The sequence below is a fragment of the Sprattus sprattus genome (assembly GCF_963457725.1).
Source record: "Sprattus sprattus genome assembly, chromosome: 1".
Lineage (NCBI taxonomy): Eukaryota > Metazoa > Chordata > Actinopteri > Clupeiformes > Clupeidae > Sprattus > Sprattus sprattus.
This window is the reverse complement of record NC_137920.1, coordinates 51,835,237-51,907,325: the sequence shown is the minus strand read 5'-3', so window position 1 is coordinate 51,907,325 and position 72,089 is coordinate 51,835,237. Positions and strand designations below refer to the sequence as shown.

Sequence of the window (72,089 nt, the reverse complement as noted above, 5' to 3'; positions counted from 1 at the left end):
ATACAACTTTTCATTTTAAACTAGACGTACAAGCAGGTATACTGGGGTCAGCCTGACAGTGAGGGAGCATTTGTTGTTTTCATTTGACAATTAGCCCTTACATTAGCACTACTCCTGCTGTTTTAAGTCATCTTTATGACTAATCTTTAAGTTGGGAGTGAATTTTATCTGGTGTTTTTATATAGTCTTTATTATTGACAACAGTAGACCCAAACCAAAAATTATTTCTGACAGTGACTCTCGGCTCAGAGGCTGTTGGTTCCACTATGAAGTGGCTATAATCAATATTTTGCATGGCCACTGTATAAACAGAGTGTGAAAACAGAGTTTAATGTCCAGGAGCTGCTGAAAGAGATTAACCTACAGATAATTATCACCTGAATTTTAGGCTTTTATGCAGCTTAATTTTGAGTGTCAGCTCAGTGCTTAACTCTCCTCCAGATTTCTAAATGAACTACAAAATATGTGAAGAAGTCAAGAAACATGTCTGATTTACATATCCAAAAGAACATGTCACCATATACCATATCCAAAAGTATGTTAACAGCACAGTGAAATTTTAATCTCCTGTTAACACACTCCTGAACATACTCTCTATAGTTTAGGTTTGAGATCAAACACTGCTTAGTGTGTTTGTTTAGGTTGACAGGAGATTGAGATAATCCAAATGTAAATGGGAAGGCCTGCACTTCTCCTCCTCTTATTACCTCCTCTGTTCTCTTCCACAGATAAGCAAATTACAAAGTTGGGGTATGCCTATTGTTGGCCTTGACCAATTACCAAAGGTAAGAAGTATTAGAAACTATTTATATTTTAACTGGTCAAATATGTTTCAGCCGGTCTCCAAAGTACATAATTTAAACTTTGTTCAAGGTTTAAGTTTTTTTTAAGTAATTCAGAACACATTATTCATATATCTTTGTAGCATTTTAGCCTTTGTTGACAACGCTGTAGATATTAAACAAAAGGCCAGAGAGACAGTAGGACAGGGATATCATGATCACCATGAAGTAATTATGAGACAACAGACTTCTGAACAAAGCTCCTCCTACGTGAAGGAAAGCATCTGGATTGGTTGTTTTCTCCTTGTGACTTTTTGTGGTTGTTTGTCGTCTCTTTCTAGTAATTTTATTTGTCTCTTTGTGGTACTTTCTAGTTTCTCTGTGGTCATTTTAAGTCTCTGTTTTTTGGCGGTCTTTTCTGGTTGTTTTCAGTGTCCGTCTCCTTGAGAAGACTCTTCTGTTGCTGCTGCTGCTGCTGATACTGTGTTTAGATTTTTTTTAAAGGGTCCTGTTGTGCTGGAGTTCACTGAGGCTCCGACCATTAGCATCACTGAGCAAACCAGACTTTCTGCCAATGTGAAAACCAGAGTACAATCTGATGTTGATCAAGCAAAACATTTTCTTGTAGTAAACACACACACACACACACAAACACACAGAGGACCAAACAAGCCACACTTGCAATGTTTTTGATGCTCATCTCACAGAACAGATACACTTTATTTTAACATCCCAAATGTTCTGTTGTCTGTCAAGTGAACTCTGTAATGGTGGATGAAGTCCCGTAGTTCTTAGAGTCATAACTCAGTCAGATCTGAACTCACACACATGAAACATGCACGTTTAGATTCAGTGTCACTTCCATTTTCAGAGGATATAATTATCTCTGGATAATGATGTCCATCCAGAAAAAAACCCTCCATAAATCCACTTAGAAACCAGAGAAAAAACACACAGCAGAATCTTCATGTTTTTGTTTGTACATCCACATACGCTGCAAATATGAGCTGCTGATGGAGAAATCTGTTACTTTTAATGGGACTGTTTAAACATTAATAACTGATGGACTGATCATTGTAGAACCACAGGGCTGTTATGGATGACTGTCTGTCTGTCTGTCTGTCTGTCTGTCTGTCTGTCTGTCTGTCTGTCTGTCTGTCTGTCTGTCTGTCTGTCTGTGAATGTGTAATGTTCCTTAGAGGTTTGAGGAGTGCGAAGCTACCTTGTGATGTAACTGTAAAATGTCTCTCTGTCTCTGTCTCCTACAGAAATGTCAGCTCAATATGGAGGTCCAATTCAAAGAAACCCGTTTGGTTCTGGTCTCTAAAAAAGCAAAGTAAAAACACAGTCTTTTTGTATAGAATAGATTAAAAATAATAATAATAATAATGGATTTTATTTATATAGCACACTTTAAAATACAATGAAATATCAAGGTGCTTTACATGGTAAAACAATCATTTAAAATAAATAAATAATCAAATATAATGATAATTTCAGAAAATATGTATCAGTAATAGAGTACCGGTATAATAGATTATTACTGCATAGGCTACACTAGTATTGGTGATAACTTGCAGTAAAACTTTTTCAGGTGTGATGTGGGAGAACCTGCGGAGACGATTGGTGCAAGGATGGTGAGTAAACAGTACTGTAAAAAGTCTAAAATCATTTCTTAATATTAATACTAATAACAACTGTGTTGTGTCTGTGCAAGGGGAAATTGTGGAAGGACACGGCTATGAACAAGATTATTAAAGACCTTGTCAAGGGTAAGCACTAACAAAGGGAATAACACATTCACTTGAATGGAATGATATGTTTACATATTGAAGTGCATTATATTTTGTGTTTGTTTGTATATGTTTGTGTGTGTGTGTGTGTGTGTGTGTGTGTGTGTGTGTGTGTGTGTGTGTGTGTGTGTGTGTGTGTGTGTGTGTGTGTGTGTGTGTGTAGGCTATTTTGGTAAAGGAATACCGATACCTCTACCTGAAGGAGTGGGCTTCACTGAAAGCGAGATTGAATATCATGATGTGAGTCTGTTTAAACTGAAAAATAAATCTTGATTAAGTTATAATGCAGACTAAACATATTCAGGCATTTACTAACAGTATAAATTAACATTATAAGACTAAAACATTTAGCAAACAAAACTAAATTACTACACTTAATTCAACACAACTACAGTAATTTATAACATGATATAATATACCTGTTGCTGTTACTACCTGTTACTTGCTGTGTGCAGGGCTTCTTGGTGGTTGGAGGAAACCTGAACTTCGATCAAACTGTGGCGTCGAATGCGCTGCAGGGACTCGGCATATTAGCAGCATAGTTATAAATGAGAAGACGAGAAGCTTTCTGATCTTCTGAAGTGTCTTCATCTTTCAGACGTAGTTGAATGTAACAAGTCACATTAGAACCAGAAACAGCCACTCGCGGTGATCCTCTGTTCTTCTTGTTAGCTCACTTACTGTTGGTAATCACTGATTTTAGATGTCAGACTGTTTAGAGACCAGTAAAAGCACCAGCACGACAAAGAAAAAACAAAATGACAAATACAGCTTTTCAGTCGTGCAGCTTGTTTTTCTGATTCTTTCTCTGCAATTAAAGCTTCAGCATCACAACGCTTCATGTGTTGGTCTCTGACGTGTCTGCAAAGCCACTCCTGCCAGGACCAGCCGGTCACAGCACACATTTGAGCTGTTGGCTACATTATTTGGATGCATATATACAGTACGTATATTATAGTTATGGATGAATAATAAGTGTTAATAAGTGTTTTTTCAGTTCAAATGAATTAACGAGCACTAAAAAAAAAAGTTATTATCATCCAATAAAAGGTTTCATCTGCTAAGGAACTTATTATTCATCCATAACTATAAAATGTACATGATATACTTACTGTAGATGTCAAATCAAATCAAACTTTATTTGTACGGCGTATTTCATACACAAAGTAACACAATGCGCCTCACAGTAGGAAAGAAAGAAAAGGGGGGAGGGAGGGGTTACAAATACTTGCAAAGAGACACATATAGATAAATAAGTAAATGTTACATAAATGTTAAATAGATACATTTTACATGATAACAGGGCACCACATGACAGCAGGGCATCACATAACACATAATAGCAGGGCACCACATGACAACAGGGCAACACATAACTCATGACAACAGGGCATCCCATGACAACAGGGCACTACATGACAAAAAGGGCACCACAAGAAAACAGGGCACCACATGACACATGACAACAGGGCATCACATAACACAAGACAACAGGGCACCTCATGACAACAGGGCATCGCATAGCACAAGACAACAGGGCACCATATGGCCACAGGGCATCACATGACAAATGGGCGTCACAGGACAACAGGGCACCACATGACAACAGGGCACCACATGCCAAAAGGGCATCACATGACACATGACAACAGGGCACCACATGACACATAACAATAGTGCACCACATGACAACAGGGCATCACATAACACAAGACAACAGTGCACCACATGACAACAGGGCATCACATAACACAAGACAACAGGGCACCACATGACAACAGGGCATCACATAACACATGACAACAGGGCACCATATGGCAACAGGGCATCACATGACAACAGGGCACCACATGACAACAGGGCACCACATAACACATGACAGCAGGGCACCACATTATTTGATTTGTAGATGTGAATCCAAAGAATGTTGCCAAGTATAAGCTTACACAATTCCAAAACTTAAGCTTAATCCATTCTTGAGATATTTGAATTTGAGTATGGACGCAATTCTCGAAATTTGGTGTGCATCCAAAAAAACGTGTTGTTGCTTTGCTTGTTTTGGTTTTTGCCGCTCAGAAGCAGTTTTTTAAATGGAGGGGATAGAGGAAAGGCTAGCGGAGCTATTCGCCTTATTCCCCTGCGACGCCATTTTGAAACGAAAACGAGGCTTTGCTGGGTAACCCAACCTGAGGTCATTCTCTACAATACGAAGAGTAATGATGGACTGAAAATGGAACACATATCTTCTGCCCTTGCCCCTTATTATCGCGGGATTAAAAGATTATTTTCATATTTTTTGATCATGTTTATTTACTCGGCTAGCTAGCAAATGGCAGCTAAGTTATACTGTCAGAATTGCTAGCACGAATAAGTCAAAAATTTGTAAAATGGCAGGTGATTCATGGCATCTTTTTTCTCTAACCGGGATGATCTTGTAAATAACAATGCTTTTGCAGTCAGAAAGAGAGAGAGAGGGCATTTCCCTCCATGAGATAGAATGAGATCCCCTACATGGTCAAGGTAGCGAAGTTAGATGCAACAGATGGGAGGAATTGCTACATCGCTAACGAGATGTTCGCGGCTAAGCCTGTTGACAAATGCTTAATACTGTTACTTTAAGGTATTCCTTACGTTCAGAGGCTGTTCAAAGGTTGCTCACGTTCTGAGCTTCTACAATATTTTGACACTCACATTCCATGTTTGGTGCATTTCATAATAGTCAATAAAGTAAATAAACATGATGCCGACGGTGAGTTGCAAAAAATAATCTATAAATACCGCGGTTATAGGGGGCAAGGACAGAAGAATTGTGGTCCATTCTCCATCCATCATTACTTTTTGTAGAGAAAGTAGAGAATGTTGTAAAGTTGAGGAAATATCCCCACCTGTATGATGCCTCCGAGCCCAAATGATTTTCCCTTAGGAATCTGCCACAAAAGACAACAATGTAACGGCAGAAAAATAGAAAGCAACCGATGGCGTTGTCCACCTATATCAGTACGTCGAGTGTCACTCGACTGTTGAGCGGAGGAGACTGTTCGCTTAATGTGTTGCCCCTTTTTTCCAGGGCAGAGCAACTGCCCTTCAAAATTCCTGTGCACGTCCCTGTGCAGCAGCATGAGCGACACTGTCTTTTTTGTCGGCCATATGCTGAGCGACACTTTCCAATAAGTATGAAGACAAATGAAAAAGTGGGATTTAGTATCAGTGGTAAATAAATTGCATGGACCACAACAAAAGCCAATATCACACAATGTGTTTAGCAATACAGTTTTCATTGTTCACTATTCCACACAATACAGCCTAGCAGGCCAAGGCCTCAGAAACCCTAAGACCACCTGGAGCACCGTGGGATTCTGAGGCCATGACCTGACCTTTAGAAGGCTTGTCGGGACAGGAGGGAGAAGAGTGATTCCCCTACAGCGGGGCAGGGCCATCTTGCCTCCTTACGCTGTTGACTTTTGTCGACCAGGATCCAATCAACCAGCCAGCAGATGTTCCACCAATCACGGCCTCAGGCTTGCTCCCTCTGATTAACATACTCACACACAGTCACACCTGACGCATATCAAACAGATGCCATATTGGGAAAGGACGAGGCATTGTCGGTCCCTTTCTTCTTGTGAATTCGTAGGTTAAAATCCTGCAGAGGGAGGGACCAGCTCATAAGCCTGTGGTTCGAGTTATGCATCTGAGAAAGAAAAACTACAGGGGTTATTAGACTGTTGCCATATACAGTATGTAGAACTTTCCATTTGTTTCCATATGCTAACTCTCTGCATATTCATCACAGCCAGTGAGGCATAACAGTGTTTGCTGTCTGTGACATGTCATCCCATTCAATGTTATAAGATGTAAAACCCCCTAATGTTGTACACTGGGACTGTAGTAATATGGCAGATTCTTCCTCCCGAAGCACCATCAGATGGTGTGAATTTCTTTCATTAGCAATTTCTGTGATAAGATGTTAGAGGTCTTGCTTTGGTACTGACATGTTTGTACTTTTACAAAATGACCTCAGTCTAGAATGATTCATCCCTGGGTTTGCATCACTGAGTCCACCATTGGTCTGCTAGGTGCTAAATGACTCATCATTTGTCAGGCTACTGAGCAGGAGAACCTGTCCATCAGATTCAAGCCAGATGTCTCGGATCCAATGCAGCCAAACCCAGCATTCAGTAATGTCACTGTTGTCTATGACTAAAATGATAAAAAGAGAATACAGTCTTTAAATTCTGCTTACAGTGTACTTAATATATGTCATTTGAGTACAAATACACAGAAGTCATACTTCCTACTTATATTAAACTACATTAAGGGTATGTGTGTATTACACTGAACCTAATTCTAAAGTAACTGTGTAGAAATGGTCAAGGATGTAGAAATGGTCAAGGATGAATCTCTCTGTCCCCACTGTTGTCAGATATGCACTCTGCATCTTTATATGTGTTATTCAGAATAAAAAAGACTTGTGATGGTGTGATTGTCTTCACCAAATGAAGAAGCAGGTGCCTTTGCTGCTATTAAGTCATTGAGGGTTTCTCTGCAGAGGTGCACTGTCTACAGTAATGAGTTGTGTGTGAGATAGAAGCCAGGGCTTACGCTACGCTACTAACGTCATAAGCCTCCAGGCTGTACCAGTGCGCTGTACCAGGCTCAACTCAATGGACTGGAACACTCGCTCATCTGGACCCACCCACAGTCCTCCTGCTGGAACTCCTCACGCTGTGTGTGTGTGTGTGTGTGTGTGTGTGTGTGTGTGTGTGTGTGTGTGTGTGTGTGTGTGTGTGTGTGTGTGTGTGTGTGTGTGTGTGTGTGTGTGTGTGTGTGTGTGTGTGTGTGTGTGTGTGTGTTAGAGAGAGGGAGAGAGAGTTTGGTGTAGGATGGGTTTTTAACGTGGGCGTATTGTGAAAGCATGCATGCCCTGTTTCTGTGTGTGGGTGTCATATGCTGTGTGTGATAGTACTGTGAATCTGGAGCCTCTTTTGGATTGGTTAGACATTTGAAATGCTCAGCCTGTGACCAGTGCACAAGTGCATTGGCAGGTTTACTGATGTGAGAAAGGTTTCCTGTTTGACAGGGAGAGAAGAGGCGCGGAGTGCTGTTTATTTGACATTTCCTCTCCGAGGCGTACACACGCCGTCAAGCCCAGAATAATGAAGGAGGACGAGTTTGGCCCCGTCAGCTTGCCATAGACCAGCTCCGCTCTCTCCGTGAGACGTCACATCCCGCCTCATTACCTACAATGCCCCTCTGGCCTGTGATGAGCGAGATAGCTACGGAGGGGTGCAGGAAGTGAACTTGCAACGCCACAGATTCTCAGATACACTGTTGAAGAATGAGCTTTCACTCTCGCGAAGGAGGGGAGGGGGGAAGCTTTTCAAGCAGCTCCTAAAATGTGATGGTTCCCAGAGGGCAGGCCTCCAAGCAAGGGAATTCACATCCGCTCCTCAACGTCTCTCTGCTCCTTAGAATCACTTTGTCTCGGCTTTTCCACCATCATTTCCAGTCTAAAGTTAGAGGAGATTCAACTGAAGATATGAGGACAAGACATGGCGCAACTGAAAGGCTTGCAACAAGTTCCTTCCCCATTAGCTTTTGCAACCGTTTCTCTTTATTTATTATTATGAAGTAGAGATTGCGTTAAATAACGATCTCGAAACACGTTAAAATGGAAACACCCAATGCTACTGATGAGCTGCCACTTCTTTGTTTACACAGTATATTGTCATACTCTAGCTCTGTGGAACATTATGTGCTCTCTGTCACTTCCTGGCTCTGGTTTTAAGGAGGCCCTCAGTGCTAGGCAAACTGAATGTGGAGCCAGAGGACACAACTGTACAAAGACAAAACAAGGAGCATGTTCTGGTCCCTCTCATAGCATTTTCCACATTTGTGTCAAATGACTGTGAGAGAATTCTGGTGATGGGCATGGCTATTTGTTGAGTGCGGAGAGAGAGAGAGAGAGAGAGAGAGAGAGAGAGAGAGAGTGAAGGGGCGAGAGAAAAAGAGAGAGATAGACAGAGAGGGGGCAGAAAATAGGAGGAGAGGAAGAAAGAGAGAGAGAGAGACAAAAGATATAGAGAGAGAGATAGCTGCCACTCTGTGAGTTCAGCACTAAATCACATATAAGGGCAATATCTGCCCCAGTGCTTGTACTGTGGAACAAGTCCTCCCCCCTCACTGGTGCCCAGGCAGTAGTCAACCCTTGCTTCACACAGCAGAGTGCCGTGTTTGTTTCACAGTGACAGGGCTGGTTGCCACAACGATGTCTGCTATCACAGGGGCTCTGTGGCTCAGGTGCAGTGGAAGAACATACCCTTGAAAACAGTGAGTGAAGGAACACCTCTCCCTGAGCAGGAGAGAGGAGAAGACACGAGAAGAGAGACTGAGCCTTCTCGAAACTGTTTGGGAAAGGAGCATATAAGAACTTGGCTCCTAGCAGACATTCAGTGAAAGTAAAGTGGCACATTTTGATTTCACGTGTGGGTGAGCAAACCTGTCACTCAGTAGCTGACTGGAGCAGCTGCACTGGTGCTTCTGTCACTGCGGCACACACGGTCTCTGTTTCACTGCAGCACTGCTGCGCTCCACTGGGTTCATCAAACGGAGCATATTATTGATTTATTTTTATTTTACTTTTTCCCCTGACACAATGTGTGTCTTTGTCAGTGCTGGGGACTGGATTGGAACGTAATCATCATACATGACAATCAAAGACAACAGTAGAAGACAGCTGTTCTTTTCAGTGCTATTTTTATTTTAGCTGTGATGACTTGAAATTACTTCTTGGTACAAATCAAATGTGATCATTGAGTATAGTCCATCATCGCATTTGGGATGTGGTTTGCATGTCCATCTCAGTTACTTGAGAGATGTTGTCAAGCTAAACTTTCCCCTTAAACCATAAGGTCCACAGGTTCATTGGCCGGTTTCCTCCTTCAGCTCACAAATTTCATTTCGTAGATGCGTAATGTCCACGTTTCGTTCGTGTGGTATATTAGCAGTGAGTGGATTTATTGAGATCGTGTCAAGGAGTTCTTAGAAGTGTTCAGAACACACAAAGTCACTATCTGCGGTAAGTTCATCACCAAGCCTTATCTTGCAGGAGCACAAATGAAGTTCTGTTTTTTTTTTAACCCTCCCTCATCTCTGAAAAGCACCCAGTGGAGCCTCTTATCCCTCTTGTAGCTTTGCGCTCGTGTATTCCAGGCTCAGTCTAAAACTGACCTGCTCTCGTGTATTGCATACGCCGTATGGCCACAGACGGTACACGTCTGATAAGAACGCCCTGTCTTGTTCGCGCTCCCCGAAGACAGCCACTGACTCAATGGCAATCAGCTCCGAGTCATCATTAAGCCTTCGCTCTCACCAGTTACTATGCCGACCAACCTGGAGACAAGGGGCGGAAGAGCCACATGGCAAGGGGAGCCATCTGTCCCTCATTACAATCCATCCAACAGAGGGGACAGTCAGGTCATGGCCTGTGGGAATAGGGAGCGAGAGAGAGAGAGAGAAGGAAATAGGGAGAGAGACAGAGAGAGGGAGCGAGAGGTGCACCTTTTGACTACAGAAGGAACCTGAAATGTCCAAGGGAGCGATTAATATCATGAGAGGAGGTGAGAGTGGAAGCGGCGTGTCGCTGTGCTGCTATCTATAGTCCATTCACTCCTGAATCTTTCACCTCACCCTCGCCTCCTCCTCCTTCTCCTCCTCCTCCTCCTCCTCCTCTTCCTGCCTCCTCTTCCAGGAGTAGTACGTGTGGGCCATGCTCCTTTTAAAGGGCACTTCATCAATGCCAGATCAGGTTTAATTACTGACCCCCCGCCCCCCCCCCACCCTTCTGACAGCCATCCTCAGTGCTGGCATTTGATGGTGAACCTCTGAGGGAGCTTGGGACTGACATGTCTCTCTTCGCCTGCGTGTACAAGGGCAAGCCCCACCCTCCTCCTCCTCCTCTTCCTCTCATTCACACCTTCTGTCAAAACACCCGACCTTCATATCAAGACTTCTTTGACACCCCTTGTCTATTTGTGATCAAACAGATGTTCCAGCTGCCAAGCTGTGGATGAACATTTGAGTCAAACCCACAAAGTGATTATGAATGTGGAGTGTGGTGCGCCTTTGTCCTAGGACCTTTTGTCTGAGTCTTGACTGAGCTCTTGTAATGCTCTTCAAAAGTAATGTGTCACCGATTAGTCTCTGAGGACTTTCAGAATTGATGGGCCTAGCTTTTGTTTTTGTTTTGATCCCCGAGGCTGCAGCGTAACTGGGGATGCTCTCCGATAATAAATGCGTGGCCTCCAGAGAAATGAGTGACACGGTGCCTCATCATCTTTAATGAAGCTGACTGCATCTTTAGAGGCACTGCACTCGCTGTGGATCCGTCCGTGACTATCCGAGTGGTGTCCATCTTCTGAAGAGTGGAGGTGTTGTTTACATAACCTTTCAGTCTGATGACAGCTTGACTTTTAACCTTCAGCACAATACAAACTGTCAGATCCCGTTCATACCGGTCCTGAAGTGGTTTTGCATAAAGCCTGACTCTTTCTTTGAAGCTTGGAAGTTGGGTTCACACCTCAACCCTACTACCCTGCTTTTTGGCTAAAGCCAACGCCAGCACCTAAGCACCTGCCTAGTTTGTGAAAATCGATGTACCCCACCCCACCCCACCTCCTCTGTTCATCCAAGGCCTCCGTCCAGTAAACACCTCCACTCCTAACAGTGTCGATAAAGGGAACTTGGTGAAGCCTCCGTTTCACAGACACTGCGTTGCGCTACGCGTGTAGCATTGCCAAGTGCGAAACTCCTTTAAGTCTGCGGAATATCTAATGTGATCACATGCCTCAGGGCTCGGCGGGGTCCTGTCAGAGCGCTGCCATGTCACGTCAGCAGGTTGTCAGGCGCGCGAGTAATTGGTGAGGAAGAACTGCACCGCCATTTGTGCTGGTCCTCTCTGTATTAGTGAAACACACACACACACACACACACACACACACACACACACACAGAGAGCCTGCACACTCTCACTCCACTCCGCATCCTCAAAATCACACTCCCTATCTTTATGCAAGTGCCTTTAACAGCTATCTTTACTTCCTCCTTCTAAAGAAAGTCTTGTTTTTTTATCTCTGTCAAAGGGCTTACTTGTGAAGCTGTTATGGCAACTGTGAGTGGGTCTGATGCGACAACTGTAGTCACACATTACACTGCGGGTCAAATAAAACACTTCCATCCTTTCGGGAGAGAAAGGTGCAGGGGTCTGGCCGTGCCGGGGGGTGGGGGGAACGTGTAAAGCCTCTAGGCGCAGCTTATTAAAAACCACTGCTGCTGTGGAGAAAGGAGCTGGCCAGCTCAGGCAACTCACCTTTGTCGAAGTAGGGTTGGCGGGCCTTCATAATCAATACAGCCCTTTCCCTCAACACATCACCCAGCTGTCAGTGAGAGCCTGCCTATCACTGACACCAGCTCAAATATAACCTCTCTCTCTCTCTCTCTGTCTCTCTCTTTTTCTATCTCATTCTTGCACAATCTTCACTCTGTCTATAACAATCTATATGTCTCTCTTTGTGTCACGTCATTCTTCTGCTGTCTCTCATTTCTTGTACTGTCATTTGCCCTCTCTTCTATTCACTGGCATTCTTTTTCTGTCTCGCTCTCTCTTTCCACCACAGTCTTGCACTCTCTTTACTCTGTCTATCATGACCTATACGTGTCTTTTTAGTTTCGCTTTATTCTTTTGCTCCCTCTCATTTATTGAACTGTCATTCCCCCTCTATTCTATTCACTAGCATTATTTCTCTCTTTCTCTCCATCGCTCTCTCCCTCTCTCTCTCTTTCTCCCTCTCTTTCTCTCTCTCTCATCCTCCTCCCTACCTCTGTTTCTCCTTCATCGCTCTGTTAGTCACAGTAAAGTGTAAGAAACAAGAAGAGTAGGAGCTCAGTCTGTCTTAAACTGAAGCAATCTAATCAATGAAGAAGTTCAGCAGCGTAAGCCTGCTATTTGAGAATCATTGATCTGAGTCTATTTTCTTGAGATCGGAGGAAGATCCGGGGGTGCGGGGGGGTACTCTATGTGTGTGTGTGTGTGTGTGTGTGTGTGTGTGTGTGTGTGTGTGTGTGTCTGTGTGTGTGTGTTATGAAGGATTTTTAAAGGTTCTCTTTCACATTTCACCATATCTGATACTGTTCATCCTCCCCCTTTCCCACCACTAACAAACTGCCTGTTTGATAGTACTGTTGTAAAAACACCTGCATTCACCTTTCTGAATGGAGGCTAAAAGTTAAAAGAAGATAATTGCTTTTGTGTGAATGTGTGTGAATTAAAATAAAGGTGGCATATGGTGATGGTGTCACATCTATTTGTTTATTTGTGCTTAGCAGTGCCTTATACCTGTGTCTGATCACACCCTTTTTATGGACTAAGCTGTTTAAAGGGCATGTTATCTGATTCTGCCTTTTTTTGTCAGGCTCTTTCCTCCAAACATCCCGTGGCGCCGTTCCTGGGCTGTTGCTAATTCAAGCATTCACATTGCTTACCGCTTCAGAACACAACATCTATGGCACCGACTACTGTTAGACTGCCGACATTTTACTGCCTTTGATTTCCTTAGTGACTGACAGCAGTGGGCAAAATGTAGGAATGATGATGACAGTCTAACTATGGTTGGAACATACCATTAGGGAATGGAAAGCTGTGAGTGTGTGGGTGTGTTTGTGTGTTTCTGTGTGCGTCTGGCGTCTCCGTTTTTCATCTGCATATTATTTTTACGTCCGATAACGCTGATGCGATACCACTTACGTTCTAGAGTGTCTATGAGCCGGAGAAGACTCCTCTGTCCTGCTTGTCTGATGACATTTGGGGGTGTGAGAGAATGAGTCTGCTCTTTCTCAATGAGCGTGCCGGTATCTCCCTCCGTGCCATCCTCCGAGGCGACTACTGCGTCACAGATGCAGCATTCCCAGTCTGAGGCGGGTGGGGAGGGGAGGGAGCGAGTGAGCAATGAGGAGGAGGAGGAGGAGGAGGAGGAGAGGAGTGTGAGTGTGTGTGGGATGTGTGCTTGCGTTTGTGTGTTTGTGTGTGTGTGTGTGTGTGTGTGTGTGAATGTGTGTGTGTGTGTGTGTGTGTGTGTGTGTGTGTGTGTGTGTGTGTGTGTGTGTGTGTGTGTGTGTGTGTGTGTGTGTGTGTGTGTGTGTGTTGAGGAGGTGGGGGGGTTTCTCTCAGCCTTGCCTGTCAGGTGCAGCTGCAGCAGTCAGTAGACGAGTCTCACTCCAGATCTCCTTGAGTCAAAGTCAATGACAACAGCCAAAGCAGCACCCCCTTGACTGCCAGCATCCAGCAGTCACAGCCATCATATCATTTCAACCCAGCACCACCACAGCTGTCATGACACTTTTTGTATTGACACTGTGCAAGTCCCAGATCTTATCACAAGAGTTGTTTGCCTCAGTCGGACGTATAGCCTCAACATTTTTGACTCCTTGCAGTGTTCCGTGACATCATTTGCAATGTATTTCTCATAGACCATTGATAATGAGGCTGTTTGCAAAAGCCGGATGGCTAATAAGAAAACAAGGTGGTCAGTCCAGATATGCCAAGCAGGGTGTAAAGAGACACATTTTCATTTTTGTTGCCTGCGTGGAAGGCCTCTGTCCATTTCCATAATGCAAATTGGGAGTGTAAGCAGAGGTGAAGGCAAATGCTGCTGGAAAGCAGAGAGGACTGTATGGAAAATGTGGTGTAAGTAGTGCCCTAGCTGGGACAGACAGCCATTGTGTTGAGAAGGATAGAGAGAGAATGTGAGAAAGAGAGAGAGAGAGAGAGAGAGAGAGAGAGAGAGAAGGAGAGAGAGAGAGGGGGGGAGGATTTCCCTTTCACAAGGAGTTTGGCATTTGAGGGCTACCCTTTGGTGTTGGCTACCAGGACGCATGACTGTGGCAGTTTGTTTCTTTTTGGACTAATTTGTATTGTGATGTTGTGATGCTGCTGTGTGGCATGTGACCAGGGAGGAAATTCTGTCTTTCTGGGCTTGACTGCTGCTGGTGCTCATACGTGCCGTGTGTTGTAATGTGATGCCATTCCGTACAGGCGAACAGGCATACGTGTGATTAGTTTAGCATATGCACGTGTATACATTTAAATCTGTTGTATGTCTATATGCCTTTTGTAGATATAACGTTTCAGGGCTGGCTGGTGAAAATAACACTGCCATCTCTATTCTCCGACAGCAAGACAGTGCACATTTATCTATTTATCTGTATATTTTCACCTAGGCCGCCACTATGAACCCTTGGGCTTCTCTGTCCAAATGTCAGTGGATTATCTGAAAGGAGTCAGCCACTGTTGGTAATTGATTAAGTGGTGAAGCCTGGTGAATACCAGGCCCAGGCCCAGGAGAGCTGAAGTGCCCCCTCCCTGCCTCCATCCCTGCCTGCATCTCTGCCTCCATCCCTGCCTCCATCACTGCCTCCATCCCTGCCTCCAGCCCTTCAGTGTCCACAGCGCCAGTGGCAGGCCAGGGGTTGGATCTTGCCTGAATGGGCCAAGAATGAAGGCCATGCTGTGCCTGCATTGTGTATGTATATATATTTTATATACATCCATTATTATCAATTAACCATTCCAGAGCCATATTATTTTATCTTATTTTATTATCTATTTATCTATCTATGAATAAAAGGGTTGGGTTAAGACAATCCAATGCAAAAAGATTGAAAAATGTCAATATTTTTTGCTCAACCACAACCAAATACAAATGCCAAACTCTTGCAACACCTTGTAGATTCCATAGACATTGTAAAAGGCAATTGTGACAAGTCTACAACTTTCCACACAATGGTGCGAGGTTAGGCACAGGCTATATATAGGTGTGCGCTAGAAGAGCAGCCTCGCTGTGAGGCAGGACAGAACTGGAGCACCTTGTTCTACCACAGTTCTCTCTGATGCGGAGTTGGGCCACCACCATACACAACCACCCCTTGCACTGCAGGTATGTCACTTTGAGCCTGAAGCACAGAAGAAGAGTGTGGAACATTCTTTAACTTTGTGATAACCTCCATCCAGCATCAAATAATGTAGTTTTGGCAATGTTTATGCTACAATACAGATAATGGCCTTGCCAGTTTTGAATTCTAGCCTTTTTGACAAGGGCCTGCCAAACCCAGGATTGCATCAGTCAGGTGTTGTGTTTTGACAGGTCTTACCCACTTTATCTATAGGATCAATAGCACAAATCTTGGAAGACAACTAAAAATGTAAAGTTGTCTTCAACTGTTAGGACTAAATGGAATGGGGAAGTAGGAAATATATGCCTATGTTTTAGTGACTACATTCTAATCAATGTAGCTGACGGGTAAGAATATGACTGTAACTTCTTGACATTTCAGGAAATCACTTTTGAAGCAAACTTTAAGGTTTTTGTAGCCAATTTTGGAATCGGGAATTTTGAAACCGCAGATTCATATTAGTTGATATTTGTCCATATTTGACGTAAGATGTCACAATCCAAAATGTTGCTTTTGAATTTCATGTGCAGGCAAATCGTGACTGAAGAAAGAGCCGCTGACAGGCAATGGTGGTTCTGTGACTCTGCTCGATTCAGGTAATACAAGCCAATAGGAGCGCGAGTCGGTGCTTAAAAACGCTCTCTCACGAAAAAGAGGCGGACCTTACGAGTGAAGTACACCTTCCGATGAAGTAAAGATATCAATCTCGCGGATTGGGTAATAGCTGCTTTGCAACACGGACTCAGGAGGTACGGCTGAACTCGTCGGCTTGCAGAAGGGGCAGGTGGTAGTCATCACCGACCCACCTCCACTTGGCAGTCAGAGCGCACCTCGTTAGACATCTATTTCGTTACATATCTAAAAAAAAAAAAAAAAAAAAAACTGTTTAGGCGCGTTTTATTTAAATTAATACATGTATTTCAAGTCATTGCTGTAGACAGTGCTCTAAGATGGAAAACGCCCACACTAAAACAGCATCGGAAGTTTTAGAAAACTTCGGTGTGAACGAAAACACTGGACTGACCTTCGAACAAGTGAAAATAAATTTGGAGAAATATGGACCAAACGGTGAGTAAGACGTAGCCTTTACAAAGGCAGTGTATTGGTGTAGGCTATTTGATTTTTCAGATATCCTTCACAACGCACACACGTAGCCAGAATTAATTGTGTTTTTAGAGCGGGTAATTAATTTCCTCGTCGGGGAATGCCTTTAGCAGTGAAATGGCATGTATTACCCCGTTGTGGCAGCATGTCTGACCAGATAGTTATTACTCTTCATTATTTGTGGTATAATTTAAACTGATGCTTGGGTTTGTATTTTGGAACAGTGTGTGAAATATCCCTAATTGTGTGTAGATAAATCCAGTAGCTGTGCGATGACGCACAGGTGAGAGTCTCCGTGAAGGTACAAATATTCTGTCTCCGTGAGTTTTGCAGATATCGTGCGGTTTGTTTGCAAGCCTACGGTCACCGCGTGTGAGAGTATGAGTCCGAACTGTGGTCTTCGAGCAGTAGCATACCCAGCTAAGAACCTGCCCTGTTCATAATTTTTAATTCCGCATATTGTTTGGTGACCGTGACACTGGGTATGCTCACGGACATGACCTCCACAGACGTGTGTCTTGCATTGGTTCAGTAAGATGAGGCTTTCGATGTCAAAATACTTTTCGATGTCATGCCATACAAACTGCGTCTGGTTGATTATTTGCTTGGAAAAAATATAATGGAACTGCAGTTAGCATATGCTAATTACGACTTAAGATCTCGAATCGTCCATGAAGCAAGAACTTTAAATTGCTGTGTTTTTTTTTTTTTTTTAAAGAATGCAGCTCCTTTATTCTACTTTTTTCAGGAGTTAAATAGGTGACTGCACGCACCTGTGACTCCGATGCCGTAGAGAAAAACTTGAGCAACCAGTTTTGCACTTCGTCAATGGGGAAATCACCTATCGGGCTAGTGTAGAGAACATGATGAAACTTTTGGGCTCCTAGCCTATTTCGTTCACTGTAGGTCGAGGATACGCGCTGCTTAGCAGAGCATGTATTTAGTCTGTTCTTCTTTTGTTCCCCTTTTACTGAGAGGAATTGTGAAACGAGCAGCTGCATGTTCGCCCGGTGAGATGTGATGTGGTTGATTCATTGCTGCAGTGAAAATACGACAGTGTGTGCTTGTGCCCAGGACAAGAACATCTATTTAGCATGGCCTCCTTGATTCAGCGGGGGGTTTGCATTATGGCCCGTTTAGGTGCAATGATGGAAGTGGTCATTGGCAGTTCATCTCTGGCCATTTTCTGAGTAGCAGCAGAAGGAGATGCCAAGTTCGTGGACCTTTTTGATGTTGTTCATCTAGTGAAGATAGCATTTATTAATTGGCCCCACACCACTGTCAGCAGAATTTGGGTTGAACTCCGTATAAACTCAGACGTAAAATAACTCTGCGTCTATTTCTAAAACACGGTAGCTTGGTGTAAATGACCGGTAGGCGTACACACATAGCCTACAAGTGGCTGATTCTTAACCGGATCTGGCAAAGGTCCGCCTGAGATCCGGCTGTTGCTCGGGCCATGTCGGGACTGAGCCGAGTGGCGGGAGTAATTATGAGGGCGACACAGCGGCCCTTTGTTGCACGAGGCAGCGGTGCCCAGAGGCCTGCGATGACTTCATGGAAAAAGCAACATCTTGTTGAGATAGCGTCTCTCTCTGTTTGAGCTGTCAACTTCCTGCCGGTTTCAGTGAAGAGATAAATGCCGCATGGAATACCCTTTCCTCTTTTAACTTGCTCTGTGTTAACCTTGCTGCTAGCAAACTGGCTTAGGCTATGTATGCGTATGTAATGTGTTTTTTTTTTAAATTATTTTTTTATTGTAATTTAATTTGTTTATCCTGACTTGGTGCCTCTGCAGAGAATCATGCAGTGAGGAAGGGAGGTCTCAAAAATGTTTATGGATTTGCCAGTTCATTTCTAGGTTCTGTGGGTCAGAAACCCCCTGTTCAAAGATGTGTATGTGTAGCATAGTGGTTTCAGATGTCAGATGTTCACCTTTGACATGGTGAAGACTTGTTAACAAGCCAACTGTAGTTTTTGTTTGGTTCCCTTTGAGTAATTGTCATATTGCGTAAAACAAACGTATCCGTATTCCTGTCTGTGCTGTAAACATGGCTTCTGAGTAGGCATGATGTGCAGAGACTGCGCAGCACTCGGGAGAACCCCCTTCTGGAGGGAACCTCCTTGTAAAGTTCCAGCACGCCTTCAAACGGCTCGCCATAGGAGGTACTGTAGCAGCATTCCTGGGGAAGATATACGACTTGCCAGTCTCCCAGACTAGACATAACATTCCAGTATTAGAACATAAGGCTGCTCTCCATGGTCTAGCTCCCCCTGTGGAGCTGTGTAATAGAAAGGAGAGAGTGTGTGTTTGTGTGTGTGTGTGTGTGTGTGCGTCAGGGGTTTAGAAGGGGGCAGTAATCAATTTGCTATCAGCTACTTGCATACTGTGGCTGGAATGGAATGGTTTGGCTGTTGATGTATTTTTGGTGAAACTAAAGTTTCTGGACGTTAACACTGGAGATGCACATGTTTTTAATTTGTTTTTAATGGCAACACACACACACACACTCGTACTCGCACATTTGTGGTGCAAAAGGTTTTACAAGTCTGAAGTTGGTAGTAGTTGGAGTTCTGAAGTTCCAGTTGTTCTGGAAGAAAAGCGTACTTGAACCTGATCTGTTTATCGTACTGTATGCATGAAGGTGGGACGTGTTTGTGCATCTAGGCTGTAGTGGGACTTTGCTATGTTAATGGTACAGCGAGGGAAGTCTGTAGGTTGTGTTCAGTCTCAGGTTCCATCTAGGTTGGATTATAAAAACATGCTTTGTTTGGGTTTGCCTCCACACCAAAGCCTGGAGTCTCAGTGGCCAGGTGACATGAATGTGGTTCCTATCATTGTGGTGAGATGCAGCCTACATGTGTATTACATAGCGGTCTCCCATTGTTTGAGGGACTTTAAGGTCACACATCTTCACAGAAGAACTGCATGAGCTGGCATGAAAATGTACCAGCAGGAGGAGGAAATATAGCTTTATGGCAAAGAAATCAAAAACCAACAACATGACTAGTAGCCATTAGCTATATTCAGATTCATCGTCTTCATCAGCTGTTACCTTGCCCTTATGAGAGGGGTTTAGCTCCAGGTCTGCCTTGTCTAAACAAAGGATGACTGGCAAAAAAAGCGCTAGAAGAAGAAAAGACGGGCCTGGGTTTCCATAGCTCGCTGCCGTTTGGCACACTGGCTCAGTCGGGGCCTCGTCCACAGCTGTCTGTCTGTCTGTTCGTGGCACTCGCATAGTCATCTCGTTTCCATAATGCTGTTTGCTCACGTCCAGTGACAGAAGCTTGCTCCTAAAATGGTTAAGCCCAAGTATATTTAATGCAGGTGCTACTGCAGGCTAATTATTACTGGGCAGCCATGTGACTGTGTGCTTGTATTATTACCCAGCCTTCAGGATTTTTTTAGTAGGGACTGTGATCATGTTTTGCTTACTGTATAAGTTTAGGTGACGTCCTGCGTGTTGGGGGAGTGTCCTATTTCATTGTTCTCTGTCTTTTGGCTGGTGCGAGTTACGCACCCGCAAAGAGCGTAGCGGAAGTCGCAGCACTCCCTCTGTCTGTCTCTTTCTTTTCTCTTAGCCTCTCTCTCTCTCTCTCTCTCTCTCTCTCTCTCTCTCTCTCTCGCTTTCTCTCGCTTTGCAGCTGTGTACTGAGGGCTGTGTAGAGGATGTTTTTGCTCTCCTAGCTGCACGATGTCAGCCGCACACACTTGCTCTAACCCCCCTCCAGGCCAGATGCACAACACACACAACCCCTCCCCCCCAGGCACACACACACACTGGTGGGCCGTTAACAGGGCTCTTTTGTAGCTGTGTGTTTGGAAGGCGAATGGCTGGGCCTGCTGGAGGTGGGTCTGATGAAAGTGCTAACCATGCCTGCACTCGCTATCCCTCAGGCCTTGAGAGCGATAGATAGATAGATAAATAAATAGATAGAGGAACAGAGAGCTTTATTAGCTTGAGAAAATTACATTGCTGTCAGTGTCTCTTCTCATCATCCCTACGTTTGTATGCATGTCTTTTCTCCTTTCTTCTCAACTGTTTCCCTTCCTGTGGGTTACGGTCTTTTGCTCTGTAGGGCAATAAGAACTTTAGTATGTAGTAAAACAAACGAGCAAAAAAGTCTCAAACTTTTGATCCAATCTTTTCTGCCCATTAAGCCTTTGTGGTTGTATGCACTACCTTGTACCACCATTCATGTAGTATTACTCAACAGACTATAAAGGCTGGTTAGAAACAAAAACATTGATACGGTATTAAAACGTAGAACCTCCAATTGCACTATACACATGCTATGAAGAGGCTGTTTGAAATGACTTAAGCCTGGGGGTCCTCTCACACTTGCACTCTCTTAGCAAAACCCACATACTAGTGGGTGTACGTTTGTCTTTTTTCCTTCATGTGATGCCGTATTATTGCACATGTCCCTTGAGTCACGTGTCTCTGAGTATTTCATGTTTGGCTAAATATCATTACTATGTCAGTCCTTGTGCAGCTGAATGTGGACTCCAGGTAAATGACTGGTGGGTTTCCGAGTCCTTTCTGCCCCTCACTCGAGCGCGTACAGCATGGCTGCGCTAACATGTCACTTGTCTCTGATTCTCACCTCCCACTGCTGAAGTCACCACCTCCTCTGTGGCAGGCGTTGACTCGCTCTCAGTGAGGGAGGGAGGTGCACTGTGTTTTCAGCAGCACTTGTGAAGTCATTTCTTCTAGTGTGTCTCCAGCTCTACATGCATTCATGACCGGGTTGTGGCATGTTGCTTCACTCCGTGAGCCTGTAGCCTCTCGTCATATACAGGAAAATGCCACTCGACTCTTCGCATGAAAGAGTGCAGACTGTACCAGGAACAGGACCTGACTGCCTTAGACCTGAGGACCTTACATTTTTGTTTTGCCTCTCCACCATGTCACGGTGTGGGACGTGGCCCGCTTGTGGCCCAGATCAGAGCCAGGTAGGGGTATGTTGGTGCCTTGACGCCCCGGTGATTACGGGCAGAGGTATGGCAGCTGCCCCCATTGGAGTAAATAAGACACGACCATGCCTGTGCCTTGCACAAGACTGAACAGTGCCACATGGTGTGCTATATTGTTTTGGTATTAGTCAGTGATTTGTCTGAGAGAAGGTTATGGATTTTGCAGGTCTCGCACTCCCCAGTAATGTATCTGGAGTAAAAGGTTAAACATGATGATTACTATTAGGCATCATCTATGGCCATTTCAAATGTTGGCTTGTTTTAATGATCCTCTCAGAAGTTTAGTGGCAAGGACGAAAGAGGATGCACATCAACAACTGGGAAACACTGTTCGCACATAGGCACATAGTGTCTAAGTAAATAGCAACATAATTTGCAGTGCCTTTAGCTGCAGTGATGTTAATGGTGCCACCAGGGATTACCTATGTTTACATTGAACATCTGTCGTTTCGAGAGAATGAATTCCGAACCGTGGGAAATACCACAAGGATGTAGCTGTGAGGGTTCTGATGATCCAGTATCTACGGAGTGTGTTGTGGAACACGGAGTACCAAAACATGATGCATCCTTTTTATGGGAAGAAGGTATTCTAGGTAGTCATCTATCAAAACACCTTGGCTGTGTCACCGGTTTTATTCTATTATAATGATTTATTGTCAACTATGTTGCTATTGACTGATGTTGTAGTGAGGCTCTCTTAAAAGATCGCGAAGTGGGCAACGAAATTAAATATTCTTCCATATCGTTTTGAAAAATGAATGCTTTCTTAAACCAAATTGTGTCTTTGGATGGAAAAGCTCTTCCGATCATGTTGTCTTTTTCCTATCTTTACATGAGTGCAATCAAAAGGCCTCCTGTTGTCTGAGGAGTCTGTGTGTCGTCCCTGTGGATGCCGCTTAATTGAGCGTTAAAACATGGCGTGTTGGCTAATAGCAGTGCAGCATCTGCTCCGCTTCCACACCACCTGAGACCCAGGCCCTCGTTCTGTCCTCGTCTCCCCGTCTCATGTCCCCCCTGCTGCAGATTAATGTCAGGAGCGATGGGTACCCAGTGTCTGCCAGAGGGGAGCGCCGAGCCCCTCAGATCATCACGTCTCTTGAATCCCCCCCCCCCCCCCCAGCCTCCCTTTGAGGAACTAAAGCAACACCACCACCCACTGTGCAATGTATTCAAAAAACATTTTCAGTTGTATGAGAGGGAGATTATCTCAGCCCTGTGCACGATGGGCCATCTAAATTAGGATTAGTAGGAGACTAGCAGAGACTTTAAAATAATTTTTCGTGAGGAAGGCTGTTTTTAATGTACTGCAGTGCAAACATGGCTTTGGAGTTTGAGGTTTTACTGCCAGATTCAGAACATTCAGAATGAATCCTGTACTGTATGGAGTGATGGGTTGGTTGGGTGCTTCCCTGCATTGCCCTGCACGGAGGCCCTATGCATTGCATAACACTTATTTTGGGTGATTTTCAACGCTCCCTTCCCAGCCGTGGGCCATGTCACCCAGTGAAACGCAGTTTCCAGCCGTCTCCGCATGCCAAGTAGCCATGGCAACCTGTTTTGAAAACTTCATACACTTATGGTCAAGAGAGGGAGAAGGAGAAGAATTTAAATCCAACCCAACCCACAGCTGGTGTGTGTTTTTGATGACATGTTTTGTGTCAGGGAAGCCCAGAGGTTGTTCTCTTGCGGTCCCTTGCTGGATTACGGTGAGTAACCTTCAACTGTGCAGGGCCGAGTCCGATTATGGACTTCCTCTTACTACCCTCTGGCACCCTGGACATGGGTGTGAATGCCAATGTTGTTGGCAACTGTGTCCAGGAAGTGTTTCCCTTCTAGTTTAATGCGTAAACAGGCTGGCCCCTGTTTTCACCGTCTGCCTGAGAGGGGGAAGAAGAGGGCAAAAGAGAGATCGTACAACGTAGGAGAGGGAGAGGGAGAGTGGGAGAGAAAGAGAGAGAGAGAATGAGCGGGGGCTGGGTTAAGTCAGTATACCGGAATGTGCTTGGGCAGGACGAGGCTGACACAACCCAGATGACTGTGAGGGAATCCTTGGCACCGGGTGATTGGGAAACCCCGTTCAACCCCTCCTCCGTCCCTCCTTCCTTGCCTCTCTCGCTCCCTCGCTCCCTCTTCAGCACCAAGACTCCCTTTGTCTCCCAGGTCTGGTGCTGTAGCCAGCCTGTCTGCCATAAAAACATTACCCAAGCAGGGAGGTACTGTTATGGGGAAAATAGCTTATGTCAGGCACCTGGAGCATGGAAAACACTAGGATACAGTTTTTTCCTTCCTTTTTTTTCCTCCAGGCCTTTTTGGGGACTTTTTTCCCGCTGTCGTGCGCTGACTTGATTTATGCCAGTGTAGCCTACTGGACAGTTATCGCTATTTTTTGTGCTCAGGTTACATCAGGATTTCACTGAAACATTTGGAACATCTTGAAACATTTCACCTGTTTCAAGCCCAAAAACTGCAGTGTAGAAGTCACTCTAATTGTGTGTTTTCGTGCCTCCCATTGTTTTTTACCTCTTTTTCTCGTATAGAGTGTATGAATGAGAACTGAGCCACAACTGATTTGACATTTTCAGGTGCTCGCTTAATCTGTCATATAACCTCTTACTCAGAGAAATTAATCAAAGACACGGAGAGATGCATGGGTGGAATTCCCTTTGTTCTTCTGAGCATTAAGCCCTCTCTCTGTTTTAATCGAGTGCCTTCCCATTGAGTCGATACACAACACTTGAATTAACTTGTTTCTATAAAGCCTCAGGTCATCGCACGTGTTCCTCAATCCCCATTCTTTCCTTGCGGTTGAAAGACTGAGTGTTCGTGGAAATAGCTGTGAGGCTAGTCTGATTTGGCTGAACTCCTGATTGGAGTCATGGTACAGTTCCACTGGTTCAGGGTCTTTTTAAAACCCTGACAAAGAAGTGATTTTTATTTCCGTGGCACGTGTACCTCCTCTCGGGTATCTGTTTTGGCCTCATATTAGTGTGTTAGGTTGGTGCACGACTAAAGACGCCATGTCACGTCCGTTTTCCGAACTGGCTTTTTTGTTTGACTCCCATGAGATTTTCTGGAACATTCTGACCCTATCTACTGTAGTATTTACTCAAGTGAAAACTTTGAAAGAAAGGCTTTTTTTTGTGTTTTTTTGCTGTCCTTGGACATACCCCATTCCCTTTTGACCGCAGGGGTTTCCCTTTTTTATCAGCTGAATGAGAAGGCTGATATGGAAGCTCTCCCTGCAGTTAAGGTGAGGGAAACACACACAGATGGCCAGGCATTACTCGGACAGAAACACATGCCATGCAGGCCTGACCTTGTGCTGAAGCAGATTGTGAAGATGGAAGGGCACTTTCTGTCTTCATTCCCACCAAGTTCCAGTTATGTCCCTGAAACATGCAGGGAAAATGAATAGCTGTAGGTGCCTTGAATGATGACCTTTCTGATTGCCTCACTGGTGATTGATTTGAGACTAATGAACTGTTGGTGGGTATGAAACATTTGTATTGTATTTGTTTAGTAGGCCAAGATGTGGTTTTGCAGCTAGGCTTACTAAGTTTAGCTGGGAACCATAGGCGGACTTGTAAATGTAAGCGTGCTTGTCTGTGGCTATGTCAGACGTAGTCTGGAAACGTCCTAGGAAGTACAGCGCAGCTAATGCCTCTCAGCAAGTCATTGAGCTAAGAGAGTGTGTGAGTGTGTGTATGGACCTGTACATGAGGACCGTTATGATCCATTTGCTATGACTTCTGTCCCACTCTCCACATGCTCTTCATCACCCACTCGTTTCATCAAGAGACCCGTCTAGAAAGTTCTAAATTACTCTAAATGACACAAGGAGGCTGTGGCTCTGTGTTCACCCACCTACTCTAGCAGTGTGCCAGCGTGAAAACGGGTGTCCTTTTTAGAGAGGTAAAATAAAAAATATTACTGTTTTAGTTTGAGCTCAGCGTTAGCTTGTCATTGTCCTAAGTGAAACGAGCGTTACAGTTTCCACTCCAGTGGGCCTGGCAGGGCGGGGCAGGTGCAGGGAACTCCCATGGAAAAGTATATTTGCAATGCTTGTGTACATTTCACGTGGCAACTTTTCCCCCACTCTGTATTGCTTGGGCAGTAGTATCATGTGCCGTTTGTATTTTTCCAAAGTGATGCTGCTTCTTTTGCTAACTGATCTACTGTTGCTGTATCATATTTTCATCTGCAGAACATGTGTTAATTACAAATGTCATCCAGCAGCGGTGGACTCTTAACTATTCCTCCACTCTTTGTGTTGAGTCTTCCCATAATTTACTTTGAATCAGGCAAAATATCATAGGTCCATGATATCTGTTTTCCATTTTTGTCAGAGTTTGATCAAACTCTTCATTGTGAAGCTATCCTAACCAGTTTTGTTCTCTCCATTTTTCTCTCCCTTTTCCTCTCTCTCCCCCTTCCACTCGGTCTCATTCCTCCACGGATTGTTTTGGTCTGACACTGACAGAGCTGCCAGCCGAAGAAGGTAAATATTGATCTTTCCACTGTGTTGTTACTCTCCTTTTACAAGCTCCATGTGAGCATTAACTCAGCTCCACTGTTCCACCAGTGTGAGGTAAACGCCGTGAGTACACATCTCTTTAGCATCCCCAACAGCTTCCATGACTCGCACAGCGCTCTGTGAAGGGTTCAGAGGTCGCCTATGCCTCCAGTAGGCCCTTACAGGTACACAGCCATCACATCAGCAGTAGCCAGCCTGGACAAATAAGCCATAAGAGATTTTGCATTAAAAGAGATCCATCATGATGTCGAAGAAAATTCCATCATGCCTCTCAGAGCGTTGTTTGCATTCTTCCCATGAAAAGTTACACGCAGTACTTAATGGACCTTCTCCATCAATATTATTATTTTATGTCATTCTTCCTTAGAGGAATGTGTATGGAACACAAATGTTTTGAGTTCCTTAAATGCCAGCATCACTGTGTTGGTAGCTTTGGATTCCCCTGCTAGTTTGATATGTCTTCATATGGTACTAAGCTATACTAGATGCATGAAGACCATGTTGTAGTCATTGTAGAAAGGCCTATTTCAAATCTTTCTCTTTCTCTCGTTCTTAGGCAAGTCTTTATGGGACCTGGTGTGTGAGCAGTTTGAGGACCTCCTTGTGAGGATCCTCTTGCTTGCGGCCTGCGTGTCCTTCGTGAGTACCATCTCCTCACCCTCACAGTCTCACCTCCTCATACTGAATCTGCTGCTTATGTGGTGAAATATGCAGGTGGTGTGTTTGAGTGGAAGACAAGGATCTGTAGTCTCCATAAGGGGTCTATGATAAACTCCAGAGAGTTGAGCTGTCTCAGCAAGCGAGTTGCCATTTCAAGCACTAATACATCAAGTCAGTGTTGCTTGACATTTTGAAGTTCGTCTCAGACAATTCACACAACCTCTGCCTCACGGCGAAATGTTTCTTTTTTATATATCTGCCGTGTTTAATATCTCCAGTCACTGAAGGCAGAGCTTTGAGGGAATGCGACGTTTGCAGTTTCTAGACACTTTGCCAAATCGGTGCCACCATTTTGGGTTTGGCTGGCGGGCGCGAACAGAAGGGAGACATGGAGGGAATCCCTGACTGCTGAAAGAGTTTTCCACTCATTATGTCCCCAACAAGTCAGACTGGAATCGTCAGGCTATTTTTGGAGCCTCAGGGGGGCTATTAAACTGTAAACTGTAATACGCGAGATAATATCTGTCCTCATTGCACAATTAATGATTCTTTTAAAGTACACTCCACTCTGGAAGAACATGCATCCTTACATTAGCTGGATGTCAAATTGGTGTTTTATTGCTGGTCTAATGTTATGGGGCTGCCTGCTGGGATCACTCTAATATGCTGCTCATAGCCGAGTTAGGAGAGTGCTTTTTGTTGGTGTTTTTTTTTCTTCTTTCTCTTTGCTTTGTTTTTAAAAGTCTCCAATCTGTAGCGCGCCTCCATTTCTTTCCGAGCATTTTGCATACTGGAAAAGAAAATGTTACAAGCGGTGCCTGTTTTCCTTGTTTGTTTTAATAAACACACCAAACTTTGTGTAAATACCAAACATCAACGCAAAACCAGCTGTATGCCATAAGCTCCCTGGAGCCTTCGGCTCTTCCCTAAAACACGCTGGCGTGCCACATGTGAAGTTTTCCCTCGGGTCGGCTGCCTTTGATCTATGCTGCCACAGGCCTTTTTCCCCCCTCCATCAACATTACTATATTGTCCTTCCCTTTTAAAAATACAAATGTTAACATAACTGAAAAAAAAAACATAAAAAAAAAAAAACATAACTGAGGAGTTCTGTACTAGTCATTTGGAATCCTGTGGTCTTGCATAAACCTAGATAAAAGTACAGGATGTGCTTATATGAAGGAACACTAGATAACGTTAAAGATGTGGATATGTATATGAAGGAAGAGAAAACAAGAGAGAGAGAGAGAGAGAGAGAGAGAGAGAGAAAGAAAGAAAGCCCGAGAAGGCTGTGATGGAGAGGCATGTGGGAGATTTCTGCGCGCAGGCAGCCCACAATTTCAACTCATTTGTGTGCCTGTTTGAATATATTAAAATGGAGGCATTGAGCTTTCCTTACTTTTTGCATGTTGTGGAGAACAAAGAGACTGGTATCCAGGCGACAAGAGTGCCACACAGAAGAAAGTGAGGTTTATGTGAAGTTATAAATGATGTGTTTATGACTCCATTACCCACCAGAGAAAGCCATATAGTCTTGCTTGAACTTCTTTAACATTGGCCTAGATGGCAGACTACTTCACATCTATACACTCACAACGTGCCTCGGTGAATAAAGAAATGTCTACAGTGGATTCTTATCCATTTATTTTTGGGGGTTTGGTTGAATTCAGACTATTTATAGTGGTTAGTTGAACTTTATTTGTCTGTGGTCAGTGTATTTATGCAAGTTGTCAGGGGAGCTATATCACTATTTTAAGATGGCCACAAAGCCAAGCGTGTATGTTTTGCCAGAAACCGATTACAGTTATAAAAAGGGCAGCATGACCAGAAAAAAGGTCCCTTCAGACAATTGATACACTTCCTCATTTTGTGAGTGGCAGGTTTTTCTGTTTTTTTTTTTTTTCAGGATGTCGGTTGCCTTTTTAAGCACAGGGCAGAATATGAACAGGAAGTGACTAAAGAAAAATCTTGTGGTTGTTGAATGGGGTGTTCTCAAGCATCCTCTGTTTTCTGGTCTGCTTGCTTAAGGTTGTGGTGTAAACTGTTTCCAACACCTGAAGGTTCAAGGCTGTATGATTTGCGTTCTGACTGCCAAATGGCAGTAGTCCTCACTGAATGCCTCTTCACAATCCATCTGAAATAAAAACAGAATTCCACTACTTTTGATCAGGCAAAGATTCACTATGTAACCTCTAGCTTGTTGGCCCCACGATGGTGTCCATACTGTCTAGTTTAGGTCTGGCGTCTCTGTCAATGTCCAAATGCTTTTTGATGCTGTAGGTTGGTCATACAGCACCAGCTGTAGCACTAGCACCGTTCAAAAGATGGATTTCATGGCTTTCTGTCAGCACTCCATTAAACCTTTTGTACGACACATCTGGATGGAAATGATGAAATATCGATTTGGCTCAAGGGGTGTATGAGTTCCTTTTTCTTTTTTTCTCTCAAGACAGCCAGGGACAGTCTGGGTCCTGCTTGAGCTCCATGTAGGGATGGTTTCTCTTATCCACACATTGTCTGACTTACACGATCCCTTTTTCCTGAGGCTCCTTTTTTACACTTCAGATTATCTCACTGCCTTATACCAACTTCCAACTGCCTTTCTTAATGTAAAACCAGGATGTGTTAAGCCAGGCAGGTCCTGTAGGGCCGTAGAAATGGCAAAATAGTTTTTAACCATACCCTGCATAATGTTTTTAATACTACAGTGGTCTCATCTGATTAGTAGTGCTGTCTCATGGTACAAAAGGAGCAGTATGTGAATTGGACGCAGGAATGTTATGTCTTGTTTCAATGCCCACTCTTGAAAATGAAAGTGTTGTAGCTATACTCTTTTGTCCGTCATGCTTTTTTGGGAGTCCCTGAGCGTGACCATTTCCTCTACCTGACTTGTTCTCAAGGGCTCCAACAACCCGACACCAGAAGGATGTATTTTCCCCCAGAAATTAATTGTGTGGCACGTACCCTATGTTTCAGACTGTACACTAATTACTCCCTCTGACACGGCCATCACTCAGTAATAGTGCCCTCATCTCTGAGTAACATTTAATTGCCTGAATTTCCGTGCAGATCACTTGGCCTGTTGTTTGCATATGAGCCCAGTCCAGGCATGGTAATGGACTTGCATAAGGAGGACTGTGTAGTAGCAACAATGGTATACCTCTGAACCAGTGGCAGCTGGTATCACATATTTCTGCATTTAAGCATTACATGATCATGCTCCTACTGAAATTCCATTTTTTTCCAAAGCCAGTAGACAATTTTCACCTAATCTGAATGTGTTGGCAATAGTTATGTCCCTGTCAGGGGTCTGGGGAACATAAACAGTGCCTGCCTCAGCTATACGCAAACAATCCAAAGATTTAATCAAATTAATTACAGTGAATTAGTCAATGTTCAGTTGATGTCAATTGGGACATTCAATAAAAATAAAGCATGAATGAGCCTGTTTACCCCATTCACAGGCAATTCAATATGAACAATGACAATATAGTATTAGCTCACTTACCTTGCTAGCTGATGCTAGCTAGCTTACTCATTTGCAAGCTAACTCATTTGCAAGCCATTCTCTCCTGTACTTTCTAGTTTCCCTTAGGAAAAAGATACATGTGAAAAATGCCTTGGAAACCAAGCATTGTATCTTTTAATGTTGAATCCAAGTCTGAAGTAAGTTGAGCTAGCTAGATGCACTTTAATTGGTTAGAACTTCTGTCGATCATCATTTACATCAATGCACAATGGTGCACATGACTTATTCAAAATGGCAAGGTGGCATTTTAAAACCCGCTTCAATAGGGGTGTTTTTTTTTTTTTTTTTTTAATTATTATTTATTTATTTTAAACAGACCTTTTGCTCCAGGTTCTGAAGTCCATTGATGTGCTTCATACTAATTGTGTGCACTTTATGTCATTGTCATTTCACTGTTTGTACAGCTTACTTTATCAGTTTGTCTATGCAGTAAGCAGAAACACAGGCCTAGTAATCAATCATTAAATAACACACTCAGTTTGAATCCATGCGTGTTGTTATTTGCCTTTTTATTTATTTAGCATCGCTTAATCTGTTTAAATGGACGAGCCACCCCTGGTCCCAACCCCCTGGCCAGCATGTGGGAGTCAGTTGGACTGAGTCATGGAGTCATTTTTAGGTCCACTGTAATTCTAAGGCCATATCCTCCAGCCCCTCTTAACTGTAGCTGTAAATTCAGAGAGGGCTATTTTTTTTTCTCCAAAATTGCGTTCCCCTTATTTCCTGCCATGTGGCTGTGGACTCTGGTGGAAATAAAGGACTGTTTTGTTCCTGTTCAGCACCTGCACAGTACTGCTGCTGAGCTTCTACCATTTCCACCCGTGCCAAGCCAACAGGGCCTCTGTTGTGGCGGGGTGAATAAGTAGTGCTGGCACCTTGGGTACGGGCAGTGCCCGGTCGGTGTTATCGAGAGTGCTGTGCCACACACCCTGCACAGATGTCGTCAGGTTTAATAGTCTGTGGTCTTAGTCCCTAGAACATACATACACAGCAGAAGGACCTCAGGACAACTCAGGATAGCTTCAAGTGACTTTGGAATGTGTTTGTGCCCTTGCAACAGAATACAAATCCTGACGGCTATTGGGTACTAAGGTGTGTGTGTGTGTGTGTGTGTGTGTGTGTGTGTGTGTGTGTGTGTGTGTGTGTGTGTAACGTACAGGCTCAATGCACGAAACATAAAGGGGAGGCCACGCTGGTTTTATAAGAATAAATAGTTTATTAAAAGGATAAGGCTACTTCAAAGTAAAAGGAATGCAAAAGTGTGGTGCAATTCAGTATTGTGAGGGGAGAACCAAAGTGTCGTGCAAAGTCAGTTTAGGGGTTAACAAACGAAAAGATTACGAGATCAAACTTTCATGCCAACAAAGAACCAAACACAAACCCAAGTTCCTAAGACCTACGATACGCCAAAGAGCCAAAATGCCGGGAGGACCAGAGCAGCCTTGACTGCCGGCTGGTCATGGCTTATGTAGCCCAGCTAATCAGAAAACCACCCTTCTCAATCATCTGCCCAGCTGATCAGGAACACAGCTGTCCTCAATCATATACCAAGCTGCTCAGGAACACACCTGTCCTCAATCACCTACTGCAGAGACAGAGAGGTGGAGAAAAGCAGGGAAAGAGAACAGGCATGACAATGATAGGGCGGGGCCTAGACCAGCCAGGATCATAACAGTGTGTGTGTGTGTGTGTGTGTCTGTGATTTAGGTGCTGGCCCTTTTCGAGGAGGGAGATGAGACCACCACAGCATTCGTGGAGCCTATCGTCATTTTGATGATCCTGGTGGCCAATGCGGTCATTGGTGTGTGGCAGGTAGGTCTGCAGTCCAGAGGTTCTTTTAGCCTAAAGTTAGAGGCATGACTCTAAAACTAGTGAGCTGACTACCTAACTGACATCAAACTTCACAGCTTGTTTAATCACTCCTTCACATGACCATATGCCATCAAAATACATTTGGGAGTGTTATTTAACACTCTTAGGTCCAAGGCCTTTTAGACTTTTCAAAGTTGTCTGACATGCCTTGATGTTTTTGTACATTTTGCTTAACTAAAAACATTGATGCACAAATGGAATATATGATTCTATTCTAGAAGACCTCAGCAATAATATTAGAAAAGGGTTCAATGTTTCCGTGGTTGTTCTTTTTATGTCTCTAAGACGAAAACTCAAAAATAAAAATATCCCGGACAAGAATTATGCACATACAAAAACATACCTTAACTTTATACCTATATTTTTTTTAATGTAATGTACAGACCAGAAAGTCAAAGCTTTAGTCCCCACACTTGTCCAGACTAATTTGTTCATCTCTGCAAGAGGCAGTTGTTGCCCATATTCCTCTTAGCTCAGTTCTATAGAGGGTAAAGAAAAAATAAAGAGGCTACTGATTAGAGGTCGACCGATATATCGGTCGGCCGATGTATCGGGCCGATATTTGTCATTTTTTTTATCTATCGGCATCGGCTGATTTGTTTTCTTGAAGTAACAACACATGAAAACATAAAATGTGACGGATTCAAGTTTTACAAATAATTCTCCCTTCCCCCCTCCCCCCTCCCACGGCCCAGACAGCAACCCTAAAATAAAGACAAATCATAGTCTGTACACATACATATATGTATATACATTGAAGAAAAGAATAACTAAAATAATAATAACATAAATAATACATTTAAAAAAAAGGGGGGGTTCTCTGGATTCCTAGATTATGGATATTTGTAAGTATTAGGCTGTGTGTGTGTGTGTGTGTGTGTGTGTGTACAGGGGCACGGACTTCAGACTTAAGATACTAGTAGGGGAGTAAAATTGTGTGCATCTACTTATTAGTGTGACGCTTTAGCATGCAAATTAATGGGAAAACTTTTAGATATCGGCCCTAAAAATCGGCCAAAAAAATCGGCAGCCCATATCGGCTATCGGTTAACCCTGACCTCTAAGTATCGGCATCGGTTATAGAAAAACCCATATCGGTCGACCTCTACTACTGATATCATGTGAAAATCAGTTTTCTGTCCCCCTGCTGGACATGTGAGAATAGCGAGGGGCTGTTTCCTGAAAGGATTTGCCCCATTTCACACCTGCTCGGCTTTAGCAGTTCAGAGAAATTCCTGAATAGGTGAACATAATGGCAGTGGACAGCATGGAGACGTCTATTTTTTTGGGACGTATTTGCTTATTAAATGTGTCAATGCCGCTCCTCCATAATTGGACAAAAGTCCCCTCAAAGGGAAGCAATTAGTTTGTGGCTGGCAGGTTATCAAAACCCAAACAGTGTGAGCAGACCCAACGAGGTGGGGAGAGTTGGTGAAGGGAAAAATCCCTATTCCGGCCGCACACACTTCATTATGGGTTTAACTAATGGGGCCTAACATGGTGGTGTCTAGTAGTCAGTCAGGTCTTTTTGGAAAACATTAACATGTAAGTAAATGGATTGTTTGGATTTGTTTTTGTATGTGTTTGCTGGAGACGAACCGTTTGATATATATTATATTTATAATCTATTTATTATATTAGGTGCAAGAGTATTTTAGTCCCAGATATTGAGCATAAAACATGTAGCCATACAAAATGTATACTTAGTTAATATAGACTTCAAACACTTAATGAGTCATAGTGGACAGCGATCATCTCATCTGTGGGGTTCTTGCCCCAGTAAACAATACTTGTCCTTCCTCCCCCCACCACAGGAGAGGAATGCGGAGAACGCCATTGAAGCTCTGAAGGAATACGAGCCGGAGATGGGCAAAGTGTTCCGCATGAACAAGAAGGCCGTCCAGAACATCAAAGCCCGCGACATCGTCCCCGGGGACGTGGTGGAGGTGGCAGGTATGGCGGTAGACATACAGTTGGACACTAGTTTCCCATGGACGCCGCGTCCTCTAAAGCGCATAAATACATGATGTAAATGGATGTCTAATGGGGACGTATAGCACGAGTGAGCATCCAGACCAGCAGAACATGTGCATGGGGTTGGTTAATGCGACTAAATGCAGCCTAGAGGTGGGTGGGAAGAATGCAGATGGGAAATCATACAATCTCTTCTGGCTTATCCGATGTCTTCCAAGATTCACTCAAGCGTGTTATTATGCTTCCCTTCAAACGATTTAGTAGTTGTTGTTTGCGGCATCCATTTGTCATGTTGCTCATGCACACATCCGACGGGAGAGGCCATTTATGAGGGCATCACGGAGGGGTGGGGGGGCTGGCATCATTTGTGCTGTTGTCGGAAGACTTCAATGGAACATTTAATTCTGAGTGGTCTCCCAACTTCTCTCTTTCTTGTCTCTTTTTTTTCTTTTTTTTGTCAACTCTGTCCAATTTTTCAAGTGTTTTCACCAGCTGCCATCTTCCACACATGATGTCTCTCTCTTTCTTTCTTTCTTTCTCTCTCTCTTTCTTTCTTTCTTTCTTTCTCTCTCTCCTTCCCCCCATCCAGCCTGTTGCTGCTTTTGCTCAGCCACTGGCTACATGCTCAGGTGTTTGGGGGGAGCCCTCTGCCAGCAACGCCTGGCATCCTTGCAGGAATATCCCAGAGCGGGTTGCATAATCGCTGTGTACCCAGTCACCCCCCCCCCCATTCTGCGAGGTGCCAGCTCCGAGACGTGTTTGGTGTGTGGCATTTGGTGTTCTGCGTTCGGCCACGAAAAATAAAATGGCCTCTGCAAAGTGGCTGCGGTTTCACGCTGGATTTAGGGGCCCCCATTTAAGTTTCCAGCTCCGCTCGCCTCCTGCTTTTCCATGCTGTCAGTCGCCCCAAAACCACCTGGACGTGGCTCGCCCGCCTGCTTCTACACACACACACACACACACACACACATACACACACACACACGCTCCCACTCATGCTGTGAAACAGCCCATGTGTAGGCAAGCCTCATCTAAAAATAAACTTGTTGTTACTTCTGTGCATCTCTCTGTGTGTGTGTGTGTGTGTGTGTGTGTGAGAGACAGAGAGAGGGAGACACACACACACACACACACACTCCCACAGAGCGAATTGCACATTTGTGTGATGTGGACAGGGTCATGTCATCAAAGTAATTAGTGTTTTGTTTCTGTAAACTTTGGCTCACTAATGATCTCTCTGCAGCGTGGTGAAGTGTGGAGGAAAGGATTTGTGCAAAGCAGCGAGGCAGAGGGGCAGCAAACAACAGTTTCCGTGAAGCAGACATGACAAAAAGAAAAAAACATCAGTGGACTCGTACGTTGTAAAGGTGGAACCAGCTCTACCAGAAAGACTTCAGCTTATGCTTACCAGGAGAGACATTTTGCCAGACATTTTGTTATTTGTAAGCGATGTGCCATGATTTCACTCTTAGGACCATGGTTGGTACTATGATGAGCTGTATCACAAAAACCAGAGGAGATGCGTAGAGAAAGGGGAAAGTAAAAGATGAATGAGTGGTGGACAGAATAGTTAATGGGGAAGTGAAAATAATGCTGTAGAGTTCATTTCCCGGCTGTATGTTTGTAAATGATTACCTCATGACCGTACACTTGGGGTTAGGGGAGAGAGAAGGTGTTACCTAGTCAGTTGTGTTACCTGACTCTACACAGAGGGGAAACAAACCTCTCCTTGTTCTGCGATGCCTCCCCGGTCTGTGCTGGGGCAGGCCCACATTCCTGCCCCCGTGTTGAGCAGTACACTTACCAGTAGGAGCAGCAGCCGTGCCCTTACACACACACACACACACACACACACACACACACACACACACACACACACACACACACACACACACACACACAAACAGACAGACACACTCACCACCAGGCCGGGGATCAACATCAACATCTGGCCCACTCGCAACCCCATGCCGACTCATCTTAGCTAGGTGTGAATGTGTCACCAGCAGGATAAATCCCATCCCTACATTCGTCTGAGTCTTCAGGCTTGTGTTTTAATTGAGTTGTGTGGCAGGAGGATAGCCTGATATAGCCTGGTCCCTGCTGTACACACGGAGATGTTCACTACTAATTTCCCACGTGTACTGGCACGTGCAAATTTACATTTCGCAATCCTCCCGAATCTCCCTGTTGAATTGTCCTTTACATCTGCCAGAGTAGGTGCCAGTGGTGTCTGCTGACGACATCCTTAGCGGTCAGTGTGCCAGGCTGGACCGCACATGGTTTTTCTGGAGAGTGGATGTTCACACTGCAAATATGTCAGGGCTGGTGGAAATGGCTGGCACCCGTGCCACAGGAAGATGTCTGTTGGTGATTTTAGGATATGGATTCGGAGAGCGACAGTGGAAGGTGCCATTCCCAAATCCTTCCCCCTCCATCAGCTCTTGAGTATAAGAATGATGTGTGATGCCCTCCCAACAGTGCAGTTGGTTCATCTGCTTGACCTTGACCGAAATGTAGTGCACAAGGGAATTAAAGTAAACCAACGCCCTCTGATTTGCATTTAGCATCAAACGAGAACAATCTATTCGTCATGTTATGGCGTTATAAGTAAGAATATCAATGAGATCTGTTGTATTTCATAATGCACTTAAACTTTTGCAATTAGTAGCTGAAGGATTAAAAACTGATTTGGACTGTGGAATGTGTTTGCCACAGTAGATTGCATTTGCGCATCATGTGGCGTCTCGGAGGGGAATTATCTCCCCTTTTCGCGCTTCTGTTTCTTCCCTCGCCTCATCTTGTTGCTAAGCAGTACCAAACCAACGTTAAGTCAGGCAGCAGTCCAAAAAAAGAGTGTTTAAAAAAACAAAACAAAAACACATTGTCAGTGTTGGGAGAGGAGAACTTAAGATGGAAAATGTAAATTTAGTTTCTCGGGGGAGAAAAAAAATGCTAGAAGGCCAGAGCTGTACGGGCCAATCCTGGCCCCAACGAAATGGCAACCCAAACCACCGTACAGTTTGTCCCTCCGCGTCATTCCCGTTGCCTAGCTCCTCATTATGTAGCTTTTCTTGCGTCTCAGATTAGTAAGTGTTGATTCCGTTGGAACGTTTGCAGAGCAGAGGGCAACAGCCACTTGATTTGTGGGGTTTTGGAAAATGTTGCTTTTCGCCTCTGAGTGGAGTTTACCAAGAGTAGGAATATGGTTGTTTTTTTAAGAGCGCAGTCTTTAGACCCCTGTGTCCAGCCTTCTAATTGTCACTTGTGCCAATGTTACGCCACGCTTGTGAATCCAGTCTACAGTGGAACTTTCCCCCCAGTTATAAGATGGAAAACATCCACACACACCCCCCAACTCTATGCTATGTGGGTTTGAGGAACCGGCGGAGGATTTATAGGAGGCCTGAGGAGATGGAAACCTGTGGGAGAGTTTGAACCTGGGCTCCCTCGCACCCGCGCTGCCTGTTTCGGAAAAGTCCGTCACGGTCATCCTCCACGTGGAGGGGTGCCCCCTCTCTCTCGTGTGTGTGTGTGTGTGTTACAGTGCTACTCACTGAAGGTGTGCTGCCCTTAGGGTCCAGGAAAGGCTGTGTTTGCAATAGGGCTGAAATCCAGCTCTGAATGAATCCATGTAAACACTTTTACATTTACCCAAATTTACACAAACACATTTAAATGTAAATGAAGTTAGTCATCATGCTGCTGTTGTTCTTGTGCATTGTAAATGCCAGACACCAGAACAATCTCTGTAGTCTCATATTGTTAGGCAGCGTCTTGTGTAATCCCACTCATGCAGCAAAAGTGGCTTCCTTTGTGCCTTTTAGTTTGCTTTGGTGCCGCGCTTGTAAAGGAGATGGACCACCCCAAGTTGGTGTGTCCTGACGCATTAGCATTTAGATGAGATGTGTTCTACGAGCACGAGCAACACTCCATTGAGGAAGGGGGCACGAGGCGGCTGCAAAGGGAGGAAGAGAGGGAGGAGGAGGAGGAGGAGGCGGGAGGAAGAAGACCAGAGGTCCTTATCTGCTGCTGTGGCCTCCGCCTGCACACACCCGGCTCGGAGGGGACCTGACCAGGAGGTGTGTGTGTGTGTGTGTGTGTGTGTGTGGTGTGTGTGTGTGTGTGTGTGTGTGGCTTTTTTGGAAAAGCAAAACCGTGGTGTGCGGTAATAGATATGAGACGGTTAAAAAGGGACACCAGAATGAAAAAAATTGAAGAAGCATATGCCCGCTAGTCTTGCAATGCAGTATTTACTATCCCTCTCCCTTAGTGTCTGAATAGTCTCACCATGGCACGTTGCTGTGCATGACCAGAAAGAAGGGAGGGCAAAGCTCTTTTGAAACTGCTCGCCCTAAGGCATGTACTCAGTGAAGTGATCATGCCTTTTATTATTGGTGTCTTATTGATGACCCTATTGAATAGGAGAAACCAAAGCTTATTTTATTTTCAGACACTGAAGTTGCTGCAGGTCATCACTTTAAATCAGTTTGAACCAGTGTTTTGGTCTTTTCTGCCTATATTTGGACAGGACAGTGAAGAGTTGTGGACAGGAAGCGAGGCGGAGAAGACTTTGGGAGAGGATTCTCGCCTGTGTCCCCGCAGGCCATGAAGCCCATAAATGGGGGGCTTATCGGCTTGGGCCATAGTGCCCACCCCTTGAGTGCTTTTCTAATAGCCATATATGGGAAGTAGATGTACTGCCTAGCAGATGCGTAATATGGCCGCCGCATTAATTGAGAGATTGAGCACCAATTAAATGTAAGCAAAATTATGATTGTATAACTGTACGTGGCATGAAACGTTTCGTTTTTTAAACATGCTTGCATACTTTAGATGTAGGATTGTTAGTTGAAGGCAAGAATGGATTTGAATACAATACTTAATGTAGAGTAAATGCTACATATATGCCTACAAGTATTGACTTTCAAGCAAGTAGTAAAAGGTTGAGAGCTTTTCTCAAACTAGTGCTGTGGTGCGAGTCAAAGCCGTGGCAAACTGCACAAGGAGCAGTGGTGGGGATGTGAGTGGTTTTGCAGCAAAGTGTGGTGGAGTAATTGTCCCATTAGGGCATGGCAGGGCGGGTTGGTGTTGCAGTGATATGTTGCTTTGGGGAAATGTATGGTGGTATTGTAGTGTTATAAGATGTGTATTAAGATGTAAAGCGTGTTCAAAAAGTGTTTTGGAAGAGGTAGCCTGGATGTCACAAAATGGTACACAAAGGCAAAACCGTGGTTGCAGGGAAGTGTTTTAATCCGTGGTTATGAATAGTTTCTTTCATGCTACTGTATTTTCCCCCATCTCTAGGGGTAGGGAGGAAAAGCTTTTTTTGTGTGTTGTGGTGTCGAGCAAGAGATTTGTTATTGATCAGGTCAGGGAAAGGAAGGTGAGGTGGCGGTGACTCCATCATTGCTGTATTAAGCCGTCTTTGCAGTGTGCATGCCGTTCGCCTTTGAAGCCAAGTTAGGGATCTCTGTAACTAGTCGTTGTTCCCTGGCTCGGGGCTTTGTTTGCACTGGGGGCGTTCCGATGTGTTGTTTACCTGGGGGGGGGGGGGGGGGATGGGTGTGAGGGCTCCGGCTGCCCCAAATGAGCAGTGCCGGATGGATGCCGAGAGCAGTGTTCCTTTCTCCCCCTCATTTCCTGCATGATTACAGCAGCAGTCTGCGCCTACTACTGCCACAGGCAACCAAGAAACCAGAGTAACTTAGCGCTACCCGAAGTAACCATCTTGGTTTTAAGTAACCTTTGCTCCCTCATGCTCGCTCTCTCTGCTCTCTCTGTGCTCTTTCTCTCTCGCTCTCTCGCCATGCTATCTCGCCATTTTCTCTCTCTCTCTCTCTCTCGCTCTCGCTCTCGCTCTTTTATGTGCTTTCTCTCCGTCATGCTCTCTTTCTCTCTTTTCTAAATAAATATGCATGCCTAGCTCACAATTTTCTTTTGTGGTGTTCTTTTGCTTTAGTTGGTGACAAGGTGCCAGCAGACATCAGGATCACCTGCATCAGGTCTACCACGCTAAGAGTGGACCAATCCATTCTTACAGGTACGGGCGAGCTCTGGGTATGCAGGTACGCCTGCATGGCATGTCCCTGAGGGCATCTCTGAAGGATTCTGTGTGTTCAAAAACAGTGTCTTGTTACAGGTTTTTGTCTTTGTAATGACCCTTATGATTTTGTGTTTTGAGGGCATGCCTCACTCAGGTGATTGCCTATCAAAGAGAGAGCTAAACTCCGGTGGTCCTTCACCCAAAACCATTCATTGCATTTCATGTACTAGTCTTCCTAAGCACTGTGTTATCATCATGTCAGGGCAAGCTTATTTAGTGTCTCTTTCCTTTTAATTAGGGGAGTCTGTGTCTGTGATCAAACACACTGACCCTGTGCCCGACCCCAGAGCTGTCAATCAAGACAAGAAGAACATGCTGTTTTCGGTGAGTGTTTTCTTTCTGTTTAGGGCCTAGTAGGTGGGGTTGGATGTTGCCATGCGTTACTCTAGTCCATTCCCGTACTCACAAGGACTGTAGATTTCCATCATGGGCATGGCTCTACAACAACAGAGCCCTGTTATGAAATCACTTGGACGGAGAGTGCTGATTTCTAATGGTTTCCCTTTTGTGCTAATGGTTTGAATTTGAGAGATTTTATTAATTTTTAAATGGTATTTTTATTGAAAAAATGATTAACACTTTTAATTAAAAGGCATATTAAAGTATTTTTAGATTTTCATTTTTTAGATGTGTTTCTTCTGGGAGCCACTAAAAAGGGTTTCGTGCAGAGTCAGGTGAAAATGATTTAGCTGTGTAACTTAATTGCTAACTTAGCTTTTTCTTTTTTTCTGACCGTGGACCATGATGGCATTGTGTTGGGTCACATTTTCAGCCCTTTTTGTTTTTCTGGCGCAGGTCTTATTGCACTGGCGTGATGTGCTGTTTATAGTCCCCCTAATCACATCCTGGCTCATTTAAGATGGACTCCCAGGGGAAACCCACTTATTGAAATTATGTTCAGCCATTCAACCCAAACAGATACATTTGTCTTGGAAAAGTTGGCCAGGGCTTTGATGTATTCTGTTTTTAGGATTGGCTGCCTGTGTGTTTGTGTGTGTGTGACTCAAGAGAGTGTGTGTGTGTGTGTGTGTGTGTGTGTGTGTGTGTGTGTGTACCACAGGGGACCAACATTGCGTCGGGTCGCGCCATCGGAGTGGTTGTCTCCACCGGCGTCGCCACGGAGATAGGCAAGATCCGCAACCAGATGGCGGCCACCGAGCAGGAGAAGACGCCACTGCAGCAGAAGCTGGACGAGTTTGGCCAGCAGCTCTCCAAGGTCATCTCCCTTATCTGTGTGGCCGTGTGGGTCATCAACATTGGCCACTTCGCCGACCCGGTCCACGGTGGCTCCTGGGTGCGCGGCGCCATCTACTACTTCAAGATCGCCGTGGCGCTGGCCGTGGCCGCCATACCCGAGGGCCTGCCGGCCGTCATCACCACGTGCCTGGCGCTGGGTACGCGTCGCATGGCCAAGAAGAACGCCATTGTGCGCTCGCTGCCCTCCGTGGAGACCCTGGGCTGCACCTCAGTCATCTGCTCCGACAAGACGGGCACCCTCACCACCAACCAGATGTCTGTCTGCAGGGTGAGTGAGTGAGTGGGCGGGCGGGCTTTAAAGGGGTGGTGAGTAACATTCAAAGGTTTGCAGTAGAGTCCCCACAGACCAGTGTTGCTACTAGAGTGATGCTTCTGTGAAATGGCAAAAGGACATTCACTGTCAGAGAGGTCAGAGATTGCTTTCAAACTTTTCACAGCACTGCAGCTCTCATGGAAAAATGGCTAAATCCAACTTTGAACCGTGTACCCAAACAGCTTGTCAGTTGTGTTTCTTGTTTTGCTGTTGACAGTAAATGTCATATAAACACATATGATGAGAAGGTGCTATGTTGTTCATCTGTTTTCCTTTTGAAAACAAAACCGTACCGTAGCCATGGAGATTTATACTCCAAAGTGCCTTCTGATTTCAACATCGTCTAAAGACATCATGGTAAGTAAGCACAGACTTCAAAGGCATACTATGCTTCTTAACAGTTGAGGTCAGTTTTATACTCACATATGGCTTTCTGTGAATCTTTCTCTCCCCCTCTATGTCCCTGTCTTATACGTGCCAACTCCCACACACTGAACACCTTTGGGAAAAGGTTTAGTTTGATCCTGAGCCTTCCCTGTAGCCTAATCTTCAAACCACATCTGTTTGTTCCCTAGGGGTAGGCTCACTGTTTTGATGTGGTCTCTGGAACATGAACAGGTGGAATTTGGGGAGCGGGGCGAGTTTGGGAGGGTGGGTGGGGGTGTGGGTGTCAGCCGGTCGGCCGGGGGTGGCTGAGGGGGATGGAAACTCCCTGTGGTGCCGTAATGTTTACCGTCGTCACTTAGGCCTTTGATACTGTGCCATGGGTGGCTAGCTGTGAAAACCCTTGCATGACGAAATATAAGTTGCTGTCTTTATGGGCCTCAGTGCAGAAGGGCAGGACCGACACAGGCCAAAAAGACAATGCCATTTTAGAATGTCAAGCCTACCAAAATGCCACAGTGGAGGTACATTATTGTTTTTCTGATAAACACAACAACAAATAAAAAACACACATCCCTCCATCCATTGCTTGCATACTGCTGTGTACTAGACTACATCTCATAGAAACCCATATTGGCTTGGTCCTGAGAAGAATGGAAGTTGGCACCTGGGTCTGAGGTGTCTGCTGGCTGTTCCTGGGAAGTGCGGGTGTTTGTGTTGGCACCAGCTCCCCACTGGCAGATTCCACAGTCTCTCTTCCTCTCTGTCTCTCTCTCTGTCTCTCTGTCTCTCTCTCGCCCCTCACCACACCACTGAGGTCATATCTCACCACCCTGGCTTGTCGAGGCCTCACCCACACAAGCCAGAAATCAGACCGTGAGGTATCTTTGTCCTCACCAGGGAACTTCCTGCCTTCCGCCCGGGCCAAACAAAGTCGTCAGTGCCATGGAGAAGGTATCCTCAGACAGCCTCTCTTCACCCCAGGCTGTCGAAGGTGTTGTGCAATGAGTGTGTGCTCTCTTCACCAGGACTCTGCTTGCCTTTTGACTCCTGCTCCTCAAGTCGTGTCCAGGCACGACTGGAAGGCAGTTCTCATAGTATTTAGTCTCATATCCCAGATGTTTCCACTGGGTCTTTCTTAACACAGTCCCTCTCCCTCTCGTGTCTATCTCATACACACACACTGGCAAATGCAACCTTTTTGTGTGTGTGTGTGTGTGTGTGTTTTAAGAACAGGTTGACCTGTGTCATTCACAGTTTGAAATGACTTGGGGCAATATTTGTGTTTATTAGCACAACACCCCTAGTGCCTGAAAGGGCGCACGTCTGTTTTTGTGCTTGTTTTAATAGGGAGTGCTTCATAAAGACCTGTGGTAGCTCAGACCCACAGTTCTCTATTTTCTGTCACTCTTGGCTACTTCCTGTGCATTTCACACTGTGTGTGTATGTGTGCGTTTCCTGCCAAGAAGGTGTTTCTCTTTCTCTCTCTCTCACACACTCTCTCTCTCTCTCTCTCTCTCACTCCCCCCCCTCTCTCTCTCTCACTCTCTCCCTTTCTCTCTCACTCTTTCTCACTAACTCACTCACTCACTCACTCGTTCTCCCTCTTTCTTGCTGATGACGTGAGTTGAAGCCTGTGGCTTAGGTCCTGTTGACTGCAGGGAGTTCCCTCTTGCAAGACCTGCTTAAAGGCACCCAGTGCAACTTTATGTAAACATTCAATGAAAAATAAACATTCAATTTCTAGTCTTTTTTACACGTAATAAGTTTCAATAACTCCATACCATTACATATCGACATTCAAAGATGAGACGTCGTTGTGTGGTGAGAACTGATAGAAAATCGTAAACAACAACAATCGCCGGTGGTGAGAAGCCATTTTTCCATTGACTGGAAGCCTGCTTTATTTATTGTAGGTTACAAAAAATTATATATTATTATTACATCCGTTCATTAATGTATGTGTTACATTAGGCGAGACTTTGAGGTGTGTGTGTGTGTAGGTTTCCTGTGGGCTCGCATTGAGAAACTTTTCCACAGTTCTGGTGTTTTGAGGTCTTTGTGGTGCGGTGTTCCCATATCTCCCTTCTCCGCCTTCCTGACCGGCACAGCCGGGCTCCCGTCAACACACCCCCCCCCCCCCCCCCCCCCGCCTGCCTCTCCGCCTGCCATCGCTCTTGTTTCCCGCCAAGTATTTTCATCTCTTCTCTCCTCTTCCCACTCCGCTGGCAGCGCCCATGGGGCACTTTCAGAAAGACACAGCGGTCTATTGTCCTCAGCCAAGAGGACAGGAGGATAGAGAGACATCAAGAGCAGGATCCGGAGACCGTACGAACATGGCAGTGTCGGTGAGATGGCAGGAGAAGGAGGGACCTGTGCGTGTGTGTGTGTGTGCATCCAGCAGTGATGGAGCAACAACATTTTGCCTCACTGCCAGAATCTGGGAAAAGCTTCCCACAGGCCAATCAGATGGGACTGCTAATGACTTCATAGCAACTCATGCTAACAGTCATACTCACTGTATCCTGTTTCTATGGTGACCACCACCCCCCCCCCCCCAAGCCACATGGCTCCAGATATGGCCAGATTGATGGAGTGTTTTTCATTTTGTAACTCCGTTTCGAAAGAATAATGACCCAAGGGCTGAAGAATGTTCCCCTTTGAGTCAGTGGCGATGTTTAGCAGGCAGTTGAGCGGGTTCTGAGATTGTTCCGTTTGGATGGCCCTCGGAACCGCAGGTCAAGCAGCAGGAGATGTTCAGAAATAAACTCACTTATTCTAAGATTTGTATTGCCCATTTGGAGAAGTGCTTTTTCACAGGCATTTGCGTAACAAAATCGATATTTTCCCTCGGAACCGCATGTTTGTGTCCTCAGATGATCGACGGCCCAGTATGGACATTAACAGTTCTCTGTCTGTCACACGCTCACTGCACACTACTTGGTTGAATTCTTCTTCTTTGCCTCTTTCATGTTCTCCATTTCGTTTCTTGATAAATAATTGGGCTTGTTTCATCCATTCTGATCAAGTCAGAAAGGAATTTCAGACCGACGCAGAAATGGATGTGTGTAGGGTGATGAGGGTCTTGCATGGATCATTTCCTAGAAATGGGTTTATATGAACAGCAGCTTCTCTGAAAACACATCAGGGTGGGAAAGAACATTCTAGTAAACAGCTGCTTCATTAATTCTCCAATCAGCCCTTTTTTTTAGATGCACATTAAGGCAAGGTGATTTTTGTGTGTGTGCACGTGAGGTTATGCGTGTGTGTGTGTGTGTGTGTGTCCTACTCTGACCCCCTCTGCATTAGTGTCCATTAAACCTCCCTCCTTAAGCATACGTTTGCTGCGGTTTAGCATGCCCATGAAAGGAGACTGTAATGGGCATTAGGGTCAAGTTGTGAATACTGATGCAGTCTCTGCTTCCCTACATCATCCTTCAGAAGACTGCAGTCCTGAAAGTATCTGTGAAATGACCACCTCCTTAAAAGACCTTTGATCAGATCCATTCCGTCTGCACCATCATCCTCCTCCTCTTCCTCCTCCTCCTCTGCTCTGTAGCCAGCAGAGAGGGCCGTGAGGTGAACAAGTTCAACTAGATCTCCCAGCCTCTTGCTATCTCTCCGCTGAGTCCTGGAAATCAATATACATCCCAGTAGAGCTGCTGTTGATGTGAAGGCCCTCTTGTAGACAGGTGCCTCTTTGCCCTCCTCCTCCCCCCTGGTCTGAGAGACTCATCGGAGCCCCTCATTTGCAGGTCCTGGTCGTGTGTGTGTGTGTGTGTGTGTGTGTGTGTGTGTGTGTGTGATGGTATTACTTCATGCCTTGCCTCCCTTTTAAAAATAGAAAAGCGAAAGTGAAATGTTCTGCGACAGTCCCGACTAAAGGAAGCCGACTCAAGGCCGGGTGTAGTCACCGCGTTAGCTTGACTCCGCCCTGCATTTCCAGAGTCCTTGCCTTGATGTTATTCAATGTGAAAAGTGACCAAGGTCACAGGAGCTGGGCAGCGAGGTGTGTGTGTGTGTGTGTGTGTGTGTGTGTGTGTGTGTTTGTGTGGCACTAGAGACCGGGAAGAGGTCTGGCCAGGTCAGTAAACAGAGAGACTTTAAATCGGCACACTGCGCACACACTCGTGCACATACACTGGAAAAAGCCCTGGTGACATCATGTGCACATTGATTGGCTGGGCCAGGCAGGGAAACCCCTGTTTCTGTTTCTGGTTAGGTGGAGCCAGAAGTCCACCTTTTCTTTTTTTTTTTTTCCTCTTTCATTTCCTTTTTTCTTTCCCAAGTTATTTATGGCCCACTGAGACCTCTGTCTCTCTGTTTTTCTCTTTCCTCCGTTTGCCCCCCCATCTCTCTCCTCCCTCCTCCCCACCCATTGCTCTCCACTGTAGGCATGGAAACACATGCCGTCACATGAGATGACATGTCAGTCATAGTATGCCATGTCCAATGTTTGGACATGTCACTGCCGTACATAAACCAACCATGTTGATAATTTATCTGGAGTTACAAGTTTGTTCAAAGCTAAACATAAGTTTTTTTCAATGAAATCTTTCTTTTTCTTCCCCCCCCACAGATGTTTGTTGTGGAACAGGCCGAGGGTTCCAGCTGTTCCCTCCACGAGTTCTCCATCACTGGTTCCACTTATGCTCCCGAAGGACAAGTGTGAGTAGTTGTTGTTGTTGCAGTTGAACACCGGTCCACTTCTGAAATGTGTCAACAAACAATAACCTGCCTATGTAGACGGCTTGGTCTTCATTTACCCAAACAGCACACTGGTGCATCAGGAGATCATGGTTTAACATACAGTGGCCATGCTTGTCTGTCTTTTTTTTTTTTTTTTTAAGAACTGACTCTAACTAGCTAGGACATTTTATCAGTCTATGATAGATACTCTTTTTATTTTAAGTAATTACTGTAATAAATGTGTAGGGAAATTGGTCTCGGACTCTGTTCTCATGGCTGTGTCCTGGAAGGGATTTGAGGGTTGGGTATAGGGGGGGGACGGTGGAAAATCTCCACTCCCAGGGTTGTCCTATAAATGTTCAGGCCCAAACCTCTCTTAATCACCTAATTCCATTCCATGCCATTCAGATGCCCCTTCTGGAATGTTCCTCCGTGTTCAAAGTCACTAACCATCAAATATGTACTTTGAAGAGTTATTCCAAACAGTTAAAAGAAAAAACAGGAATTTTCTTCCTCTGAGCTAAAAATGGATTCAGAAATGAATTACCCTTTACTTGTGAGGTAACATTTTGGCACATGTGGCAGTATTGGTCTCTCACATACTGGAGTAAGTATTTGTCTTCCTACCTTGCCACATGCACACTGGGCTTTGATCTAGTTAGGATAGGTTGTGTTTAGTACCTAAAAGCTTTAGCAAAAAGGCCCCAATTTTGCACTCCACTCTTAGTGTGAATCTCAGGCTGCCTGTGACTCTTCTGTCAACACATTCTAGCGAGCTTACTTCCTTTTTTCTTTTTTTTAGCTTTTAACACTGTCTTCTTCCTCTCTAAGAAGTCTGTTTAGAAAGAGTGTCCGATGTGAGTTATCCAGTAACATGTAATGGATGGCTTTAAGGATTGTAGTGCGAGGCAGATATTGCCTTGTAAATATTTGTGTGTTTGATATAAAGTGTCTATGGAAAGGATTTGGTGTAGCGTATATTGTAAACATATTTATGAGCATAATGGCCTGGTTACACATGTGCCATCCACTTCCAGGGTGCAGGGGGTTGGGTAATATGCCTTGGTTTAGGGTGGGTTGTAAATGTATAGCGGGGCTAGCTATGTGTGTATGTATACAAGAGGGGGCTATCTCTCACTTTCTCTCGCCCCCCCCACCCCCCATCTGTCTCTTCTCTCTGTTCTCTCAGGCTCAAAGGGAATAAGGCAGTGCAGTGTGGGGACTATGATGGGCTGCTGGAGCTGGCTACAATCTGCTCCATGTGCAACGATTCCTCCCTGGACTACAACGAGGTACTGACGTGTGTGGGTGGATGCATGCTTCTGTGTTGTACTTAACCTAAGACGTTTTATCACTGTATTTAATGCCATGCCTCTACCAGTCATTTAGCAAGCCCCCCCCCGCACACGCATACCATTTGCCACCCCTTGCTGCCTTCTCTGGGGCCCTGTAGAGTTTTTAAAGCACTGATGGGCAGCTCTGACTGGTCTGCAATGGTTGGTATCTCCTCTAAGTGATGAACACAGTCGCTCTGTGAGCCCACATGGAGAACTCTGAACAGCTGCACCCTCATTTGCACAGTGATGCATGAGGTGGAGCCGTATGCACAGTAATAAAATATATGTGTAATGAGTTACTGGAAGAAACATTTAAAAGAATATAAACTGAAAGCCTTTATTGTCATTGTATAGCTTTGCATACAACAATATTTGGCTACGGAATAGGTGTGAGCGTCAAGAACATGGGGTCACTATTGCCTTGGATAGTATTGTAGAGTGACATGTTTGCTAAAGGTTTTATTTCAATTTGTAATGGAATATTCCATTAAAAAGGATTTCACATGGACACTTTTCTGCAATAACAGACTTCTAAACCACTCACTAAAGTATTGACTCTGATGAAATATTGATTGACTCCACCTCACAATCTATCAGAGTGAAACTAAATGGATATAATGAAGAGGCCTTTGTTCAATCATCATGTTAATCTGTAGTTGCCAGTTCCAGTGATGTCCTGGTGCCTTTGCCATGGCATGATAAAGCATCACTGTCTGGTAGGAAGAGATGAAGATGAAAGGCGTTGCTTGAGATTGCATCAGCAACTGGGAACCTGGGATGTTCAGCTCTTGCTTGTTTTGGTGTGTTTAGGGTCAGCCCAGAAGACATTGCTTTCACGGTGATCGTCCCTGGTTTTGCTCTGATCTTTTCAGTGGAAGTATTCAAACTCGCCTCTTTCATTCATAGACTTCATGATGAGGAAACGAGACACGTTCATGTTTAAGTGAATGATCAGTCCTTGTTCCTCTCCTCTCTCAATCATGATTACAAATACAATGCTGTTTTTATTCTTGGGTATTTCAGTATAATGTAAATACAGATTTGAGTTCTGAGTCCTTGAATGAAATTACTTATCCCTAGGGTTTTGCTTCATGGCTCTGTGTGGCAGTGAAGCTAATTAAAAGATCTTGTATCATATTATTAAACACTGAACTGATTAGCACAATTTGTGTGGTTAAGGCTAACATGTTGTCCCTTAATTTGCCTTCTTTGAGTCGTATGAGTCCTAGTACAGACAGACTTAAGGGTCATGTGCCTTGCAAGATGAGACCAGATCATATATTGTATTGCCAAGTGTAATCAATTAGTTTCACTGTTTGTATAATCAGATGATGGATGACAGGCATGTTTCTTCATTGAAAGTAGGAGGTAGTAGAATTGTCATTTGAGAGGGTATTATTTTAAAATGATAAAGCTGCTCAAAGTGTGTGTTTGTGTGTGTGTGGTGTGTGTGTGTGTGAACGAAGCATCTATTATAAACTCATGCACTCAGACTTTTAATACCTTTGCACCCTCCTGTTGCATCTGATCGGAATACATGAACATGTGCTTTTCTCTTGTTTTGGTATCTTTTCTCACTTCCTTGTTATCACCATGGTAAATAGTCACCATGCTCAGTGGTTGTTAGGGGGAAAGCAAGAATAGCACAGGCTGGTCTGTACACACAAACACCAGATACAAGCATTTAATGTTTTCATCACGACCCATTAATGCATTTCATTTTGAGCTTATTTATATACCAGCAAAAGGCCCTGTTGTAAATGGTTCACCAAGTGTGGTTATATTGGAGACAAGACCATTTCACATGATTCTCTTTGAGAATTTATTCACTGTGTTTTGGGCGCTTTATCAAAGGAAACCTGCGGGTTCGACTGCCTTTTAAATACTGCCAAAGTGGAAAGAAAAGTGGAGTTGTGCAAACTCCGTGGACCCGCCACGAGTCTCTCTTTCCCGGCAGGCAGAGAAGGGGTTTTGCCCAAAACTACAGCCCCACAGGGTCATAGCACTGCATCGTCACGCCAACACCGTAACGGTTTCCACTGGAAAGACACTTTTTTTGGACGTACCACACTCGACTCTTGTTTTGAAGATGGAGGGATGTTACAGGACATGGTTTTTAACTTTGCCTCGAAGAAAAGCAGGTTGGCTTGAAGGAAAGTGTAAGCCAGCGGTCAAGGGACTGGCTTCCCCGTGTCATGAGCACATGATTTTGTATTTAAAAAAAATCCTTTCTTTACCATTTCTCTAATGTGAGATTTTTCTCAGATGCTACAAAAGCCATTGTGCATGTTTTAAAGTAAGGTTAATTGAATGCGGTGCAATCCCCATGTCCATATAATTGCTTATGTAAAACGAACTGCTGAGTGATGCATCCTCTAAGAAGAACCCTCTGCCCACGCACTGTTTAAAATTCTCAAAGTAAATGTTGGGTATATGCCACTTTCCTGTCTCTATAGAGGCTACTTTGGTGTCTGTACAGATGCTTTCCTCCTTGCGTGTGTTCACTGTTCACTCTGCTTCTGATGTGTTCCAGGCCAAGGGTGTGTACGAGAAGGTCGGCGAGGCCACGGAGACGGCGCTGACCACCTTGGTGGAGAAGATGAACGTGTTCAAAACCGACGTGTCTGGCCTCAGCAAGGTGGAGAGAGCAGGAGCCTGCAACTCGGTAAGGAGGGGTTGATGATGGACGGCCTGAGGGGGCGTCGGTGCGATGGAGACTGGCGGGGCTCAGCTGGAAGAGCGCGCAGCTGACAGAAATGCTGGATCATTTGAGCGATAGTCGCAGGGGGAAGAGATGGAAAGGGAGGGAGATGTCTTCCCTTCCTCCTCGTATTTCAAATAAGAAGTTTATGGCTCCCGTGACGCATTAGTGCCAGCGAGGCGAGGGCGCGTGCAATGCCAGAACTTTTTAAGAGTCTTTGGTGCAAGTTAATGGTTCCAAAATAACAGCAAGTTCTTAACATACTGTCAGGCACGGTCTCTTTATTCTCTTCACAGGGAGTCCTGACTGTAAATAACGGTGGGAGAGCAAAGAGAGGAGTTGAAGGTACAGGAGTTAATGACCAGCCGTTTTGTGTGTTTTCCACTGAGAAACTCACCCCGTAGAAGGACACTTCAATCCCCACCACATTAATGGCTAGAAAAAGCGCTTTAGCGTCACAAGTTCCCAGAGGCAAAGGATAATATTTAGATAAGCCATGAGTTGATGAAGAGGTTAGCTAAACTTTCAGTCAGCCTTCCAGGCTTTCAGCGCCTTGAAACGAAAAGGGGGGTAGGGAGACAAATCAGGATTCGCTTTTTATTTGAATACATTTGAGGACAAGTTCCGAGTGTCACAATGTGTGTGAGACGACGTCAGACAGTCCCTCAGCTCCAAGGCTGGCCCACTCTTAACATCTCAAAACGGAAGGAGCAGGCAATTTAACCGAAATAATAGCTTCAGAAGATCAGCGTCTGGGCATCCGTCAAGTGCCTGCTGCTGCAGTGCACATCGTCTGTTGATGTCAAAACCGTCTCGTCCTGGAGGGGATGGGGGCAATGGTCAGGGAAGAGAGCACCCTGTTTACCAGACACCTCGGTCTGGTGTCTGGCCTGAACGTAATCACTCGCTCAGCCTCTCCCTTGAAGAAGGTGTCACCTAGTGGCCTGTCAGGGAACTGGCAGACATACTGCTCAGTCCCATTCAGACATAATCACAAAGCACAGGTTGTTTTTATGAATGGAGCATTTGCTTTGCATTGCCTTGGTGTAAATTATAGATACAATAGATAATATATAAATAAGACTCCGTTTAAAATATGTTCACTATCCCTCTCCTGGATCAGAAATGGGTATTTGTTGTAGATTTATGGTAGATATTACTGTGGGGTTGGCGTTTGGCCCGTGCACACAAACAAGTCGAGAGGTTTGCTAGCTGCCGCCTCATTTCTGCTGTCTGTTGCGCAGAGCCTGGGGTTGAGTCGGGACAGACGCCAACCTGATGAAACATTAAAGTCGGCGAGGCTTCAGAAGCCTTCTGCACAGCAGTGCGGCGCCTGTCACACTCAACCAGCCAAGAGCCCTCACCAGACACCTGGACCTGACAGGTGGCCTGGAATATGCCCGACTGAAATGATCTCCCCCGAGCAGCTGAGACTGTCAGCCTCGCCTCCAGCATGCCCACCAGGCACCTTTTTTAACTTTGTGTGTGTGTATCTCTTTCTGCTTGTGTCGGTCTCTCTCTTCCTATGTTCCTCTTTCTGTCTCTATGGCTGTACGTCGGTCAGTCTCACTCATGATCTCACTGTGTCTGTCGTCTCTCCTCCCTGTAGGTGATCAGGCAGCTGATGAAGAAGGAGTTCACTCTGGAGTTCTCCCGCGACCGCAAGTCCATGTCCGTGTACTGCAACCCCACCAAAGCTGGTTCTCAGAGCAAGATGTTTGTGAAGGTAGCTAGGAAGATCTTTGCCATCGTCTTTCAGTATGAAATACATTTCAAACAGCTCGATTCAACTTCAAGTAACATCATCCTCCCTTCCGGCTCAGTCTGCTCCTTTCTGTACAGCACTAAATATGTTAAACCCATGAACCCATGCGGTTTGTATTAAAACATGAATGCGTTCTCTGACCTGGTCTCTGTGCTGTATCATCAGGGTGCTCCAGAGGGAGTGGTCGAGAGGTGCCAGTATCTGCGCGTTGGCACGACGAAGGTGCCTCTGACCCTGCCCCTGAAGGAGAAGCTGATGGAGACCATCCGTGAAATGGGCACGGGCCGGGACACCCTGCGCTGCCTGGCGCTGGCCACCCGCGACTCGCCACCTCGCAAGGAGGACATGGACCTGGAGACCGCCGCTAAGTTCTCCCAGTATGAGGTCAGAGAGGAGGTTGGGCTAATGTGCGCGCTTGTGGCTATCTCCTAGCATTGGGGCCAGCTGTGGTTGGGAAGCTGGCTGCCCGTCACATAAATGTCTGACATTTTGGGAAGATGGGTTCACGGTTTACTGGGATTCTGACTGTGTATGTGCATGTCGGGCTTGTAGTTCAGGGAAAGATGGCGTAACTGAATGAGTACTGTTCGGTATTCTGCATTTTTAAAAACCACAGTTCCTTTTGATTTTCTTTTATCATTGGAAAACGTTTTCTCCATGTGTGTCTAATGACTAAAATGTTTGTGTTTTAATCAGTCGGAGCTGACGTTCGTGGGCGTCGTCGGAATGCTGGACCCTCCCAGGAAGGAAGTGATCGGCTCAATTAAGCTGTGCGCCGAGGCCGGCATCCGCGTCATCATGATCACCGGCGACAACAAGGGCACGGCGGTGGCCATCTGCCGACGCATCGGCATCTTCGGCGAGGATGAGGATGTGAGTGGCAGGGCCTACACGGGCCGCGAGTTCGACGACCTGCCGCCCGAGGCCCAGAGGGATGCGGTGAAGCGCGCCCGATGCTTTGCTCGCGTGGAGCCCGCACACAAGTCCAAGATCGTCGGCTATCTGCAGTCTTTCGACGAGATCACCGCCATGGTGAGTAGACAGAGGCACACGCGTGTTTCACTTGACATGTTTGGATGACAACCCATTATTATTAGGGTTCATGCAGCGAAGCTGCAGAAACCTATTGTGTTTCTATGTTTAGGGTTCATGCAGCGAAGCTGCAGAAACCTATTTTGTTTCTATGTTTTTAGGGTTCATGCAGCGAAGCTGCAGAAACCTATTGTGTTTCTATGTTTTCTTATTAGGTTTCCTCCGGTAGGAGGTAACCTATTGTTATTGTAGGCTTTCTTATTATGTTGCTGCAATGGGAGTCAATGGCAGCCCCTAGAACCATATGGTAACTTTTTGTGAAATTTGGCACACTCATTAAGGACAGTCCCTTCTTCATTCTCACCAAGTTTCATGGCTCTCATTACACCGCTCTAGCGCCACCAACAGGTGAAAGTTGGACTTTTGTAACACACACAACTTTTGAACCGTATGACCGATTTTCAAAAATGAGGTACCATTGGATTCCCTGGATCAAGACGAATTAAACCCACCCCATGGCGTCAATTTCCGGTTATATAGATTTTCCGCTATTTCCGGTTTTATCAAAAACCTTTGAAAGCCTTCTCCTCCTACAATTTTTGGCAAATCTTCTTCAAAATTACCAGAGATGATCTTCAGACCTAGCCTCACAAAAGTTATTGGAAATAATTGTGATCCTCACAACCGTTTGTCCGGTACAGCCACTCAAATTCAGCTGAAAAGCGGCCAAGCAGGAAGTGAAGTCATATGTCAGCAAATATTTGAGTGAAATTTACGCCATATGGTGTTTTAGTTCGTCTTGATCCAGGGAATCCAATGTTACCTAATTTTTGAAAATCGGTCATACGGTTCAAAAGTTGCGTGTGTTAACACAAGTCCAACTTTGACCCGTTGGTGGCGCTAGAGTGGTATAATGAGAGACATGAAACTTTGTATGAATAAAGAAGAGACTGTCCTTAATGATTGTGCCAAATTTCACAAAAAGTTACCATATGGTTTGTCCGGTACAGCCACTCAAATTCAGCAGAAAAGCGGTCAAACAGGAAGTGAAGTCATATCTCAGCTAATCTTTGAGACATCAACACCAAACTGGTATATCACTTGGATGACACTACACTATGTTCCCATGTGCAAAGGCAACTTCATATCTTGAAAAATGATTGATATAAAGCAAATTGGATACATTGTTTACGCTAAAATAATGCTTTACACATCTGCAGGTCAAAAAGTGAAACTCTGATTCAATCACAAGTTCATATGAAGACACTTGAGAATGTTTAGTACACAAATCTGAAAAAAAGTTGACTGTAAGATGAAAAGTAGATTTTTGGTGAATATTTGAAACATGCATGCTTGACTACTTGCTAGGGTGGTTCTCTATGTCTCTCTGTCTCCTCATCCGCGTGGCTCCTAAATCTCACACACACACAGTCTCCCCTTAACACACGCGCAGGCTTTGTTTTACGCACACACATTCTCACAGACACACAGCTTGCTGTCACACACATACATTCTCACAGACACACAGGGTAAGCGCACACACACAACCTCCACTCAGTCTTAACTTCAAGGCAAAAGCATTGTAAATGTTGGATTTGAAATGTAACATCCCATTGGCAAGTCTGCAGCATGGATTTTTCTATACAGTGACAAATTGTCACAAAATTTCATTTTTCCCTGGTTCGCAATGTTTGAAGGAGGAAACCGCCATCGCTGCTTGCAGCTATATTTATTATTATTCTGTGCTGGGATCCTATGGCAGCCCATAGAACCGTCTGGTAAAAAGTTGTGAAATTTGGCACACTGATTGGGGACAGTCCCATGATTCATTTCACCAAGTTTCATGTAGGCAGATGTAGCGCTCTAGCGCCACCAACAGGTCAAAGTTGGACGTACGTTCACACACGTAACTTTTGACCCGTTGGCCCGATTTTCAAAAATGAGGCATTCTTGGAATCCTTGGACCAGCACGAGTTCAACGCACCCTATGACGTCATTTTGCGCCATGATGGATTTTCCGCCATTTTGGATTTTATCAAAAACCTTCAAAAAGTTTCACGGGTCACAATTTTTGTCCGATCAACACCAAACTTGACACAAATCATCTTCAGACCAAGCCTCACAAAGGATACTATATTACATCTTCGCAACTAAAACCGTTCGCCCGTGACAGCCAATCAAAGTTTGCGACGAAGTCGCCAGACAGGACGTGGGCTCATATCTCAGCAACGATTTCATGTATCAAGACCAAACTTACTACATGGACCGCTTACCTCATCAGGAAGACGCTTAAGAAATTTGGTGACCTTTGACCTCTAGGTGGCGCTGTAATTAGCAAAAATGCCTTTTGGCCTGTAGCTGTTGACGTGTTTGGAATTTCAACTTACTAGTGGGATCTATACATGCTCTTGGAGGTCTTTAGATTGACACATGCAAATATGTGACATTATCATAATTGATCAGGGCGCCATATTGAATTTAGTCAAAAACACTAAAATGCAAACACAGGTCACAAATTTGATCTGATCTTCACCAAAATTGGCGCAGACCATCGTTAGACCATGCCTTATAACTGCATTAGTTTATGGAACAATTGATGAAAGCGTTCGCCAGAAGCAGCCAATCGAATTAGGCGGGAACAGGAAGTGAGCTCATATCTCGGCAACCCTGCAATGTATCAAAACCAAACTTGGTACATGGACTGCTGACCCCATCTGGGGGACAATCAATACATTTGGTGACCTTTGACCTCAATTTAATTCTTTCTACAGACCATGCTTTATCACTGCATTGCGTTCTGAAAACATTCGCCTTCAACAGCCAATCGAATTTGGCCGATTCGCTGCATGAACCCTCCATCGCTGCTTGCAGCTATATTTATTATTAATAATAATAATAATAATAATAATAATAATAATAATAATAATAATAATAATAATAATAATAATAATAATAATAATGTGTCTTTCTTCTGATTCACCCTAACTTGCTACACATAAACGGATATGATGCTTATAAAGCACATGCTTTTCAACACCTCTATTCAGTTTCATATGTGGTCCAGCTCTCCAATTTCATAAATATATTTGGCTATGCAATTCAATGTAAATTTGTGGTAAAATGCCATTTCTTAAACTGAGTGAAATTGCTATCTTTGAAATGCTGACAGAGTTTGATTTCTTCGACCGTTCATTTACTTCACACTAAAACCTTTTTTGATTTCAAGTTTAATTGGACCCAAGCCTTTTGGAATTCCTTACCCTCCAGCATAGTAAACCATATTCAAAATATTAAAATATTTTCATACTTTTTTTTTTGTTGCTTCAAGCTAATGAAATCAATACTCTTTCACAATTGAATGTGTCCGTCCCAATCATCATATCATACCTCCCTTCGTTTTTAATTGTGATGTGGAAGGCTTTCCTCTTGGGCAATAGATGGCATAACTAGAAGCAGTAGATTATACAAAAGAAAGACTGTGAACCCACGCGTTCATTCCGTAATTACATATACGTCTGATGTGGTGCATTGCATAAGTAGTGAACTTGTTTGACTGAAGTCTGGGCTTCATATTCCCCTGTCTGTACACCTTGCCGGCTCTCAGTCCCTGTAGTCTGCCAGAGCCCAGACAAGCACCCCCCTCCCCTCCCCTCCCCTCCGGCAGGTATCAGACTGTGTCATCTTTGGTCCCGCATGGCTGCCTCAAACGCTCCCCCTCCCTCACCCTCCCCCTCACTTCCACTGCTGTCTTGGAACAGCAGTCTCACTCAGATGTCTGCATCCATGTCATATGTTTCACACAGAGACAAACAGCAAAGCCCCCCACCCACTATCTCTGTGATTCTGTTCAGAAGCAGCAGTGTGTTATTTCTCATCTCTGTGCTCAACCCACACAGACACAGCGCACTGTTAATCCCAAATTAGTTTTGTGTGTGTGTGTTTGACTAGTAATGGAAACTATCTTCCTCAAAGCTGTTATCTGTCGATGCTGGGCAAAGGCTTTTGTTGTCCGCTGGAATCTTGTGCAACAAGAGGGGTTCGAGACGTATTTCGCTTCTCCATTATGAATCATTTTGCAACAAGTAGAGCGAGAGAGCTAGTTGTAGAGGGACTGCTGTTGCTGACGATTGTTCCCCCCCACCTCTCCCCCCTTCCTCAGACTGGGGATGGTGTGAACGACGCCCCAGCTTTGAAGAAGGCAGAGATCGGCATCGCTATGGGCTCTGGCACGGCCGTGGCCAAGTCGGCCTCTGAGATGGTGCTGTCGGACGACAACTTCTCCACCATCGTGGCGGCCGTGGAGGAGGGCAGGGCCATCTATAACAACATGAAGCAGTTCATCAGATACCTCATCTCCTCCAACGTGGGAGAGGTTGTCTGGTGAGAACCGCACCTGTTTCCTTTATCAGGGGTCAGTCGAGAGGGGACTTGTAAATGTCCAAATTAGTGTTTTTGCAGATGGGCAGTTTCCAAACTGAAAGAACTCTAGAGAGAATGTGGAGGAAAGGTCACATTTAATTGGGCGCAATCAGAAAGAGGGTTTCTTTTGAGCACAACTCGCCACCTCACGTCCTCTGGAAGCAGCCTCCGACTCAAACATTCTGGAAGGGTTTAAACTTTACATTTTCAAAAACAAAATGAATTCACTTCATGAGCCAGTCAGGGTAAGGCTGTAAATCGATCAGCTATTATTGAGGTCAGCAGTTTTTATACTCTTTTTATAAGCCGTTTTCACAAAATCGTGAATGTTGCAAAGCTGCAGTGTGTGCGTGCACGACCATGCTAGTGCATGGATACATACTGACTATCAAAAATATCTACACATTCTGACGTGTGTGTGTGTGTGTGTGTGTGTGTGTGTGTCTCTTCCACAGCATCTTCTTGACTGCTATCCTGGGTCTGCCTGAGGCCCTGATCCCAGTGCAGCTGCTGTGGGTGAACCTGGTGACCGACGGCCTCCCTGCCACCGCCCTGGGCTTCAACCCCCCCGACCTGGACATCATGGACAAACCTCCCCGCAACCCCAAAGAGCCCCTCATCTCCGGCTGGCTCTTCTTCAGATACCTGGCCATCGGTGGTGGGTAAACACACACACACTCACACACACGCCCCATGTTCGCGCTCTCTCATTCCTAGAAATGCCTCTGAAAATGACTAAAGTTAATGCTAAGTTGGTTGCTATGTATAGGTAATGACTTAGTCTGACTTAGTCATCCCTGCCTGGTCTTGATTCCCATGTGTAGGTTACGTTGGACTGGGGACGGTGGGAGCAGCCACATGGTGGTACCTGTTTGATGTGGAGGGCCCACAGGTGTCCTTCTACCAGCTGGTGAGTAGCACACTCCTCTATCTGAGAACGATTTCGCACTATATTTCCGTAGATTTACCTCCGTGATGATCAATCCACTCTAATTTCTCTTGTTTGGGCAAGTTACAAATTACCACTGATAACTAGGCTCTGGTTCAGGCTCTGGTCAGGCTCTGGGTTCTGTAAAGCGCCTAGAGACCATTCCAGTTTTCATTTGGCGCTATCTAAATAAAACTGAATTGAATTGTATTGTACAACCTTCATGAACATCAGTGTGTGCTTCCTGGGGCTTAAATAGATAATTAATTGAATGATTAATTGAATGATTGATTAATTTGTTGATCTGATGTAAAGGAAATCAGTTCTAAAAATTTGAAATGTATGAAATTGTGTTGTGTTATGAAATGTCTGCTAATGTGACTACATACATTAACATAAGACACCCAGTTGCAACATGACATATTCATCTTGGTAAATTTGCTGAGTTTTGTCTGGAAAGACCAGATCAGTAAAACTGCCCAGCCCTGTCTCAGACTCAGACCACACGTACATGAAGATGCAAGCGCACAGCCAGTGGAACTTCACAGGAACAGTTGGGTACCAGTGGGATTAGATTAGCCCTAAGAGGAATCAGACAGCTGTTTTCCCATATCAGGCTCACTGAGGCTTGGGGTCAGCCTGAGGTTTGCTCAGCGGACATCTCTCAAAGGTCAAGGGACTTCCTGTCCATTGAACTCTGACCGCCAAGTGTTCATCTGGTCCCGGTACAGCCAGGGACACACACACACACACACACACACACACACACACCCCGCATGTCAGTAGTGTGCATTGAGGGAATCCATTGGAGGCAAGGGACACACACCGCATGTTAATAGTGTGCACTGCAGTGAGGGAATCCGTTGGAGACAAGGGAATTCGCCATCTCTTCCTTGAGCCAGAGCTATTTGTGAATGTTATTTAAACTAGTTTAAAGTTGAGAACAATAGCGACTGTGGGCTAATATTTGAAGCTCTATTTGTGTGCCTCCTTCCAACTGCAGACCATTACAACAGTTTGATTATTCTAGTGCTGAAAACAAAGTAGCAGTACCTAAAATATAACAACTTCTCTAATAATGGTTCCACTTCCTCCCTCTCTGCAGAGACACTTCATGCAGTGCACAGAGGACAACCCCATGTTCCAGGGCATTGACTGCGATGTGTTTGAGTCCCGCTACCCCACCACCATGGCCCTCTCCGTGCTGGTCACCATAGAGATGCTCAACGCGCTCAACAGGTGGGCCTCTTCAGCGTCCTTATAGGGCTATAGAGGGTAACAGGCTTTTAAGCCTCTCTGCAGATGGAGAAAGAAAAAGGCCCTTTTTAAAGAAAATCTCCCCGGCTTGTTGTAAGAGTCAGGGTGTGAGGCTGGTTTGAGGCCAGTTCCCTAGCAAACTGTAATGCTCATCTTAGTGCCCTCTGGAATTATTGGCACCCTTAGTGAATATGAGCAAAACGGGCTATGAAAAAATGTCTGCTGTTTATCCTCTTAGTCTTTCCCTCAAAAATATTCACAAAAATCTTACCTTTTCATTGAAGTAAAATTATTGAAAGAAAAAAATAAAATTGACATTTTAAATTAATATTTTTCTCTAAAACATGTGTGCCACAATTATTGGCACTCCTAAAAATTCTTCACCTGTTTGATTGGGAACTCTTAAGAGGTCAACCATGACACTGGGAAATAAATATGAGGTGATACAGCCAAATTCCCTTAGTCATTCATCACTATGGGAAAGACCCAAGAACACAGTGACGATCAGGAAATGGATATGAGAAAATCTCTAAACAGTTGAAAATACAGACTATCACGATCATGGCAATAATGAAGAAGTTTAAAGTGACAGGAGGTGTTAAGAATCAGCCTGAAAGAGGACGTGTGTGTACATTGACGACACGCACCGTGAGGAGGATATGAGGTGATACAGCCAAATTCCCTTAGTCATTCATCACTATGGGAAAGACCCAAGAACACAGTGACGATCAGGAAATGGATATGAGAAAATCTCTAAACAGTTGAAAATACAGACTATCACGATCATGGCAATAATGAAGAAGTTTAAAGTGACAGGAGGTGTTAAGAATCAGCCTGAAAGAGGACGTGTGTGTACATTGACAACACGCACCGTGAGGAGGATGGTTAGACTGGCAAAATAATCTCCAAAGATCACAGCTGGAGAATTGCAGAGGTTAGTTGAGTCTTGGGGTCAGAAAGTCTGCCAAAAAAAAACCTCTGCTGTCAATCAACAATAAAAGCGCCTACAGTTTGCCAAATGTTACTGGGACTTTCAATTGGACAAGGTTATATGGTCAGTAAGACCAAAATAGAGCTTTTTGGTGACAAAAGCACCTCAACCACTGTGAAGTATGGTGGCGGATCTTTAATGTTGTGGGGCTGTTTTTCTTCCAAAGGCCCTGGACTTCTTGTTAGGATACATGGTATCATGGACTCCATCAAATACCAGCAGATATTAAATAAAAAACTAACAGCCTCTGCCAGGAAGCTTAAAATGCAATCCAGCAGTACAATGATCCGAAACGCACCCAAAAATCTTCACAAAAATGGTTCACCGACCGCAGAATAAAGGTTTTGCCACTGCCATCAGTCCCCCGGCCTAAACCCATAGAAAATTGTCTCAGTGGGCAGTAAGTGAGTAGTTAAGTTTGCTGGTTCATAAACTTTCATCTACAAAAAGTCCTGCATTATATACATATGGTATCTGTTTGAAACTGTGGTGTGCTGTACTGTCCTCTAACACCCCCCATCCCACCTCCTGCAGCCTGTCTGAGAACCAGTCCCTGATCAGGATGCCTCCGTGGGTCAACTTCTGGCTGCTGGGAGCCATAATCCTCTCCCTCTCCCTCCATTTCCTGATCCTCTACATCGAGCCCCTACCAGTGAGTGGTTTTCCCCCAACCTGCCTGTCGATTTCTCCGTCTGTCTGTCTGGCACTTATTTGTCTGTCTCAAGCCTTTAATCGTCCCGCGGTCCTCGTTCCACCTGTCATGTCCACCAGTGTCGTGTCTTTCCATGTCCACCATCTCCTGGCTTCCATAGGACCTGTCTGTATGGTTGTCTGTCCGTTTTTATGATCAAACCCTGTCTGTCTCTGCCTGTGTGTGGGTAAAGGCTCTGTCTCTAGAGGTGTGGCTGCCTGTGGGTGGGTAAAGATGAGTAAAGTACAGTGGGTCTGTTAAAACCCAGCTTGGGTATTGGCTGCCAGTCAGTCAGTCAGTCACTTCCCTTGGGGGAGCGCTCAGAACTCCTTAAACGCATAAGTGGTTTTAGTTCATTAAGCATTACCTTGATGGGGAGCTGGGAGGGCAGGGGGCCAAGGGCTTAACAGGCCACAGTCTCTCACCACTCTGTCTTTGCTTCTCTCTCTCTCTGTCCTCAGCTCATTTTCCAGGTCACCCCTCTGAACTCATCCCAGTGGGCAGTGGTGCTGAAGATCTCCATTCCTGTCATCCTGCTGGATGAGGCCCTTAAGTACCTCTCCCGTCACCATTTAGAGGGTACGTGTCACTGGCAACCATAACCAGTCCCGTTAGGCTGCTGCTTACTAGCTACCAGTCACATGGTTCAGAAACGAATACAAAGTTGATGGGTAAATATTGCTGTGTTCTAAAAATGATTTTTAAAACGACATGCTCGGTGGAGTTACAACATGGAGACCTGTTTTGTTAATACACTTGATGTCACAAAAAGGAATTAATTAAGAGATAAAAAAAAATAAAAAGTTGCAGTCCACGATTCTGGCGAAAGGTTGTCGACATTTTAGCTCAGCAGCCAATCAAATTACACCCCTCCCTTCTGTGTTCCTGAAGCAACATGTTGATTGGCTTGGTCTGTGCCTTTACAGAGCCAGGACTGTGTATGAACATGAGTTGTTATTTTTTGAACACACCCACACACTTACCAGAGATGTAAAGGACTGTTAGGAGCAATTAGCTAAAGTGTATAGCAATAGTTTTGTGGACTGCACCTTGTAAAAATGTTGTGTTTTGAAGATTCTCTTTCTCTTCCCCTCTCTTTTTTCCGTTTCCTGTGCAGCCTAAATCGCTCTTCTCGACCTGTGTTAAAAGGGTACTCTACCTTTCTTTCCCATCTCTCCTTCCTTCCTTCTTTCCCTTTCTCTGTTCTTCCTTCTTTCCCTTTCTCTGTGAATAACTGACTCTCTCTCCTCTTTCCGTCTCTTCTAGGTAACGAGGGGGATAGGTACTTGAGTCGGCAGCTGAAATTCTGAGTCAATCATTTTCTCCCTTTCTCCTCTCACGCCCTCTCCCCAACACATCCCCCTATTACTGCATGTCCAACCACCACTAGAGATGAGCAGGGCTGTGTGTGTGTGTGTGTGTGTGTGTGTGTGTGTGTGTGTGTGTGTGTGCGGGCGCATGGCCACTTGCCTATATTGGTCACAAAAAGTGTGATAAACACGGTAATTAGTATTTCTTTGAGGCGTTTGTTTGTTTGTTTTTGTTTTTGGTAAAGCTTAAGCTTTGGGTCACTTGCTGTACATAGTAGTGCAATAAACTGGACCGTGGGGGTCAGAGTGAAGGGCCTTGAGGTCAGAACACAGTGAGGAGGGGGTGTGGTTGCATGGATGTGGAGTGGTGGGGAACTGTTGTGTGACCGTCGCCGCGTGGAGAACACCCGGACACGATCCTCCATGGCTCCCCCCCCCCGCCTCTCTAGTCCCGTCTGTGAAGATGGACCCTGTGGCCCCGTGACAATCTCTGAGGAACACCACCATGCTCCACACTGCTAGACAGTGTCGTCTTAACAGCTTTGTGTGTGTACCTTTACCTTTGTGTGTGTTTGACAGCAGACAGCTTCTTATCTTCAAACTCTCTCTCTCTCTCTCTCTCTGGTACCCTCCTTGTTTGCTGTAAATTGTGCTGACTCCAGCTGGTGTGCTTTGAATGTGTTGAGGCAGTTCCGTCACACGCTACACTTCGCTACACTACCCCACCCTCCATTGGGGACGCAGCTCTTTGCTGACAAGTCCTACATACAGTTAACAAGAGAGTGTCTGCCTAAAGTATGAAACGCTTATCACACCCCCTTGAGCAGACAAACAGAAACTTTAAAGTTATCAGACATAAAATGGGCCGAATGATGCCGTACTGCAGAACAACATCAGTTTAGACAGAACACTTAATTTCTGTTCGCAAACATTTGAAGCAAGTCCGTTCAGTCCGACAGGTACTTGGTCCCGCAGAGCTCTGATGGGATGTAAATGCCAGGAAAACACTATCGATGAGCAAAATTTGACATAGACTAAAAGAATTAGAGGAAGAGGGTGAAGTTGAAGAAAGGAAGAACGAAAGAAAGAGAAGGGCAGGGCAGCTAGATGTGCAAGGCCCACATCAACCCAGTGCATTGGCAACAAACCCCCCCACATCGACCCAGTGCATTGGCAACAAACCCCCCAACATCGACCCAGTGCATTGGCACCAAACCCCCCCACATCAACCCAGTGCATTGGCACCAAACACCCCCACATCAACCCAGTGCATTGGCACCAAACACCCCCACATCAACCCAGTGCATTGGCACCAAACCCCCCCACATCAACCCAGTGCATTGGCACCAAACCCCCCCACATCAACCCAGTGCATTGGCTCTGATACATGCCTCTGCTCTGAATGGGTGCAGTTTAGGGTGTACGGAACAGAGTCTCACGTGAATGTATCAATACTTGGCCTTACTTTTTGTTTGTTTGTACAATGACATTCTAACCACACTTTATTCTGCCCTGTCACCATACTCAGGCCAAAGTCATGTTTACTATACCCCTCCCCCATCCCCCAAACTCCCTCCTGTATGTCCATACTGTGTTGTACTCGTATAGAAAGTTATTTTTTTTGGGGGGGGGGGGGGTCATTTCGAATTGCCACTTGCCTCTGCTCTCTCCACTTTGGTGAATGTAATTTGGGGGTTCCCAGCGATTGAGTGTATTGTCACATATGTCACCTTGCTTTTTCCTCGCCTCTGGCTTATAGAGGGGCTTGCCACCACCAGTGCTTTTTTGCGAAACAGATGAAAGTGGGTATTTGTTTTTAAGAAGTAATAATAATAATGTATATGACTGAAAGAACCCAGGCGGTTTTGGTTGTTTTGCTTTTAATATATGGGTATAAAAACGTGCACTTTGAGGTCTAGTCCAGTATGTTAGAGAAGCACCAACATGCCATGCGGACTCACCACAGGGTAACCATGCCAGGCCAGGAAGTGTTGATATCTAAACACTTAAAGTTAACCAGTCCTGTCGGAGCCATACTGTTGCAGCCATCTTACCTAGATCACAGGAACACGGTCAAACCACAGTTGAGTCAGACTGCTGTCACTGTGTGCACACATGTGGGTGAGTGGGGGTGGTGAGAGTGTGTGGGTGTGTGCACTGGCCGAGTGTCTCTATTTCTTGATTTCAGTGGGCTGGCCTTCACAGAAACATTTGGAGAGCCTGTTGTGTTGTGTTGTGTTGTATTGTGTTCTGTGAGGTGTTTTCCTTGTTGATCTACACATACTGTACCAGTGCAGAAGTAAATGCACATCATGGGCTCGAATAAGGACAAGTGCTCAGCTGGTACTAGGTATTGTGTAAAGTAGGGAATAGCCTTCTCTTCTGTGCCTCCCACAGGGAGCTAGTTAGCTTTAAACCATGTATCGATATAGACATGGAAATATGTGAGTTTATTATGTATACCACCCATATTGTTTGGTAACTGTTGAAACATTGTTTAAGCTACATGGTGAACTAAGGGTTGCTTCAAGTGTCATGGCAGTCTAGCATACTGGTATTAGGGTCAGTCGGAAGTGTGGGATTTTACAGCCTTGTTAATTATTGAACTACTGAACTCTTGAACTGTACAGAAAAATAAGATTGCATGGAAACTTGTTACTGTAATTAATAACCTATACAGTATATGATATTTAATTTTTTTAAAGCACTTGCTTAAATGAAACCCATTTACCAACAGCGAAAGAAGTGATTAAAACGGTTTTTATTTTTCTTCAAGCAGATGACTGACATCTAAGAATTTTTTGTAGAATAGAGAGATTGTTGTTTCTGTTTGGTTTTATGGTTGCTGGGGGTTTGTGCCTGTTTTTTGTTTGTTTGTTTGTTTTTTTCTAGGTGGGGAAAAAGAAAATAATGTGTAAAATAAACATAAGAATAATGCGAAACGATAATAATAACTATAACAAAATTCATTATAATATTTCAGTGACAAGTGAATTGGTTTGAGAATGTCTAAGAACTTCCAAACAAATTATGTCTGGTTTACACAGAGTGCTATCCAGTTGTGCATACTGGGTAATGAAGTTTAAAAAAAATGTGTGTATATTGAAGGGCTTGGTGTGGTTTTGGGCTCTAGAAAACGTGATGCTTGTCTGAGATGCCTAATTTTGAGGATTGCATAGCTGTAATATACTTACTGTGGCCTCTTCTACAGTTAACAGCCTGTCTATTGCACCAGGAAGTGATTGATATGTTGATCGATGCAGGAGTTCCTTGGCTGTTCCCTGGCTTTGTCTTGTAGAACACGTTAAGCAGGTCGTCTCAGACAGTGTCTGGAGCCTCAATCTCACAACTGAGAAATTACAGAATCTCTGTTTTGCCTTGTTAATTTGAATTGTGGACACATAATTTTATATATATATGAAAAAGACATGAAATAAAGACTATTTATCTTGTTATTTATTTGGAGTTTGTCTTTTTGTGTCATTTATAAATTGACTACTACAGTGAGGTTCTGTGCAACACATTTGTCCTATAGTGGAAATGCTTTTTTCCAGCAGATGGCAATGTTGCACCATTTTAGTTTCCATGTGTTTTAGCATCCACTCATTTCTTATTTTATGGGCCACGATCAAATCAAATACTCCGCCAACTACTAACCCTGAGCTTCCGGGTCACAACACAAAAATCTAGGCAAAATTCAGAAAGAGGATTCCCGAAAAGTATTTTAATTCCCGATTTCTAAGTTTTTAAGCACATCAAAGAAAATCAGATAACGGGTCGTTTTTTCGTTTTCCGTTTTGCTATTATCAAAACTTCAAGACATTTGTAATTTGCATATTTTAGTTTTCCTATTTCTTAATGATAATCGGATGACGGCTCGTTTCCCGATTTTGGTTTTCTCATCTCAAAACGAAAATCCGTTGGCCGCAAAGTACACGGACCCACCTCCAACTTCAAGTCTGCACTTGAGCACAACTACGTGTTGTCTAATTTCAAATCAAGCTGAATGTAGGGAATTCATTTATAGAGGGTGAAGAGCAATTACATTTTTTGGCCAAATGTCTACTTTTGTACAAAACAAACTATTGTCAAAATCCAATGTGAGAGCTTTCTCTGTGTCTTGTAAAGCCTATTGTTGTCAAGAAGCACATCGTAGGTTAGCAGGTTAGCAGGATAGTAGGTTAGCTGTGTTAATGAATCTGAACACCCTGTCTGTTGTTTGTGTATCTTCAGGCTTTCTTTCAGACTCCTTTGGAAGGGTAGAGAAAGTGAGGAAGAAAGGTACGTGGTTTGCAGTCCTGTGGACGGTGCCTACTCTCAGAGAAACTTATAGCCTACTCAAGAATCCTGTTGCCGTGAAGGAGTGGGGGGAGAGTGACTCAACAGTCTGTACAAACACAGTGTTCCTGACCATCCCAGAACAACACCCCAATATCACCTTCCATCACAGTCTTGCTCATTATTCTCACTGCTGAATGTAGGCCTATCTGAATCAAGACAGTTATTCGGGTGCTGTAGAGTAGGTCCCTATACTCACAGATTTAGGGGTTTTGGGGAAATTAAAAATGGATTCAACAATGTTATTTTATTGGGTAAAACTGTGGAATGAAAATGGTAACTAATGGTAACTACATATTTTGTACCACCCCTGCAAAAACTTAACTATATGGGTCTCTGGTGTGCCTTCAAGTCACTGGCTGCAGTCCGACTCGCATCCACTCGTGCCAGCCGCAAGAAATCTTAAAGTGATCTGTTGAGGTTAAATAACACCAGTTTGCTCTATGTCAATTGTGTCGATCTCGGTCATAACCGCAAGGCTGTAATTGTAACCTGACTGATCTTAACTCTGGGTCAAAGGCTCAAGCGGACTTGATATCACCATAGATAGACCGTGAGATACACTCACTTGGCATGGTTTTCCACCACGTTGTTCGTTAATCGACGGATTGTAGGACCCAGCGAGAATCCATTTGGGAGCGGACGATTCATGAAAGTTGGCTGTAGCCTACAGTATAATACGACTATGACAGTATTTCAGCATTCTGAGGGACTTATTCCCCTACGATCGTTTTACTTCTTAACATTATTACGAGTCACAACCAGTAAACCTTCTCGAAAGTGAAAGCAGGTGAAAGCTATTACAGCTACTAACTCCAGTCGGTCGGCGTTTGCCAAGCTTCTGTCCCCATAGTGCGGAAGGGTGTACGAGAAGGATGTCAGCATTCAGTTGGAACGTAGGGGGCTTGGCATGTGAGTGAGATGCCAGAGAATTGTACATTGATAGTGTATTACAGGCAGTTAGGCGTGTACCTTTGATATAAGAGTATTTCGTACGACAGAGTATGATGCTTACAAACAATAGCTACAAACAGCGAAGACAGGAGTAGACAGCATTTAAACCGACAGAGCAAGCTGTCAACTGAGCCTTCCCCCGCCCCCCAAACAGTGGTCCAGGACGGTCTGACACGGTAAGTGAAACTTTTCCAAAAAAATCTGATATTATCTGTTACAATACACCTGGCAGGTTAGTGTACTCGGTAGAGCCAGATGTAGCCTACCCTGAGCTGACATGTAGCCGTAACAAAGGGGCACGGCTGAATTGCCCACTCTTATATTCACCCTGTAGCATGCTGTGGCTTACTGTGTTGCGCCCATGGTAGTTGTCTACGCTAGGTCGTTTACAGTGAAAGCAGTCAGATAACAGGCAAGCCTTTCTTGAAGAAAACCACAAAACACAGACAGGCAGACAATTATAACAGTACTAATGTGATTGTAGACACCAGGCAATGCTCTACATCAAGGAGTTGCTCTATCAACTATACTGCACCATCATATCATATTTTGCTATAGGACTGTATTTTGTCATATGCTTGTCTGGGTTCATGAGTCTTACGTGCTGTGTCAGTGTTCCCCCATTTCTTCTGCACGCTGTAGGCTATTGATAGCAGTTGGGCAGCAAGGTTCCAAATGTTTATTTGAATAGGCCGTGAGGATAATCGATTTCCCAATCTATCATGTGACACACAAGCACAAAATATTGTAGGCCTACATGTATCTATTCATGTGTTCTAGTGAAGTGCATATTGTATTATGAGTGTACCACTGTGTATAGGCGGTCTTGTTTGACTTAGCCTACTATTTTATCTTGATTTTAGGCAATAAAAGGGGATAAATGACATCATGATATTTCCTGTTGAAAATTCCTCAGGCTGCCTTAGGTGGCCTGTGCACGTTTCACACTGATAGGAGTCATTCCCCTGACACCAGTGGTTGCACAAAATGATGACCAGTGTTGGAGATTTAGGTCAGGAGATGGTGAAGATGCAGCATCAGTAACAAGTGCATTTAGCCTTTGCAAAATTTAGTTTTTAAAGCAAGCCTTGAAACTAATCACTTTGCTTATAATGGTAGGTCGTCTCTGCTATTGTAAACTAGAGAATAGGCACAGATACTCTAGCAGGTCCATTTGCTTGTGCTTGTAGCTGGTTATTGATCAGCGTATTTTGTGTTTCCGTCTCTTCATCTGTAAGCCTACACCTACTCTATATAATGTAGTCTTGCAGTATGGATGTCCCGGATGGCTGTAATACCACAGTCAGTAGATCCCACTGTGCAAGAGACAAACCATCAGCCTTTCTGTCTGTGAAACTTTACTCTTTATTTGAGGCATGTAAGCATGCAGTGGTGAATTTGATCATCTGGCCTCATCCTCTTGGAGAGTCGCCACACGAGCCTCCCGTTCAGTGGCTCGTTCGCTCGGCCGGCTGGCCACCCTTCTCTACGGTGCTGACGCAGCAGACTGGGCGCGGATGGTGTGGTGTTGCCGTGCAGCGTGTCTGTGAGAGATGGGGAGTGCGTGTAGTGGGAGGGAAATGGGAATGAAAGTGACACCCAAGTTCAAACACACCGGAGAGAAAGAGATGGATGTAGATGATAGGTAAATAGATGTAGACCAATAGAGAGAGACTGCATCAGGGTTCACAATGGTCTCTTAAAAAGTCATCCAGTAAGTAGTGATAAGAATGACATGCGGTCCATAGTTATGGTAATAACACTGCCGATAAGCATCAGCACTGATACTAAGAAGACATGTGACTGATTTGTGTGTGTGTGAGAGAGACAATGAGAGTGTCTCTCTATCTGTTTATCTCTGTACGTGGTGTTCCCTCTAGTGATGTCTCATTAATACAAACAAATGAGCGCTTGTCATTATTGGGCGAATGAGCGATGCTATTGTGTTTGAATTAGTTTGATGCTGATCTGGATGTGTGTCTTTTGTGTTCCCTGCTCAGTGCTACTGCTTGCTGCCTGACGGGAGTCGAGCAGAGCAGAGCAGCTCCGTGTTCTATGTGTGGAGCACCTCCCTCGCAAGATAGCTAAAAACCGTCTGATTCACCTTTTCCCCCCTAGACAGCTTGCCATTTAAATCAGCTTGTACATTAGGGTTACTCCTGAAAACCTCATATGCTTTGAATAGTTGTCCTTCCTATCTGAGAAGATCTCAGTAACTAGAAAGCCACAAGGAGTCCCCTCCGGATTTCCTAGAAGGGTGAGGTGTGTTTTTGTGGTCACGCTGGCAGTTTCCCTACATGGGCTTGAAGTGTTTGGCTATCCGGCATTGACTGTAAACAACACCTTTACTCCATAAAGGCGTTACTAATTAGGCTAGTTTATATGCCAACCATATAGCCTTAAAGGGAAGCTTTAGGATTTTTTAACCTGGGCCCTATTTTCCCATATTGTTGTAGGGACAAAAACAATACAAATTGGTCCACTATTGAGCTAGAACGCTCAATATAATACAATATAACCGGCAATCACAAAATGGCTATACTAAGTAATCCTATGGGGCAAGCATCTCCATCAAAGTAAACCACTTGTGGTTGCCCATGACACGCTCATTATGTATAAGTGTCTGACAACATAGAAAGGATCCCTACAGGCATAAACCTGTATCTGTTTATCTAAATAACACTAAAGAACTGGAGAAAATTATGGTATTTACATATCTTTACGTCACTTTAAATTATATCTTTGATTATATTGGAATGACATTTTTGTCAAACGAAGAATAGTGTGGCAGTTATCAGCGCTTTAAGATCACCTGAGATGGTGGCAGGTAATTTCAGTATTCAGTAATACTGACCAAATACTCTATTTACTGGATGCACTTGATTATACACACACACACACACACACAAACACACACACACACACACATACACACACACACACACACACACACACACACACACACACACACGCACATACATTCACATTCATCATACACACACAATTTGCAAGCAAGAAAAGGTCTCCACATCTGTTGCATCAGAGGAGATCTTGTTGTTCCCTCGCTGCTGGTGGTGGTGTTGCACTGTGCTGAGGTGAGGTGAGGTGAGGGCGTCCATCTGTCACAAGCTCCAGCCGCTTGCTCCCACCTGAGCCGGCTGGAAGAGGCTGTCATTGCTGCTGCTTCTGCTGAAGTTCTCACTGGTTCCTGGCCTCCTGCTGACTCCCGCTGGCCTGCTGGCACGCTTCACCCCAGAGACGCTCTGTTCCCATAAATTATTCCCTCTGAACGCCGCACGGCTTGATGCCCAGAACAGGATCGTCTCTCTCTCTCTCTCTCTCTCTCTCTCTCTCTCTCTCTCTCTCTCTGTGTCTCGCGTCCGTGC

The 72,089-nt window shown here is 44.7% G+C and overlaps 1 protein-coding gene across 1 annotated transcript; it reads left to right on the top strand.

Moving 5' to 3' along the window:
• Positions 1-16,530: 16,530 nt before the first annotated feature.
• On the top strand, positions 16,531-63,411 carry atp2a3 (ATPase sarcoplasmic/endoplasmic reticulum Ca2+ transporting 3; the record flags this gene model as incomplete). The annotated part of the gene is made up of 21 exons (XM_080831789.1): positions 16,531-16,648; positions 26,143-26,160; positions 26,753-26,835; positions 32,093-32,197; positions 34,072-34,210; positions 40,194-40,274; positions 40,576-40,661; positions 41,398-41,862; positions 46,871-46,959; positions 48,170-48,272; positions 50,851-50,982; positions 52,628-52,744; positions 52,949-53,167; positions 53,480-53,815; positions 57,975-58,195; positions 58,690-58,892; positions 59,059-59,144; positions 60,268-60,401; positions 61,945-62,062; positions 62,563-62,680; positions 63,368-63,411. 21 exons carry the CDS (start codon positions 16,531-16,533, stop codon positions 63,409-63,411), a joined length of 3,015 nt encoding a protein of 1,004 aa, XP_080687915.1.
• Positions 63,412-72,089: the final 8,678 nt, after the last annotated feature.